At 41.2% G+C, this 72,089-nt stretch overlaps 1 long non-coding RNA gene across 1 annotated transcript; it reads right to left on the minus strand.

Annotated features, from left to right (window-relative positions):
- Positions 1-15,546: 15,546 nt before the first annotated feature.
- LOC131400441 (uncharacterized) lies at positions 15,547-18,968 on the minus strand. Its single transcript, XR_009217360.1, has 2 exons — positions 18,868-18,968; positions 15,547-15,934 (listed from the first exon to the last, which is right to left on the minus strand). It is a non-coding gene; the product is annotated as an uncharacterized LOC131400441 (long non-coding RNA).
- Positions 18,969-72,089: the final 53,121 nt, after the last annotated feature.

The raw sequence follows: 72,089 nt of genomic DNA on the forward strand, positions 1-72,089 counted from the left end.
ACTGGATGAAATTTGACCTGCTACAGCTTTTTGCGAGACAATCTGGCAGCATCTATTAAAACTAAAAATATCCATGCCACTTGACCTAGTCATCCCTTTTTTTTTTTTTTTTGTGAGGAGATCAGCCCTGAGCTAACATCCGCCAATCTTCCTCTTTTTTTTGCTGAGGAAGACGGCCCTGGGCTAACATCGGTGCCCATCTTCCTCCACTTTATATGGGACGCCGCCACAGCATGGCTTACCAAGCAGTGCGTCGGTGCGCGCCCGGGATCCGAACCAGCGAACCCCGGGCCGCCGCAGCGGAGCGCGCGCACTTAACCGCTTGCACCACCGGGCCGGCCCCCCTAGTCATCCCTTTTCAGGGTATCCGACTCTTAGAAATTAAGAACAACAATTGTGAATACACACACACACACACACATTGCTTGTAGTGGCAAAAGATGGTTATCAGAGTAAATGCTCATCAATAGAGAATGATTGAATAAATTATGGTACATCCAGCCAATGGAATATTGTACAATCAGCTAAAAAAATGAATGCAAGTTATACCAGTTTACTTGGAAATTTCCAAATGGTATTTTTGAATGAGAAAAGCAAGATGCAGAAAAGCATGTATAATATAATCCCATCTTTCTAAAACAATGACCAAAATAATCCCTTAAATGTATATGTGCAGCTATGCGTGTGTGTAAGATATGAGGTTGGAGAAAATATGTATGGATAGAGACTAAATTGCTATCATGGATTATTTGGAAGCGGGATATATGCCAGAGAAGGGGGCAGGAGGGGGAGAGGAAAGCCAAGCTGAAGGGGAAAAGAAGAAAAAAAGACCACACCAAAAATTCAAATGTGTGTGGTATGATCACATTTATGCATTTTTGTAAAATTATATTTGTGAGTAGAAATGTAAAAAGGAAAAAATTTTAAATGTGAATACCAGATTTTTTTAAAAAAGGAAAGTTATAAGCTTAGGGCATAATTTGAAAACATTTTTGTAAGGTGAATTGTTGCCATGAAATTCTTCTCATTTTTCTCTTTTCCTTTTCTTCTTTCACTATGAGCCAAAGACCAGAAAAAAGTAGTAATACAAAAGTTTTAATTGAGTTCTAGTTATCATAAATTTTCCCTAAGGAAAGAGGATTATATTTGCCAGTGTGCCTTGAAATTTTCTACAGAGATGCCCTTTAGCAGAGAACAATAAATTCATATTTTGCATTTTGCTCTTTAATATATCCATGTTTGTGATAATATAAAAATATTTAAATTACTTAGTCAAATTATTTACTGTCCTTTTTGACTATCAGTTAGGGTCTTGCCTGGAAACAGATGGCACATCCAAACTGGGTAACTGAAGAGGGTTTGACAGAGGGACTACTTAACAGAAGCACCAAGCATCGGCAGCAATTAGGGAAACCAGGAAGGGATAGTGCATTATCCTGGAAGTAGTAATATCGAGAAGCTGTTATCACCTCTAGGGCCTGGAGGAGCAAGGGGAGAGAGTGACTGTCGGGACCCAGCCCTATGGAGTGGGCTGTCTGACAGTAGCTGTGGCCTTAAGCAGAGGGATTCAGCCAACCTGTAGAGATCCTGTGGAGACAGAGCTAATGGAATCAATACCCCAACCTCCTGCTCCTCCTGCCCTCTGATCTCCTGTTGATACTCCCCATTCTTCAAACCCAATTGGAAGCCAGAAGACAAGGGAGACCATTGATGCAGTCCACACAGGTCAGCCTCCAGGAGCACAGAGTTCAGCAGAGAGGGATGGAGAGTGGATCTGAAGGGGCAAAGATTTCATCACTCTTTTCCACAACCAATTTCTTCAGATAATTTGATGGTTGGTAAAGATGAATCATAATATTTAATCCATGGCTTCAATTATCCCATGAACTTGGCCTTATACTGATGGGAATCCATACATATATTTTTGTGTTTGTGTGAGCAAGATTAGCCCTGAGCTAACTGCTGTTGCCAATCCTCCTCTTTTTGCTGAGTAAGATTGTGCCTGGGCTAACATCCGTGCCCATTTTCCTCTACTTTATATGTGGGCCGCCTGCCATAGCATGGCTTGATAAGTGGTGCATAGATTTGTGCGCAGGATCGGAACTTGTGAACCCTGGGCCGCCGAAGCAGAGCACGTGAACTTAACCACTATGCCACTGGGCCGGCCCCGGGAATCCACATTTTAAAAGCTTAGCATGAAGCTATGTGACACTCACTATCATGTGACTTAATTAAATTAGATGCCACTCAAAACACAGAAGAGAAGCTCCTGAGTTTAAGACCCAGGACAAGTAAACTCTGATAGGAGTTGGCAAGGAGAATAGGGAAAGAAAAATTTAAGTTTTCTCAAGGAGGAAGGAAAATCTCAGGACTTAGGGGATGAGGTTCATAAGATAAATTTCGCTAATGTAACAATTTTGCCTAAAGTTGGTTATGTTCAGATGTATGTACTCTACATGTAGACCAAAGATCTTTTGTCCAGGAGTTAGAACACCTGGGTTCTGGATCCCTGCTACTACTTAGTTCTGGCACTTTGGGAAAATCATTTCTTTTCTCTGAGCTTGCTTCATTCTCCATATGAGAAGAGGGTAGGTCTAAAGATCTAAGCTTCCATTCAGTTCTACATTGTATGATGCTGTTATTTCACCCAAGCAGAAATCTTGCGAATGACTTGATAAAACCTTAAAGCTGAGTTAGAAAAACAGTTCAGAACATTCAGAACAAGAGTATAATTAAAATTATGATTTTAAGGTGCAGCCTCTATGGAAAACGGTATGGAGATTCCTCAAAAAATTAAAAATAGAAATACCCTATGATCCAGCTATCCCACTACTGGGAATCTATCCAATGAACCTGAAATCAACAATCCAAAGAGGCTTATGCACCCCTATGTTCATTGCAGCATTATTCACTATAGCCAAGAAGTGGAAGCAACCCAAGCGTCCCTCGACTGATGATTGGATCAAGAAGATGTGGTATATATATACAATGGAATACTACTCAGCCAAAATAAAAGACAAAATCGTCCCATTTGCAACAACATGGATGGACCTGGAGGGTATTATGTTAAGTGAAATAAGCCAGAAAGAGAAAGACAAACACCATATGATCTCACTCATATGTGGAATATAAACCAACACATGGACAGAGAAAACTGTATTGTGGTTACCAGGGGCAATGGGGGTAGGGAGTGGGCACAAGGGGTGAAGGGAGACATGTATATGGTGATTGACAAACAAAAATATACAACCCAAGTTTCACACTGATATAAACTATTAAGATATCAATAAAAAATTATGATTTCAAGCATCTTCTAATTTTAGCCTTAGGATACCTCATCACAGAATTCACTGGGTCACTAAGAGACAATAAACCTCCCTGTTCGATGAACACTAAGTTCAAAGCTTTATATCCTTAGGGAACACTATCATTGGATAAAGACAATAGAGTACTTTAGAAAGAGGTAGTGAAAAAGTAGAGAATAATTGTTTCAGTACATTGTATTATAGCTGAAAACCATTGAATAATCTACATCCTACTTTTTGTAATATCACACAGAAATCTCAGAAGAACAACACTGATAAGAATGTAAAAGAAATGGAAAAAAAATACAAAGATGGAACCATGATATACTATGGCCTATTGCATCCCTTCCTACTTAGCAAAGGGAGTGCCTATCTCAAGGCTACCCCTGTATTACATGAATGGGTATAAAATTAGTAGTAACATTCCTGTGGTATGCTAAGAAATTGGCAATGGTTGTCACAGTTTGACTTTTTATTTCTTTACGTCTTATTTTCATATGTATGTATGTTCTTGGAGCATTTTTATAAATTCATTCTCTCTTGATCTCATGATTGGAGGGAAAAACTGATATCTATAGAGATTTTTGGTGATGGTACTTGCTACCCAGAATATCTCTTAATTTTAGAGCAACATTGATTTAGGTCTACTTGATTAACTCATATCAACGATAAAAAAAGGAGAGGGTCCCCCATACAGGGAAAAAGTGGAAGAAACATAATTTGTCAAGATATGAAAATGGAACACTTTATTTTAGAGATACAAAGCCCTGGGAGTAGGCAATAATATCTAGAATCCTAGAAAGCCAATATTCTATGATAGTCAATGTTGTATGGAGGAAGATGTTCTATGATAGACTATGCCATAGGTCATTAGTCAATGTTATATGGGGGAAGATTAAGAATGGCTAGAACCTGGGATTTGGCCCACCTGCTAGGAGCAGGGCAGTGGGTGTTGGGAAAACAGAGATCAAGTTTGGCAGATAAAGTACAGCATCCAAAGGAGGTGGTAAAAACATGTTGTAATTCCAGGCAAGCAACCAGCACTAGGAGTTTAAGGGAAGATACCTGGGAGTTCTAATGAATGAGTAGAATGCATTTAGAAGCAAGCTGGGGAGGGGAGAAGTGGATGAATCCAGGTAGACAGGCAGTTAGGGTAAGCAGGCAGTAGGGCTGCCTGCTGGAGTTTTGGAACAGGACTGTGTTAGTCTTCTAGGGCTGCCATAACAAAGCGTCACAAACTGGGAGGTTTAAACAACAGAAACTTACTGTCTCACAGTTCTGGAGGCTAGGAATCCAAAATCAAGGTGTCGGCTGGGTTTCTTCTGAGGGCCGTGGGGGAAGGATGTTTTCTAGGCCTCTCTCTGAGGCTTGTAGATGGCTGTCATCTCCCTGTGTTTCTTCACATTGTCTTCCCTCTATGCTGTCTCTGTGTCCAAATTTCCCCTTTTCATAAGGACACTAGTCATATTGGATTAGGGCCTGCCCCAATGACCTCATTTTAGCTTGATTATCTCTGTAAAGATCCTATGTCCCAAATAAGGTCACCTTCAGAGGTACTGAGGGTCAGGACTTCAACATGAATCTTGGGAAAGGACAAAAATCAACCCATAACAAGGACTGATGAGCACGAGACAAAGCTCTAGTGCCAGAAGGGATTGGGGGATGAGACTGATTACTAAGATAGGAATTCAGATGCAGAGACCAAGACAGAATGTGGATACTAGAGCTGGGCACATGGTAGGCAGAGTCCTGGAAATGAGATAATTGCCAGAACTGGAGTCTGGGACCAAGGCTGAAGGATGATAAGGTACCTGAATTGAAATACAAGAACTACTGAAGGATAGGCTAGAATTGGCTGTTTAAGCCTGTGTGCACAGTCAAGAGGAGGTCTCAACTTCTGGGAGAGGGAGCACAGCAAAAACTGAGACTCCATGGGGCTCCATGAAGAATTGGAAAATTCCATGGGAAATGGAAAATTGAAGCGGGAGGCATTAACCCAGTATACACTCTAGTGAAGCTTGTATAGGGAAGTTTTGCCAAGATTGCCTGCTCCCCCTCTCTGCCCAAATGGGTGTAGCCAGAAACTGATTATCTTTGCTCCTAATTTCCTCAAAATTGGAGTGTGCTAATCTTAGGTTCTCAAAGCATGTCAAGGACAGGTACTTGAAGCCACAGGATAGATATGGTTCATATTCCTAGAGCATCACTTTAACTTGGAGATTATAATGGAATTAGATGCAAAGTTAGTGTGAAGTTTTATAATAAATTGTGAGAGTTGAGAAAAACTTTATGCTGGCAGAGGTCTCACCCATGTCTCCTTGACGCTTACCATTCCTGTACAAGCCAATTGGTGTCTTACTGCAAACACTTGTGACTCTCTCTTGGTCAGAGTAGCAGACAGTTAACAATCCTAGGAACTGTCCTTAGCTAATGATGAATGGGAGTTGGAATTTAAATACCCCACCTTCCTTGACCTTGGGCAGGGGTGGGCCAGTGAGGAGGAAGGAGGAAACTTTGACTTATGTTCTACACTGTCTCCCCAAATTTCCCCAGTGGGATTGAGCCCCATGTTCACAGAGGTAACCTGCTCATTAATGCACCCTGGATTGGCCCCCTTCCCTTCCTGACTCACTTCCTCCCCTCTCCCATTGGTGCTTTTTGGGATTACCTCCCAAATAAACCGCTCAACTGCTAGTCTCCAGGTCTGCTTCTGGGGTAGCCTGCCCAAGACATTGAGTCTGGTCTGAACCAGGCGCGCAGACTCTAGGGTGGGTGGGGTGACGGTGGAGTTTTAAGAATTTATATCCCTGTGCCTTTAAAGGAAATTTGCTGGTAAATTAAGAAACACTGGCTTAAGAGACTTAATCATATGGTACTTGAAACAGTTAAACCAGTGGCCCTCAACCTTTTTTCTTCCCCTAACTCTTCTGTGAGGTTCCACATTATCTTAAACAGTTGAGGTGAGCTCTGACAAAAGCTCTGTAGGTTATTCTCCTTTTATTACCCTCCAAATACAGAAACCTAAAAGTAGCAAGAACCCAAAAGCAACACACCAGCCCACACTGAACCCCAGGGCACTAGGAATGCACCACAGATCACTGAGGAATCACCATCGTGATTCCCTGAGAACCAGCTTCATTCTGTCTAGTGCCATTTACCTTTTATTTGAAAGGTATGTGTATAAAAAAGTGCTGGTGGATTTCTGTGTTGTTAGAAATGATTCTTTTTCTTTTGGCTCTTATTTAAAAATTAAAATTACAACAGAATCTCCCAGGACTCCCTATTGTTGCCTAATAAAACACATTTAGTAACAGAGGTGTCCCTTGACTTGAGCTCAAATAGCACAAAATGGTAAGTGTGAATTATTCTATTATCCTCCACCCTGCTCATGCTTTATTGCTTAATAACAGTGTAAGCAAGCCACCTAAGAAATGATTACAGTATCATGCTAAAGAGGTGGCACATCAGTTGCTGCTGCTTCTACCAATGTTGCTCTGTGATCTACGCACTTAATTTTTATTTCAATCTTCTTTCATTATTTCTGTAAACAAATTTTGGTAGCAAATAAAGGAATATAATAAATGAAACAATAAACAACTTGCTCTTGGAGTAAATTGAATGCTAGTAGAGGCATGCTACTATTGTTAATTTAGCTAAAATGTTTATAGTTTACCATCATTCTTTATTAAAAAGCACAGTAAAAAACAAAAAAGCACAGTGATATTAAACTGTACCAAATTAGTCTTCCTGCCCCTCGAAGGATTCCTTAAAATAAACAAGCAGTTTTGTTTGAAAAAAAAAATTTTAAATAACAGTAGTTGAATTGCTAAGAAAGAGCCATCCAAAATGGATCTACTGGGATGCTGGAATGTTCTCTATTTAATTTTGTTTGTTTGTACCCCTGTTTCTATGCAAGAATATGGAATCATAATTAAGGTATTCCCAAGGAAATGAACATAATTATTGATTTGCAATGTTATTTATGGAGAAGCCACTAGCAAGATGCATTCATGTGTAGGGTTTACTTTTGTCTTGATTAGAAAGCAACCTCATGAAATTAGTGCTATCATAAATGGATTATTCATCTCATTTGTTTACTGAAATACTGACTTTTTTGTGGATGTGGACCTGGACCTGAAGGGAATGATAGATCCTTTTCTTAATTTTTCTCTAAGTTTAGAGACTTACTCCAGTTTTAGAGATATTTTTTCCCCCTGCCAGAATGGAGTCTCTGGGCTCTGTGTTTCCATTTTTGTCCTCAGAAAAGCAGTATGTATATATTATAGGTAATTTTAGTAATACATTTATTATTTATAATCTTTAAAATATAGTTGTCTTTTCATAAGGGTTTATAGTGATTTTTTCTTGCAACTTGATCCAGACTCTGGGATCATGCAAAATAGCTCAAATTCTCTGTATTCTGAGATTGAAAAAAAGGCCGGTAATACATTTGTAATAAGTGGGATGCATGTGACATTAAAACCACAGGATTATAATTGTCCTCCTATGACTACTTTGATTTATTTAGGACGTTTATTAAAGGTCAGAGAGATGGCCACTTCTAGGTGTTAATGGAACCAATGCTGACTTGAAATTCAAAAGAAATTTGAATATTGCAATGATATCATATCCTTTCTGCAGTAATATTGGCTTTCTCTCCCTCCTCCCTATTTTGTCCTGACTTTTGATTGTAAAAACAATATTATAACATTTGAGAATGTTAGGAGAAAAGAAACAAAATTTCTAATACTACTACTATCATTTCTATTTATTGCCTCCTATCCTTTGCCCATACACATTTATATTTTTAAACATAGTAGCAATCATAGTATATACACAATATTGTATTCTGCTTTTTCATTGACGACTGTCTTTGGAAAAGAGATCTGGAATTTCTATAAGGAGATTGCAAAATAGGACTAAGGAAGCTATGTCACTCTAGCTGAAAAAAGAGAGAGAGAGAGAGAACGTGTTGATTGTGTCAAGCTTTTCAAAAGTGATGCATTTACCTTAGATTGTCTTAACTAGAGATTTGAACCCAACTATCTTGGGTTGGAAAAGGGTATGGAATGCAATTAAACTAAAATTTGTGAATGAAAGTAGAGCAGCATTTGCTTTCTGCCAGATTGCTAATTAAATGCCACAGAAGACTTGCATATTTAATTTTAGCCATGTAAAGAATGTGCAATAGTTGGTAGGCAAGAGTTTTGGCCAGGAAAGAAATGACTATATTTTTAGATCATTTTGCTACCCCTGTTAATTTATTATCCTCTGATGTAGCTGAAGTTTAGAAATGGAAAAGTTCCTTCATTTGATCCAGAGTTAGGGTTTTGCCAGGCGAAAGGGCAAGGAGCCTGAGGGTATTGGCAAAAAAATGGTTGAAAAGATGTGCCATGAGTTCTAGACAGAAGAGGGAAGGAGACAGAGACAGGAGAAGGCTGATAGATGAAGACAAAGTGGGAGATGTCAAGGAGCCCGAGGTCTCTGTAATAAGAACAGACATAATGGTAAAAATAGAGCCAGAGAACTGGAAGAATGGAGGATTGCGTTCAGCAGGTTTATTAAGACTGAAATAAAATCTGAAATGCAAGTGAGCTGGCCCAGTTAAAAAGGTTTTTTTTTGTTTGTTTGTTTTGGTTTTTACATTGTAAAACATTAGGACCAGAACAGAGAACAAGGCACAGGAATTGAAATCCATTCATTAACTCATTCATACGTTAATTCAACAAATACCTTGCTAAGCCCCTCCTATGTGCCAGGCACTATTTTAGGGGCTGGGAATACAGCAGTGAATAAGGCAGAAAAATTTTTGATGCTTTGGAATTTATACTCTAATGGAGGAGTCGGACACTTAAATAAATATAATATCAAATTGTAATAAGAAAAATAAATTATAGCAAGGGCATGGAGGCATGGGGGCTGGGGAGCTATTTTACACATGATGGTCAGAGAAGTGAAGAGGGGAGAGAGGAGGGGGAACATGAAGGACATGAGGGAGGAAGCCAAGCAGACATGGGGGGCGGCATTCTAGGCATAAGAACAGCAAATGCGAAGGCCTGGAGAGAGGAATGTGCTTGGCAGGCCTGTCCCTAATATTTGAGAAGCCCAGGGCAAGAGTACAAATGGAGGCCCATGAACTCAATGTCTAGACGTTAAAAGTTATAAAACATATTCTGTCATCCAAACTTGACTAATGTACCTCAATATTGGCCCGGAAGGTCAGGTTTAGATTTAGAATTCTCAGACTCAGAGTTCTGTACCAGAACCTGGTGGAAGAGGGTGAGCCAGCCTCTGGCTTCCGGTCCCAGCCAGAGGTCAATCCCCCTTTGTCTTCCCACCCCGGGATCCTCCCATCCACAAGGGGTCTTGCACAATGTGAGTGGACACCCTTGCCTGCATGTCCAAGCTCTGTCCGCACAGCCCCAAACAGCTGCCCTCTGATGGCTTATTGGAACTAGGGATATGCACAGTCATGACACAGTCTGTTCTTGGGAAGTTGAACAGGGAAAGGGCCCATGCTGGCTCTGGAAGCCAGCTCTTAGCCATTTGGGCAGCGTATTCTGGGGTCCTGGGTACCCAGAATGTGGTCCAGATGAGGCACAGGCTCTGACTCCGCCTGTGGGGAAAGATGTGGCTGGGGGAGGGTCAGAGCAAGACCCTCAAAATCAGGAGGCCCAGGGCAGTGGCCCCTTTTGCCAGGACCTAAGGGTAGCACTTTTGCTCGTCACGCTTGAGGAGGAACAAGGAGGCTCTTCCGTATATCCTCAGGATTTGAACTGTGATGATGGAGGAGATATGAAACTTCCGTTCTGTGGAGGGTCTATAAAAAGTAAAGGAAGGAAGAAAAGGAAACCAGAACGTATGGAGCATCTGTGCTGAGCCCGGCTGTGTGAAATATGCTTTTCCTTGTGTGATCTAATTTAATCTGCCAACTAACCCCGGGAAGTAGTCTTCATCCTCTCCTGCGTACAGTTAAGAAAATAAACCCAGCGAGGTCACTTCCTTGTCCAGAGTGACACAGCCAGTGAGCCATGGAGCAGAGGCTCAAACCCAGGGCTTTGGCTAATTCTAAAGCCCATATTCTTTTCACCACACCAGATCGCCTATAAAAGATAGCCTCAAAGAAAGACTTCATCTGTAATGAGAGTGAAGAGCAATAAAGAAAGTAAAATCCTATACTGTTCAGAGAGGAAAATGACTGCAGGGGTCCTTAATCCAGGGCTGGTTCCTATCCTGAGGTCCCTAGAGCTCCCAGAAATCCATGAGGATAACATATGTGAAGTTATGGTCTTTAGTTATTTTTTTAAATTGAGGTAAAATTTATATATGGTGAAATGCACAGATCTTATATGTACAATTTGAAGAGCTCTGTTTCACAAATGCAAACACCCATGTAACCACCACCCCAATCAAGATATTTCCTCCAGATATGTCCTTCATCTCAGAAATTTCCCTCTGGCTCTTTCCAGGCAAACTCCTCCCACGATAGGTAACTGCCATTCTGATTTCTATGTTTCTATATTTGCCTGGTTTAGAACTTCATGTAAATAGAATCATGCAGTATGTATTCTTTTCATTTTGCTTCTTTTGCTCAGTATGTTTTTTGAGATTTATCCATATTATGAGATAAAAGGAGTTCTCTCCTTTTTATTGTTAAGTATTCCGTTGTATGACTATACCACCATTTGTTAATCCTTTCACTTGTTGGTGGGCATTTGGGCTGCTTTCTATTTTGGGCTTTTATGAATAAAGCTATTACAAACATTCTTGTACATGTCTTTTTGTGAGTGTATGTATTCATTTATCTTGGGCCTGTACCTAGGAGGGGAATTGCTGGGTCATGCGGGAGGTGTAGATTTCACTTTTTAAGAAACTTCCACACTTTTCCAAGGTGGTTACATCATTTTACACCCCCAGCAGTAATGTATAAGAGTTTCAGTTGATAAGCTTATTTTTAATTTAAAATATTTAATTTTGAAATATTTCAAATATAAAAGAGAAAGAACAATATTAATAAATGACAGCCTTGTATCTACCACTCAGATTTAACACACTAACAATTTCCTGTATTTGCTTCAGATATTAATAAATGAAATATTACAGATGCACTCAAAGGCTCTCTCCCCATCCCCTTCCTTTTCCTCCTCCCTGGAAATTAGCATCATCCTGAAGTTGGTGTGTATCTTCCCACCTCTGTCTATTTTTAAGTATATGACATAGTATATGAACCATTTTTAATATTTCACTAAGTCTAACAAAGATGGCATATATTCTTGTGATAAGTCTGGGCACAGTGTTTGAAACAGCAGGCATCTTAACAAATATGTAAATTTAATGCTTAAAAATTTTTATTTCCTGTTCATTGTTGTTGTTTATTGATTTTAATACATATATTAATTAGGTTGTTTATACCTGCAATTAATAGAAAATAGGGACTATTAATTTTATTTTAAAAGGCAGTTTACAAGGCAGATGAAAATCCTTCAAAGCTTTGAATTTTTGAAGGGAAAAGTAACGAGGAAGTTCTTGGCGGTTGCGCTGGTGGGAACTGCAAAGCTAATACAACCCTCCCATATTACAGATAAGGAAACTGAGTCGCATACCTGTTGTGACTTGCTAGGTATTTTACAGCTAAAGAATGCCAGGCCAGTACCAGAACCAGGTCTTCTGATGTCCATTCTAGAATTCTCTTGACCACACCATGCAGCTTCCACATCACTGAAGGTGATCCAAGATAGAGAAGGAAGAAAGGAGAGAAGAAAATGTGCTGTGGAGGTGGGAGGAAGGAAAAAATTCATAAAAACAAGACGGCAGAAATGTGGTATTTTAAGGAAGAGGTTTGCCCTTCATCTGAATGATTCTTGGATTTTGGTGTATATTTTTGGTAGCAGTATGCGGTGAGTCACTAACAAAGAGCTTAAGACAGATGAGTTAACATAAATGGACCAAAATAAGCTGCGGTCTCCAGGCTGAGCAGCTGTTGGACAAACCTGCCAATATTTTATTTCCCAGAGACACTTGCAGCAGATTAAAGTGAGCAGGCAGTGAGTGCGCATTAGAAAATTCCACACCGTTCAGAGTTCCTGCGCCTGAGATGTGGCTATCCAGGGCAGAGGGGAGAACCCTCAGCTCTTGACTGAAACTCCACTTTGTGGAAGAGGGTAGACAGGGCTGCAGGCCGCAGCAGGGTGAGCTAGTGGAGGGATAACGCAGAGGCACAGGAATCAGAACGGCTTGAGTTTTCAGCCCTGATGGTGCAACTAGTTGTGTAACTGAGGGGGACTCCTTTAGCTTTTCTGTGGCAGTTTTTCATCTTCTGAGTGAGAGGCTTGGATTGGATGACCTCGTAAGTCCCTTCCAGTTTAAAAATGTATAGTTCACATTTATTGAGCACTTACTCTGTGCCAGGCACCTTGCTTTACACATGGATTTTTCCCCTCTATTAAACCTTCCAGGTTGTTTCAACAGTAGTCCCATTTTGAGGATAAAGAAACTGAGGCTTAAAGAGGACAAGAGACCTACCTGAAGTCATATAGTGAGCAATGGCGGAGCCTGGACTCAAATCTGAGACTGTCTCAGAAATCTGTCTTCTTCAACACTATTCTGTGTTGTTCCTTTTCCCTAAGCAGGAAATTACGAATGAGTTGCCTTCACACTCTCCTCCCTCTCCACGGCTTTATGTCTGTTTCTAATAGTTATGCTTCAATTGCCCTGCAGTGGATTTTCAGATCCTAATTGGAGCCCTTCACGGCAGCCACATACTACACTGCGGGTGAAAGGCGTTAAAGATAGTAAATCAAATTCAGGACACACACCTCACCCAGAACAGAAATAGTGCTGAGCAGGGCACAGCAGGACCATTTGATTTACAGGATCATCGTTGTCTTGAATATTTTGTACATTCTCTCCAGTGGACACTCTGTACTTGGTGTTCCTGCTGATGTCACTGGCAGAGATGTCTCATGAGGAGACACTCTGAAAAGCCACTTCAGTAACCTCCTCTATCCTGATTTAATGTGATATGGCCATGGCAACGGCTGTGATAGTGGCGGCTCCTTTGTTGCCTTTGATAAATGACACACCATTTAAGCACCTTCTTGCACTGCCTCTCTTCCAATGAAGACATCAGACATAGGAAGAGCATCCCTCTCCAATACAAAATAAAATAAATGATCTCCAAGTTTGTGGGCAATTTTATCTAACTTCTGTTCAAGATCGACCTTTAGATGGTGACTGACAATCCTGATTTTAAAGTCTGTTGGGATATTTATGATTGAGATCACACTTTCTGTAGTTCTTTCTTTGATGTCTACACATACAGAAATGGAGAAGCGAAGCAATAGCTAATCATTCAAACCAAAAAAAGCACTGCTGCTTATATTTATTTGGATGTTTTAAGACACAGAAACTTTGAGCTTCTAAGTCAAAAGGCAAATAGTAAAATATGGCAGATTGCATTAATGACCTTGATTCTTCACCTCTTCCTATATCCACATCCTTTACCACATGACCTGGGAATTTCTTTTGCTAAAGGGGCGGAGTCTATTTTCCCTCCCCTTGAATCTGGATTGGCCTTCTAACTTTTGGTCAATAGAATGTGGTGGAAGTGATGGTGGGTCAGTTACAAGTCTAGGCCTTAAGAGATCTTGAGTGTTTTCATTTGCTTGCTCTTCTGCGTTTGCCGTGAGAACATGCCCTGATTATCCTGCTGGAAAATGGGATGTGAGGAACAGAGCTGAGGTGCCCCAATCATTGCAGCTGAGGTTATCCTAGATCAGCTGAGCTACAGCCGACTGCAAACCTATGAGTGAGTCCAATTGAGATCAGAAGTACTGCCCAGTCTAAATTGCCAACCCACAGGTTTGTGAACTAAATAAATGCTTATTGTTTGAAGCCATTGAGTCTTAGGGTGTTTTGTTATACAGTATTATGTGGCAACTGATAACTGATACAGAAAGTGAGACTTTAGTCGTCAGGAAAACATCCAGGAAGTACCTAAGGATTGGAGGACTACAGGGAGTAGCAAAAATCAAACTGAAATTTAACACAAATTTGAAGTCTTTCCAAATCAGCACAGTTATGGATCCCCCTCCAATAGTCATTCCGCATGCATACACTGAGTCTATCATTGGTAAGACACTATGCTAGGTAGACTGTCAAGTGAATGAGAGCCCAAGAAAAGCAAAAGAAATGATAGACATGATCCAGAGAGGCTGGCCATGGGAATGAAGGTGGTCAAATGGCTTCATGTCATATTTAGGATGGTGGAGAGGGTGAATTTGAGGCTCTGGCTGTGGGACAGGAGGGTAAAGGAGAAGAACAATGACAACAGGATGAAGTTAAAAGCCTAGATAAAGATGAAGATATTGGATCTCAGTTATGGAAGGAAATACCTATATTAGATATGTGTATGTGTGATTAAGTATTTAAATGGAAAATAGGTAAAATTAAGAGAGCATAGCAATGCTGTCAGTATACTCTCGGTCTGCAACTATCCAGTTTAAGGGGCTCTGGACAATTTCCAGCTGCCAGTATCTGCATCCCTGTACCTGAAGGCTTTTTCCAGAATTCTGGAAGGTCATTTTACAGGCCAGAAGTGCCAGGAAATTAACGTTTACTTCCCCACTCCCAACATGCCATCAGCAATCCTCAACATGGCAGTTGGTAAATAGTCCAGCTGTCTTGGCTCTTGGATGGGATGATTTTGAAGCACGTATTTTATACCCTTCCCATCACTTGCCCACAGAATTAAGCTCCCACCACCTATTGTGGCAGCTGGCTTAACAACACACCCTTTATCTGCTGCCTTCTCTTCCTTTCCCTGTCTCACTTCCCCACTCACTCCAAGGCCACTAGCCTCCTTTCTGCTCATCTTCCTGCTTGAGGGCCTTTGTAGTTGCTGTTCTCTCTGCCTGAACTGCTCTTCCCCTGACACGTACACGACTGACTTCTTGTCATTCAGGTCTCAGGCTCAATTTCACCCTGTCAGAGAAGTTTTTCCTGGCCATGAAATCTAACGTAGCTTCATCATCTGATCTTAATTCTCGATGACACTTTTATCACTATCAGATGTTTTTCTTATTTATCTGTTAGCTTGTTTTCATGTTTTGGGCAGGAGCGTAACTTGGCACAATCCTCTTGGGAAGGTTGTTGGGCGGTATGTACCAAAGCCACCTATGACCCAGCAATTCCATTCCTAGGTATATATCCAAGTGGAATGAGTGCTTATGCCCATCAAAAGCCATATACAAGAATGTTTATTACAGCTTTATTCATAATAGCCAAAAACTGGGACCAAACCAAATATCCATCAATAAGAGAATGAATAAATAAATTGTGAAATATTCCATGGAATATTCTACAATGGAATACTACACAGCAATAAAAAGAATGAACTACTGGGGCCGGCCTGGTGGCGCAAACGGTTAAGTGCACGTGCTCTGCTGCTGCGGCCCGGGGTTCACCGGTTCGGATCCCGGGTGTGCACTGACACACTGCTTGTTAGGCCATGCTGTGGTGGCGTCCCATATAAAGTAGAGGAGGATGGGCATGGATGTTAGCCCAGGACCAGTCTTCCTCAGCAAAAAAGGGGAGGACTGGCATTGGATGTTAGCTCAGGGCTGGTCCTCCTGACAAAAAAAAAAAAAAGAATGAACTGATGCTACACACACCACATGGATGAATTTCGTAGAAATTATGATGAACAAAAGAAGCCAGGCACAAAAGAGAACATATTACATGATTCCATTTCTATGACATTCATGAACAGGCAAAACTAATCTATGGTGGCAGGAATCGGAATAGTAGTTACCTCTGGGCAGGAGGATATTGACTGAGAGGGGTCCTGTGGTGCTGGAAATACTCTATATCTTGCTATGGGTGGTCATTACACGGGTATATACATATGTAAAAGGTCATTGAGGTGTATACTTAATATCTGTGCACACTCTATGTATGTCATATATGAATAAAAATAAAGAAGTAGGTTCCATGAGAGTAAGGACATTTTCTGACTTGGGCACTATTGCCTGACACATAGTATGCCATCAGTAAGTACTTCTTGACTGAGCAAGTGAATGAAGGTGGATTTGCATTTAAAAAAAATTAAACCAAAAATTAAGTTGTCATTGAAAATCTATTCCATGTGCTGTATGTGGTAGAGGAATCAAAGGTGAATTCGCCTAATGAGAAATACACAGCTGATTGTATATAAAATGGCAGCCTGTAATAAATGCTATAAAAACAGATGCCAAATGAAGTGTTAGCAGAGCTAGAGAGAGAGAGATTTCAACTGCAGCTTTGGGGAAGTGAGATTTGATCTGGCCCTGGAAATATTTCTGTAGGTAGGGCGTACGACGAGTAGAGAGGAGACAAAGAAGGGGGTGGGTGTGAGTGGCAGGGAACAAAGACTCGGAGACAGGAAGCCCAGGGCACCTGCAGTGGCTGAAGTCAGGGCTGGAGAGTCATGGGGGCAGTGAACGACGAGTGTCTGTCAGGGCAGGTTGGTGCCCGCTCAGAAAGGGCCTGGGCTACTTTGCAAGGAGTTTGGCCTTCACTCTGCCTGTAGGGATGAAGTTTCAAGGTTTTAAAGCAGAAGAGTAATTTTGAAAGGAGAATTGTTATCCTTCCTAAATTAATATTCAAAAACATGTTCACTTACAGAAAAATCTGAAAAGCCAGTTCAACACAAAGGACACAAACCTGATATAATCACTGCTATCACTTTCTAACGTCAACTCTGAGATACTTTTTTAAAAAATTGAGATATAGTTCACATACTATACAATCTACCATTTTAATGTGTACAATTCAGCGGGTTTTAGTATATTGACAAGGTTGTGCAACCATCACCACTGTCTACTTCCAGAACATTTCATCACCTCGAAAAAACCCCCACACTCATTAGTAGTCACTCCCCATTCCCCCTTCTCCCCAACCTCTGGCAACCACTAATCTATTTTCTGTCTCTATGGATTTTCCCAGAGATACTTTTCTACGTGTATATGTGCAAACATATTTTTGCACATATTTTTTTGCTTCTCCCCTTACCCACACAAATGGATTTGTACATACTGCAAAGAAAGCTGTGTTGACTTGAACATATATCTTGACTCTTGACTCTTGGACATATCAGGTTGGTTTGTGAAAAATTAGTCTGGGTGGCAGGGCAAGGATGGATTGGAAAAAAGAGGTTGAGGACAGTGAGACTGCTTAGCAACGCCTGCAGTAGGGGAGGCAAGAAGTCATGGGGGCATGAACTAGGATGTTCGTGGTCTAGGGGATGCTGTGGAGTGCTTCCAAGACCCCCGCTTCAGGACTGAGGCACTCATTAGCCCAGCTGCAGGAAATGCTGGTGGCTGATGGATCTCAGCTGAGTCTCCTGGGCCTTGCCCTCACCTGAAGAGAGCTCATTAGCCCAAATCGCACTCTTTCTCTATGGCAGTTTACATCTAATGATTGGTCAATGTGGGGGGTGGTGGTTATAAAGGCCCAGACACTTTCTCCAATTTGGAAACTCTCTGAAGGGCCATCCCATCTCTAGAGGTCTCTAAAAGCTGAGGCTTTTATTGTGACTGTATTGCAGCCCAATTCCTCCCTCTGCCCAATCCTGCTTCCCTCACCCCTCCACGGGTGTTTTTCCTAATAAACTTCCTGCACTCGTATCTCTATCTCAGAGTCTGTTTTCCAAGGGACTCAACCTGTGGCAAATAATGAGGATGGAAATGGAGCTGGTGTATGTAGATGTCTTTGTGGAGCAATTGAGTGGATAGAACTTGGGGATCCATCAGAGATGTGAGGTGGGAAGGGTGGAAGAGTTAAACAGGAGCAAAACACACACACACACACACACACTCACACATATAATGTATAAAATTTATACATTAAATTTATATATACACACACATACATTGTTTCTATATATCTAAATACATAATACATCCTCAGGCACTTACTCAGTATCTTCTTTGTACCAGAAACAGTTCTGGAAGCTGAAGGTGCAAGATGAATTAGATCTGGTTCTTTTGTTCAGTGAATCCACAGTGTTTTGGGGCAGACAGAGACTAAACAACTAATTCTGATATAATTTGTTGCACACCATGGTAACTGATAGGGAAAAGTGATGAGGAAATACTAAGGGAGTGAAGATACTGCCAAGGTTTTAAGCTGAGGTGTCTTGAAAGATGGTAAAGCCATCATGTGACATGGAGAATGCAGATGAAGGAGATTGCAAGTAGAAAATAAATATCAAGGTTAATATGTCCTCCAAAGCATTGGAAATAGGGCTTTGGAACTCCTGAGAGAGGTTATGAATAGAAATATATATTTAGGTGATGTCTATATAGAAATGATAGTTAACGCCTTGGGAGTAGATGAGACTGTCAAGGGAGATCATGTAAGATGGAAACTTGAGAAAGATCTACAGCAGAGCTGACTAATGTCTGAACTCAGGCTGCCACTCCCTATGCCAACAGCCATGGCTGACATAGCTAATTGATCATACAGCCTCAGAATCCTTCTCAACACATGGCTTCAGGCAGCCATTACCAATAAATCTACTTACCATTCTTGGTTTCTTCTCAAAGTCTAGGTGTGATGACCAGGAACAGTTGTGGGCCTCCAAGGAAGAGTGAACCGCTCTGGTTACTAGGTGCAGAGAGAGCACCCAGGAAGGCAGGGGAAGTACTGGCAGGAGGCGGGTCCCAGAAGGAAGAGGAGTGTCTCAACAAGGAAATAATAACATTTGTCAAATGACTAAGTGGAGGACTTGAGGAGACAATGAGATTTGAAGTGGGAGGCCAGTGGTGATCTTATGGAGAGTGGTTTCACTAGTGGTTTGCAAGAGAAGTGAGATGAAGGAGGTTTGAGTAGAGAATGGGAAGTATTTCCAAATGCTTGTCTATAAATGGACTGCCTTGGACCCATCTGGGGAGCTTGTTGAAAATGCGTTTCTAGGACTCACCCCAGAACCATGGCCTCAGGCTGTACTCTGGCCTCCCAGGAGCACTTCTTTCGGGGTTATCTGTGTGGCAGAGAGGCTAGAAGCTGCTGATGTCCCTCTCACATGCATTTAGTATTCAGCACACACTGCTGGCATCATACACAAGCACATGTGACTCTCTGCCTGAGGACTTTCTCTGGCCACTGGAGCATGCTTGCCTGCTTTCCAGAAATGCCAGAGAGTTAATTTCCCAGGGAGCAGCCCTCAACCAATGAAGGACAGAAGTGGGTGGATAAATATCTCAGATTCCTCATCTCTCAGGTGGAACAACTTGGGGCTTGTTTTATACAGTTGCCCAGCAGTCTCCAGTAGGATTGAGCCTGAGGTGCCCAGAGATGCTCATTAACATATTCTGCATTGGCTTCCTTCCTTCTCTCTCACTTCTCTACTCTCCTATTGGTGTTCCAAGATCCTCTCTCACCTAAACTGTTAGCACCCGTATCTGTGGGGGAACCCAAAACTCACCATCTCATTTCCTCTTCCTGGGGATGTGCAAACAACTACATATTCCAGTGGCTCTTGTAGTCTGGTTGAGCCCATGTGACTAGGCTCTGACACAGGGGCAGAAGTGACGTACATCACCTCCAGGTCGGGACACGACTCCTGGTGTGATCCCTTCTCAATCTTTCCTTTCCATGGTGACTTCGGAGGTCATGTATTTAAGATGGCAGCATCACAAGATAGAAGTTGCCTGGATTCCTGAGTCACCAATTGAAGGGGACCTACTAAGGAGAGCTGTCCCCTTTGTACCTGATTATGACATGAATGAATGAGAAATAGAACTTGGCTATGTTAAATCACTGAAATTTTTTTGTTACAGCAGCTAGCATTAATTACGCTAATATATCTGCCTTCTTGGTGTTCCCTCATTCAATTCGCCAAAATTACTGCTCTCCATCTTCCTTTAAGAATTTCCATTCCCTCAGCGTGGCTAGCAACATGGCTGAAAATAGCCGTGTGTTAAAGGCAAGACATATGATTATCTGATTAAAGTGCACTTAATTATGAACAATAAGTACCAAATTAGCTCCCAAAAGATAGTTCTGTTTTCAAATGGATTCCTGACTGGTGGGATCTATGATGGAGATGTTCCTAAGTATTGGGGCCTTCTTGGTGTCTTTGCATAATCATTGGCACAGCCCACTCCCAGCTTTATCTGTGTTGTCCTGGAGAAAGAGGGGTCAGCCTCTTCTAAGAGATTGCTGACCTCTGACCTCTGGCCTCTGGAATAGAGTCCAAACTCCTTAACCTGGTGTTTCCAGTTGTCCCCGGTTGGTCCCAACCTACATTCCTACCCTGATCTTTGCCCCCGACCCCGCCCCAACAGGAAACCTCTCAAATCATGCTACTCACGACAGGGTGTGCTTTCCCACCTCCACACCTTGGCTTCACTGCACCCTCCACTTGGGGTGTCCTTTCCAGACCCACTCCCCACTCACAGGCCTGACTCAAATTCCATCTCCTCTCTAAGCCCTGAAATCCCACTGTGCCTTCCTTTTTGTCGCTACTACTCATCTGGTCTTCAGCATTTGTTGCTTATTATTATTTCTATCTCTTTATGTGTTTATATCCTCTCTTCTGAACTAGAAATGAACTGTTTAAAGAGAAAATTATGCCCATTTCTGTTTTTAATCCCTATAGCTTTTAACATAGTGCCAGAGATATGATTACTGAAGATAGATAGATGGTAGATAGATAGATAGAGAAATATAGCAAATTGAACTTCTTAAATATTACAAATGAAAAGTCTTGTTCACACATGATTTTCAAAAAACTTTTATTTGGAAATCATTTCAAACTTACAGAAAAGTTGCAAGAATAAAAATAGTATAAATAACGTCTGTAAACGTTTTACCTAGATTTACTTATTCACTTACTATAAACATTTTACCTCATTTCCTTTATATTACTCTATCTATCTATCTATCTATCTATCTATCTATCTATCTATCTATCTATCATTTTCTCTCCATACATACACACACACGTTTTTCTGAACCATTTGAGGGTAAGTTACATATATCACGAGACTTTACTCTTAAATACTTCAGTGTGTATTGCCTAAGAATAGGGATAGTTTCTTACCTAATTTAATACTGATACAACACATTTGTATCAATAATTTGTTCTCATTCCAGTTTTGTCATTTGACCCAATAATGTCCTCTATGGCATCTTTCCCCTCCTATACGGGATCCAGTATAGGGTCAGATGTCATGTCTCTTTAGCCTCCTTTAATCTGGAACATTTCCACAGCCTTTCTTTGTCTTTTATGATATTGCTATTTTTCAAGTTAACCCCTCTCTCCCTTTTTAAAGAATGTCAGAATTTAAAAAAATCTCAAAGGTTTGGCAGGCTATTTTATAGACATACATATCGATGGATGTGGAGTTTCTGAGTAGTGTCATAATCACTCCCAGTGCGAGACTTCAAACTCAAACCTCCTTTTAGTCTCATTCTGAACTTATAATCAACGGCAAGATTTTTAACGCTGCTATACAGGAACTTTTGACTTATTTTATTTACAATACCTTTCTCCTTATTTAAGTGGAGCTGGAGTAGAAGAGGAAATCACAAATCTCTTTCTCCCCCAGCTTCTGCTGGGCTGCAGGCTGCATGGGAGGAAAAGTCAATAGAGGAAGTGAGAGAGTAAACTGAGAAGTTGAAATCAAAGTGGTGGGCCGCTGAGTCTCGGCTGTGGTGCATCTCATCTCTGAAGTCAAAGCATTTTTACGGACGACATTCAACCATAGTTAAATAAAATCCCTATGCTGTGGAAAAGGAAGGCATTAGTAATTTCCGTTGTCTATGAGTGGAAACAGAGACACTGACAGGCGTAATGGCTTTTCTGCTTTGAGTCTGAGAGGCAGTGAGAAATCATGGAAAGAGACCTGATAAAGGAGTGAATCTGTTCAGGAGATTTGAATCTACTTATTACTGTTGCTGCCAAGTAGTTATGTAGCTCAGCAAGTCACATCCTCTCCGAGCTTTGGTATCATTATCTATAAAATGAGGGTTTGGAGTGGACCAGACTAGCTCTAAGTTTCCTTCAGTGATTCTAAAATTCAGTGATGATGAATCCCAGCACACATTCGGTGCACATCTATGGAGTGCCTACTGTGTGTTGAGCACTGGGTTAGGATGAGTAGCGCCTAATCTTTGTTCTCAAGGATCTCTCACCACGATAGTAGTGGTGGAGGGAAGGCATTTAAGCAAAGAATTGTGAGAAGGGCCACAATAGGGGCATGTTCAGGGTACAAGGATGTTACAAAGGAGACAGCAGCTTTCCCTGGGGAGAGGAAGTCTTCAAAGAGAAAGTGACAGTGGTTGTTGAACTGAGTCTTGAAGATGGGGACAGGGCATTCCAGGCAGAAGGTGCATGGCTGTTTGTGGACTGGACGTACTTTGGACTTGCTGGAACACAATGTGCCTGAGGTAAAGCGAGGGTAGTGAGGCCGGAACGGCAGCCAGGCAGGGCCCAGATGTAGGAAGGCCGCTTTACCAGGCAGAGAGGAGTTTGGAGGTGGGCCGAGACTCGAGGCAAGGAGATCATTGGGGAATCTATTGCAGGAGATAAAGGATAAAGGATAAAGGGTTGAGTGACCCTGGGGAGATGAAGGGTGATTGGATACATGTTTAGGAGAAAGAATTGAGAAGGCTCCCCATTGAGTGTGGGGGTGAGGAGGAGGGAGGACTGTCATAGGACGTCCATGTTTCTGATTTGTGCAATGGACTGGACTGTGGTGCTATCAACTAGAGTTGGAAGTCCCCAAAGAGGAGTAGGTTTGGGAGGTCTACAATGAGTGTAGTTTAGGATATGTTGACCTGCAGGTGTGCATGGGCGATTTCCAGCAGGAAATTGCATAAATGGATCTGGAGCTCGGGAGAAGTCTGGGCTGGAGACAGATTTGATGGTTAACATGTTATAAGTGTGAGGGATGTCACCCAGGGAAAGTGTAATTTTAGGAAAGGACTGTGATTGAGAGGGAAGAACAGGAGTTCTGTTGTCTTATTAGGTCTGGATTCTTATTTGCTGAGATCTTCTTAGCTGTATGATAGTGGACAAGTACCTTTGAACCTGTTTCTTCGTTTTTAACACTGACCCCAATTTGTAGACTTCTGAGAGTTTGAGATTGAAAAAAATCCAATTGATGGAACCTATAAGAGGAGCAGGAAGGGAAGCCTGGGAAACACTATTAAGCTGCTGCTTCTACAGGTATCAGGAGGAGCCACTTGGTAAATTACCCCTGCCCTTCCTCTCTCTTTTTTTTTGTTTTTTGTGTGTGTGAGGAAGATCAGCCCTGAGCTAACATCCATGCTAATCCTCCTCTTTTTGCTGAGGAAGACCAGCTCTGAGCTAACATCTGTTGCCAATCCTCCTCCTTTCCCCCCCCCCAAAGCCCCAGTAGATAGTTGTATGTCATAGCTGCACATCCTTCTAGTTGCTGTACGTGGGACGCGGCCTCAGCATGGCCGGAGAAGCGGTGCGTCGGTGCGCGCCCGGGATCCGAACCCGGGCCTCCAGTAGCGGAGCATGCGCACTTAACCGCTAAGCCACGGGGCCAGCCCCTCTCTTTCTTGCCATATTAATTTGTTGCCAGTTGCTTAATTTTGTGAGCCTTGGCTTCCTCCTCTGCAAAACAGAGACAACAACAACTCTTCTGGTTATATCAGAGAATTCTTTTGAGAATCAAGTGAGATAAGGTTTGTGTGAACACTGCAAATTGCGATATAAATGTTAGTTATTATCAAAATGACTGAAACAAAGAGACTTGCCCAATTCGTCAGCACTTTCTGTGCTGTTACCATCGTGAAGTGTCTGTCAGTGTGAACGCTGAAGAATGTTCTAACTAGTCAACGGCAGAACTGGAATAAAACCGAGGGTCTCTGACTCTTGGCCACAGTTATGCCAGTCACTATATGAGGCTATTTTACTGACCTGGGATTTACCCAGGATTGTGAGGCAGAAAGAAGTAGAACTGTGGATTGGAGAACTTGTGAGACCACCAGGGGCTTGGGGTCTCTCGTGAGCACCGCTTGTCTGCTCCGCTGTCCCCACAATGGGGAAGTATAAAGATGAACTCTGCCCTTAACGGTGTGATTGCAACTCTTCCTAGAACTTCAAATTCTTGTTCCCAGGTGGGGAAAGATAACCTCCACCGCATAAACAGTAGCATTAATGCAACAACATGGAAAGCATGCCAGCACCCAGAAAGCCCTCAACAGATGGTTCACTGGGCAGGCCAGATATTCAGAATGGAAGAAGACAGCAGTATTCACTGAGCGAGGCAACCCCAGGTCCACACTAGTCCACAATTACAGAGGGACTAGGCCAGATTCTGGTCTGGGTGGCAAGGATGGGTGAGATTGGCAACTTGAGCTCACATTGAGCTTGCTTTTACTTCTGTTTTCTCCCAAAGCAGCTAATAAGCCATGCAAATGATATATATGAGATAAGAACACAGGGATGTAGATGCAGCTCCCCATCACTTCTCTTGCTTTTCTTAGTGATCTTGGCAGCCTGAAAACAGTGAGATGTCCCCTAGGCCAGAGGAGCCCAGAGGAGCCCAGAGTTGGGGGCCCATTGCCTTTTAAGTTCTAGCCATGTAAGCATCCAGAAACAGCTTGTACAACCATATGAGACAGTAGTCTGGCACTCAGCAAGCCTCCTCACTCAGGGCTAAAGCTCAGGTTTGGTCCCTGAAATTCTTGCTGGAGCTCCACAGGAGCAACTCCCTCTTATCTGTGCCTGCCCTGTGGGCCCTAGTAGTTTTCCATTTATGGTTACTTACAGGTTTTCTGTAGCAGGTCTGCCCGTGGCCTATAGCACAGAGTTAAACCCTGTATCTCCTTCTTTCCCTTCCATTCCTTCTCTCCCTCCCTCCCTTCTTTCCTTCTCTCTCTCTTTTTAATAGACTTTATTTTTTATAATAGTTTTATATTTACAGAAAAAGTGATCAGATAGTACAGATAGTTCCCACATACCTCACCTCCCCCACTACCTCCCACACAGTTTCCCCTGTTGTTAACATCTTTCCTTAGCAAGATACATTTGTTACAATTCATCAACCAATATTGACACATTACTATTAACTAAAGCCTATAGCTTATTCAGATTTCCTTAGTTATTCCCTAATGTCCTTTTTCTGTTCCAGGATCCCACCCAGGGTACCACACTACATTTAGTTGTCACATCCCCCTTGCCTCCTCTTGGCTGTGACAGTTTCTCAGACTTTCCTTGTTTTTGATGACCCTGACAGGTTTGAGGAGGACTGGTCAGGTATTTTTTGGGATGCCCCCCTATTAGGATCTGTCTGATGTTTTGCTCATGATTGTCCTGAGTTATGGGTTTGGGGAGGAAGACCACACAAAGTACCATTTTCATCACATTGTATCAAGGGTACACACTGTCAACATGATTGATGACTTTTGATGTTAATCTTGGTCATCTAGCTAAAGCAGTGTTTGTCAGGTCTCTCCGCTGCAGGAGTACTCTTCTTTTTCCCCTTTCCATACTGTCTTCTTTAGGGGGAAGTCACTCAGTGCAGCCCACATGTAAGGAGTAGGGAGGTATGCTCCACCTCCTTGAGGGTATCTACAAAATTTATTTCAAATTCTTCTGCATGGAAGATTTGTTTCTTCTCCCCCATTTATTAATTTATTCAAGCATTCATTTATATCAGTATGGACTCATAGATATTTATTCTCTACTTTGGGTTATAATCCAATGCTACTTTATTTATTTTGTTGTTCAAACTGTTCTAGCTTTGGTCATTGGGAGTGCTTTCAGTTGGCTCCTATGGTTTCTTTCTTCCTTCCTTTCTTCCTTTCTCTCTCTCTTTCTTTCTTAGCTCTTCCTTACCTTCTGGCTCTACAAGTCACTTTTTAAAAATAATTGTTATTCGTTTATTTACTCAACCAAAAGGCAATGTGAGCTTACTGTATACGAGGCAGAGAGGATTCAGGAATGAATAGGACTTAGCCCTGCCTTCAAGGCACTCTCAGTGGGGGTGGCAGAAGGGAGGAGAGACAGGCAAGAAAAGAGACAAAGATGTGACAGTGTGGAGAGTGCTTTGGCAGAGGTGGAAGCTCCGGATGCCTGCCTCAGCTACATGCACCCACTTCCCTGCCTCTCCCGAGAGTTTCTGACTGATTCGCTTAGAAGAACCTTCAGCTCCACACCCTGGGCTAATTTCTCTTTCTTCCCTTGGTCTCTGCTCAATCACTGCACTTTTCTAGGCGAGGCAATATTATAGAAAGTGCATGGCACCCACCATAGATAAGCATTAATGATAATCTACACTGGTTGTTAACATACAGAAGACGGCTCTTGACTGTAGCAAAGAAGGACTCTGATGGCCTTTTTGAAGCCCTTTGCAGCTCTCCTGGGCATGGAGTAGCTTATGATTATGGAGAATAGGAAGGGAAAGTTTGCGAGAACTCCAGTAGCAGGAATTTGATGTTATTCTCTCCCAACCCACAGCCTTATCGAAGATCGGGGTCCCAGGAACCTGCTCTTTCAGCCCCCAGCTTCACATTTCCAAAGCCCGGCTTATGGCCAACCCTTGGTTAATTGACATCTGAGCAGTAATTATTTTTAGATTGCCCACTATATGTTCTGCCACTCAGTGTTATGCGATCATGTAATGAAATCCATGCCCTAGTGCATTAACTAACCTTTTGAAAAAACCTTTCAATAGCGTCTCCCCCGGCCTCCCCCCTCACAAAGCTGGCAAAAAGCTCCGGGACTTGCGTGCTAAATGTCGAACCATTAAAAACGCTGATGAAAGCTATGAAGTCATCAAGTATTGACCTGAGAGAACATTTAGCACCATCTGATTTCTCCATTCTGACATCAACAAGAAACGGACCTTACATGCCAATGAATCACTTTCCGTATTTAAGTTCACAGAGTTTGTCTAAAATAGCTCCCCTGGTACAAAAGGGAAATTCAGCCCAATGATTATAACGGTGAGTGGTAGACAAGTTTTTTGTTTTCATCATAAGAAAAGAAGGGCTTACTAAAATTGGATTTTTTTTTTTTTTTGGTGGGGAACAGATGATAGAGTAGAAGGGTCTTCTTACTCACAGAAGCCATTAGGAAATTAGAAATCCAATCTCACTTGTACTACATATTCTTAATACTCTGTGTTTTCCAACCGTAGTGCAAGGAGCTTGTTCAAAATGTAGATCCCAGCCCCACACTCAGACACGTTGATTTAGTTGGTGTAGCAGATGATGTCGGGTCCCTGCCCGTATTTCTTCAACCCTTTCCATTTCAGTGCACCCCAGCCTGACTCCCATCTCCTAGCACGTGCATCTTTTTGCCAGATGGCTATGATTTTGCAGGCCAGTAGTGTCAGGGAATTAATGCCACCTAAGTGCAGCTTCAATCAACGACTGAGGGGAGTTAGTGTCCGAACACCTCAACTCCCTCTCCTCTTCGGTGGCATAATTCTGAGATGCGCGTACTATATTGTTTCCAAAGTTCCCCAGTGGGATTGAGCTCCAGTTGCCCACAGTAGTAACTGGTGTGAGAGTGCACCTTTTATTGGCTGCCTTCCCTTCCCTGTCTCACTTCCTCCCTCTCCCCTACTAGTGTTTCCTGGGACCATCTCCCACATCAACCTTCTGCAATCAAATACTTGTCTCAGGGTCTGCTTACGGGAGAGCTCAAACTAAGACAGTTAGTCTGGAGTTGAGCCCAGTAACTGCATTTTTAACAAGCACCCTAGGATGATTCGATGCACATGGCATAACATACAACATTTTGAGAAGCTCTGCTCTGAGACTTCTATGATTATTAAATGCAAGGTTATTAGCATTCTTTTTTATTGACCTACCATTTTCTAGAGCCTTTGCATTTCCCTCAAGTCTTATGACTATTGCTTGGGGAGAGAGATAGAGAGGGAGAGGGAAGGTTTATCTGCTTGACTTCTTTACTCCAGGGTTCAGGCTGGGGTGGGGGATGGGAAGCCAGATGACGCCTAATTAGGTCTCCCCAGGAATTCAAGGGGTATGAAGGGGACTTGGAGAGGAATTGAAGGGGACCATTCCTGAAAGAGCTGTCTCAAGAGAGCACCATGAATAGAGAAAGAAAAGTCATGGAATGAAATAGGACCACTGAGTGTTGGAGCAGTAGAGTGGCTGGGTCACAAACTGGAAGTGTGAGCCAAAATAAAGTCAGAGAGGTGAAGGAATAGGCTGAGGGCATAATAAGGGGGGGTGGGTAGTGTGATTGAAGGCCTGTTCAAGGTTAATCACGTGAACGCCAGTGATTCACTCTGGAGTTTCTATTGTATGTCCTTGATGTTCTCTGTTGGGCTGGGGACAGATCAGCAAAGATGACCCCTGAGACAGACTAAACATGAGATTATAGTACACGCACACACACTGTAATGTGTGCGCGTGCACACACACACACAAACACCCATTTGAAGGAACTGGCTATTGAGACAACTTTGAAGAAGACATCATGGGAAAAAGCAGAACTTTCTTGGACTTCCTTATACTTATTTTCTGGTTCTGTGTTGTTTTTATTCTACATTACATGTCTTTTCAGATTGTCGAGCCTTTAATGGTCTTAAACTGGATCCGGAATACACCCTTCAAAGAGCTCAGCAGGTAGTAGCCACATACGCATTGAGCTGCCTTTTGTCCTGAATTCAATCTGGAGTGTTCACTCCAGCCTGTGAGCCGTTTTTTTTCTCCAACTGCTAAAGTTACCAAGTGAACACCAGCTCATTTGACTAACACCCTACCCCTGCCAAACCCTCACCAGGCCTGCTTTCTTGAAGGAGTTGGACTCTGTCCCTTGTGCCTCCAGCTACTGGCTGGCATTGAGTTCCTCCTAGATCCCACTGGAATCAAGATGCTGCCACTCTTATTAATTTTGCCAGAGCTTTCTGCTCTTGGGCTCCTGCCCAGTAGATTATCAGATAACCTTGACTGTTGGAGCCAGCTGGACACGCCCTGGAACATTGTGATGTAGATTGCTGGCTGTATTCCTCGGGGTCAGCCTTATGGACCACTCAGAATATTTATCCAAGCTCTACTGAACCCTACTATGTTGCGCCAAGATCCCAGTATGCTTTGCAGCTGAGCCTGCATGGTTACTTGAAAAAAGCTTTAAAAACTAACGATTACAAATGTAAGCTCTACCAACAATATCCGTCTGTTTTTTCCATTGGTGTTTCCCAAGCCCTTTGAACAGTGCCTGGCACAGTAGGCATTCAATCAAACTTTGTTGAATAAATGAATGATATGATGTTGACAAGGAAGAAAAGGAATATGGCATGTCACATAGGGAGCTTTTCAATTAGCTCAAATATGTATGCATTTTAAATGGAAGGGGGACTAGACATAACTGTTTAATGAAGAGTTTCAACTCAGTAGGGAAAGAAACATGAAAGTGTTTTATTTAGCTTTAATCTCTGCTTCCAACCGTGCTCTGTCTTATTGCCCTTCCCGTTTTTTAAATAACATCTTGGGCAGATTCCATAACTTCCTGGTCACTTTTGATTATTAGAAGTTCAGTCCGGTTTAATATTTCAGCTTCAGATTTGATCTCAATCTCATTTCTTCTCCTTGCCCAAGCCTAAGGTTGAGCTGTGTTGGAGTGGCCTGGTCTAGCTCTAAAATATATCCTTCCAAAAGCAGGGACGAGTGTGTCTTTACTTAATGGGCTGCTATTGTTGCTCTCTCTTGGTTGTTGTGGCTTCTTTGGTGCACTCTGCCAGGCCTCTGTACCCTCTGGTGGCAGCCTTCCAAATGCTGACTTTCTTATGGGGCACATGATGAGTTCCTTAGGACAGTGGCTCTCAGAGACTCTTTCTTTGGTCTGTGAGATCAAAACTATTTTCATATCAATACTAAGATGTTATTTGTGTTTTCATTGTGTTGGCATTTGCAATAATAGTGCAAAAGCAACAGTGGGTAAAATTGCCTGTGCCTTAGCATAAATCAAAGCTGTGGCACCAAGCTGTATTAGTAGTCATGGTATTCTTCATTGCTGTCACTCTTGGTAATAAAACAGAATAAAATAAAACAAAATCCAATTTCAATTAGGAACGTCACTGGTGAAGCAGTAAAAATTATTAATCGTGCTAAATCTTGACCTTTGAGTACATACCTTTTTAATATTCTGTGTAACAATATGGGAAGTCTGCATAAAGCACTTCAGCTACATGCTGAAGTATGACGGTTGTCTCAAGAAACATTCTGTGCATCATTGTTTGAGTTGCGAGCTAAACTAGCCACTTATTTTAATGGAAAATCGTTTTCACTGGAAGGAATGCCTGATAGACAGACCATGGTTTTTCAGACTTAGGTATTTGGCAGCCATTTTCTTGTAAATGATTGAAGTAAGCCTGCCACTTCAAGGAAAACAACTGCTAGCATTTGTTGTCAATGATAAAATTTGAGATTTCAAGCAAAAGTTAAAATTTTGTAAAACTTGTATTCACCATTCTAAGTGTGGAAGTTTCCCAGTTCTTAAAAACTTTTCTTGTGAGCTGACTGGTGAAATCAGTGGTGATATTATTAACAAATGTGACTTTTTGGAATTATGTAATGAAATGTATTAACATTTGGAACATCTGCATAACTCAGTGAACCAATATTTTCAAATTATCAATGCATGATTTTATAAAACCGTGTAAAAGATCCATTCAAAGTGCAAGATATACTGATGGATTTTAACATAGCAGAGTATGAAAAGTTCGTTGTTATGGTTTCAGATTCCACATTGCAACTAACCTTTAAGAAGTGATCTCTTGGGGCTGGCCCCGTGGCTTAGCTGTTAAGTGTGTGCGCTCCGCTACTGGCAGCCCAGGTTCGGATCCCAGGCTTGCACTGATGCACGACTTGTCCGGCCATGCTGGGGCCACATCCCACATACAGCAACTAGAAGGATGTGCAACTATGACATACAACTATCTACTGGGACTTTGGGGAGAAAAAGGGAAAAAAAGGAGGAGGATTGGCAATAGATGTTAGCTCAGGGCCGGTCTTCCTCAGCAAAATGAGGAGGATTGGCATGGATGTTAGCTCAAGGCTGATCTTCCTCACACACACAAAAAAGTGATCTCATTGAGTTTTAGAGTAGTATCAAAGTAGAGTATTTGTAATTATCTGAAAAGGCTATTAAAATACTGCTCCCTTTTCCAACTACTTATCTGCATGAGGCCAGATATTCTTCAACAAAACCAATATATTGCAACAGATTGAATGCAGAAGCAGAGGTGAGAATCAACTGTCTTCTAAGTCAGAGATTTGCAAAAATGTAAAACAATGCCACTTGCTAATTTTTTTGCAAAGTTATTTTTCATAAAAATATGTTATTTATACTAACATGTAATGAGCTTTAATGTTATTTTTAAATGAATCAATCAATAAATATAAAAAGTTCTCAGTTTTAATTCTGAATACAGTAAATATCAATAGCTATATCCCACATAAACAAAAGCTCTTTGGGACCTCAATAATTTTTAAGAGTACAAAAGGATCCTGAGACCAAAGAGTTTGAGAACTAGCGATTTAGAGCTTTGCAGATTCAAGTTGGTTTACAGACCAGCAGAATCTGGATCACCTGGGATCTTGATAGAAATGCAAAGCCCCATCCCAGACTCACTGAATCAGAACGTGCATTTCAATAACATTCCCAGATGATCCACAGGGGCACAGTAAAGGCTGAGATGTACTGTCTTGGATCCTGGGAGGTCTCCCCACTATATAGGTCCCAGAAGAAGGAGATCTGGTTCAGCCTCTTTTTCCTCCCTCTCCCTCAGCTACTACCATTGGGTGCATGCCAGAAGCCTCTTGCTGCTGAGGGCCCCTTTATCTAGGAGGCAGCCCTCTTGAATGGGATGCTGGCGTGGTTAAGCATGATTGAGCCCAGATACCTTCTTCCTGAATGTCTGCTTGGCCTGTAGGAAATGTACTCATTCTTGCCTTACCAAACTGTGCCGTGCAGGCCCGTCCACTGCCAGCACTCTTCACTGTCATTGTAGGGTGGGCTGTTCCAGCATCCACCTTGTCCTACCCCGTTCTATACTTCCAGGCTAGAAGCAGGCACCAGTTTCCATGTTCACGTAAGTCTTCAAAACTCCCAGCACTCCCTCACTGTGCTCTGATCTGTGCACTAGGATGGGCTTGCAGATTCTGTCCCTCAGCAAGTATCCAGCTGGAGAAGCCAATCTATGCTGCTTCTTTTTTTTTTTTTGGTAACAGCTTTATTGAGATACCATACAGTTCACTCATGTGAAGTGTACAATTCAATGGCTTTTAATGTATTCACAGAGCTGTGCAACCATCAACACAATCAATTTTAGAACATTTTCATCACCTTAAAAAGAAATCCTGTACTGCTTAGCCATCATCCCCCCAGTCCCTCTACCTTCCCCTCCCCCCAGCCCTAGGAAACCACTAATCTACTTTCTTCTTAATGGATTTTCCTATTCTGAACATTTCGTATAAATAGAATAATATACCTTTATGACTGGCTTCTTTCACTTAGCATATGTTTTCAAGGTTCATCCATGTTGTAGCATGTAGCCGTGCTTCATTCCTTTTCGTGTTTGAATAACATTATGTTATACAGATATACCACTCATCCATTGGTATACCATTCATCAGTGGATGAATATACCATTCCTCTTTTGATGGACATTTGGCCTGTTTCTACTTTTGGCTATTATGAATAAAGATGCTGTGAACATTCATGTACAAGTTTTGTGTGAGCATGTTTTCATTTCTCTTGGGTATATACCTAGGAGTGGAATTGCTGTGACATGTGGCAACTCTATGTTTAACCTTCTGATGAACAGCCAAACTGTTTCCCAAAGTGGCTGCACCATTTTACAATCCCACCAGCAGTGGGATTCCAATTTCTCCACTTCCTTGCCCACACTTGTTATTGTCTGTCTTTTTTAGTATAGCCGTCCTGTGTGAAGGGGCAGCTCATCATGGTTTCGCGGCCCCTGCTTCTTGCAGGCACCCCTTCGCCTTGCCCAGAGGGGAGCACTGGAGTACCCCACTTACCACAGTGTGCTTCCACCTGGAGACTGATTACCTCGTGACTTCTTTGACTCCTTCCCCAGTGTTCAACTTATAGAAATTGGAGGAAATTGTGCCTACTACCCCCTCCGCCCCCCCGCAGGCTGTGATGATTGACAGGAGTGGGGCCCGTTCTGTGGGGTGACTGGTACCAACAGTTTGTGGCTCTCTCTAGAATGTGGAGCTACTTATTACTTCTCTGTCCTCAGCTTTAGACCCAAAGTCCTATCTGACATTCTCTAATTTATGAAACAAACACAAACCTATAAAATTATTATTAGAACTATTTTAACCCCAAATGAATCAAAGTTTGACCAAGAAGAGCTAACTCAGTTTTCAATTTATCCTTGGCTCACAAAGACTACAAATGAGATTAGCCTGACTGCTCCGGTCTGATGGGGTCATGTGGGTGGGCAATAGAGAGAATGCAGAAAGGTCATAACACATTTGGTTGAGAGAAATTGAAGGCAGAGATAAGTGGGGGGATCATCAGAGGGCCACAAGCTGCTATAAATGGATTTATGTCTTCTGACTCAGAAAAATGACAATCTGAGAGAATTTGGACAAATGCAGATGAAATTGCTGAGCCACTATTGGTAATTCTGGGGAATTGTGGGGAAGAGGAGAGCTCAAAGACTGGAAAAGGGAAACTGTCCGAATTTCCCAAAAACTTCAACCTCAAACTGGAAATTGAATTCACTGAAAATTCTAGAATGAATTATTAAATTGTTTATAGGTACTTTATAGGTTTATAGGTACTTGGGGAAGAGGAGTTGGCTAGCAAACAGCGTGGAGTCACTAAGTCATGCCAAGTGAGTCCCCTGATCGTTAGTGCTCTGGCAGACTAGGGGCGTGTTCCGGGGTCAAGACTCTACAACTGGATTTTAGTCCTATTTGTCACAGTGATTTACAAAAATCCATTTCCTGAGAAGATGGAGGGTTACGGACTGGATGAAAAACATTTGGGGATGGTGTGCATATGGAACTGGTTGAACAACTCTACCCAAGGAGTGCTAATTAATGTTAAATCAGAAGCAGATCTCTAGTAACAATAGCAATGATAATAATAATGATGGTAATAGTAGCTGTTACTTATTGAGTTCTTACTGTGTGCTAGGCATTGCTAGAAATGCTTTACTTGTATTAACCTATTTAACCCTCACAATCATTCCACGAGATAGGAGCTATTACTGTGGCTGGGTTTACAGATGTGGAAAGTGAGGGTTAGAGCAATTAAATCATTTGTCTAAGGCCGCACAGTCAGTGATGGAGCTGGCACTTGAACCCAGAGCCTGTCCTCTTAGCAAGCATGCTGAATCTTGTTGAGGATGCGTGTATATGTTGGAGAATAGATTCAGAATTCAGCTATAGAGAGCCCAGCTCCAGAAAGTAATATTTTACTTTTTCCCTACTAGGTCGCTGTTTTAGAGTACGTGATTCAAAAGGGATTGGGGTGTGAGTGGGCAGGTAGGCGATGCAGCTACCTCAGGCCAACCCCTGGGACCTAATGCTCAGACACTGCAGTTGGTCCCTATTTGCCCAGCATAGGTCCTTCTTGCCTTCCGTAGGAAGACAAGCCAAGGCGGTGGGAGAAACCGGAGCTGCGGAGTCAGAACAAGCAGCTACGTGGGAATTTAGTCAGTACACTTCCTCTCCCAGGAGCTGTCTTTTCTTAAAACTTATTTCTGGGCCGGCCCTGTGGCTTAGCGGTTAAGTGCTCGTGCGCCGCTGCTGGCGGCCCGGGTTCGGATCCCGGGGGCGCACCGACGCACCGCTTCTCTGGCCATGCTGAGGCCGCATCCCACATACAGCAACTAGAAGAATGTGCAAATATGACATACAACTATCTGCTGGGGCTTTGGGGGAAAAAATAAATAAATAAAAATTATAAAAATAAACCTTATTTCTGATTGTGGAGTAAAATGCTATGACCCCTATTTAAGATATTTGTCTGCTAATGGGTGGATTTTGGGGTCTCTCAGCCCCCCTAAATTCCTTCCAGAAAGGTCCTATCATACTGGTCCCCGTGTGGGAACTACTTTTATTCAGTCTTTTATATCAGAGCTTCTCAGACTTTAATGTGCATGGGAATCCCCTGGGGATCTTGTCAAAATGCAAATTCTGATCCAGCAGGTCTGGGGAGTGGCCCAAGACTCTGCATTTGCAATGAGCTCCCAGAGGATGCCCATATCTCTGGTCGGTGGACCCACTTTGAGTGTTGAGATTTCACATTATCCTTCAGAGCGCTGAGCCTATTAGTAGCTCAAAAATGCTTAGTAACCAGTAAATTGGTCAGGGCACATATCTTATTTAAGAACATTAGTCGTTAGTTACCAGAAAGCACCATAAAATGCTATAGAAAACACCATAAAATATAAGAGAGAGGCGGGGTTCCAGAAAAGGATACTTTATTTGCAATTCAGAGCAAGATTTGACTACCTCACTTTAGTCGTTCGATGGTTCAAAGATAAATGGGCTCATTTGAAGAATCAAAACATCACTGTTACATAGATGGCCAACATGGCTTAATTCTCACGACAAGATAAGCATGGTAGAAATTTACTACTTATGTGATGAGTCAGTGGTGAAGGAAATCCATGTGGATGACGTCATCAACTCTTCTCAATCTATGTTTACTACAGAATCTATAGTTCCTTTCTCCCTAATACTATTTTGAAAAATAAAAATAACTTTTAAACAAGACAGTGTTTTCCTCTTTGTCACTCTGGAGGTTATGGAAAATATTAGTGCTTTTTAGCTGAAAATCTTTACAATATGAGATCAAAATTTGTTTTTTCAGATGTTCTTCTTCAGAAAAGTTATAAATATTCTCATTTGGTACAACAGTCTTCTTGTCCCTTCTAAAATTAGTCAGTCTACCTCTCTACCCTCCCAGAGCAAGAAAAATGGAATGGGCCATGTAAACATTCTAAAGCCTGGGGAAACACAGCAGAAATGAAGGTCTGCAGGCCTGCGAAGATTGACAGAGGAGAAAAATGCACAGAGACAACACCCAGCGCAAGTTCATTCTCCATTTCTTGATTGTTTTTTAAGCAAATCCATTGTAGGGTGAGGGGAGGAAGGGGAATTAAGGGTGTATAGCCAAAGATTAAGTTTGAAACTCTCTCTTGCTGATTTTTTCCCTTTTTTGGACACAAATTATGACTAGTGTGCTAAGATGATTATTGATATATGTCTAGGTTTTCATCGACCTCACTGACTTGTGTTCCCTATCAGTGGCCTTAATGAGGTCACACTTAAACATTAATTATAACTTTAGGAAGATAGCAAAATCCACCTGCAGCAAAACACCAGACCTGGATGCAATAGTGTATCCCTGACAAGCCCTGTTATTTAATATCCCTTTGCCTTATGACATCAGTTTCTGCTCTGGTGTAGATATTTCTGTAAAAGGTCAGTTCTGATATTGGAAGGGAACATTTAATCAAAAATAGTATATAAAAAGATAATGCAGAGATTATATCACATAATAACCTTTATTCTCTCTGACATAAACCAACCATTACCAAGAATATCGAAACGCAAAGCTATTGTGTGCTGAGTCATATTTAGAAAATTAATATTAGCTACAAAGTAGCTATTATGCAGAATATTACAATGCAAAACCATTGTGTTATGTTTAGAGAATTAGTATCACCCACGGAAAAAATAACATTTTTTTATATTATTAAAGTTAGCAAATGCTCTTATTTCATTCAAGGCAATGTATCATTTAGTTATTATTCATACTGTTGGTAAAACTGTCACTGAATTTTTAAATATATCTCTTTTAGGTTCAGCTGCATTATGTTTTATTTTAGAAGAAAAAGAGATACAAGTGCAGTAAACATTTTGTTTTTAACGATAAAATCCTCAAGTGTTGTTAATGTAAAAGCACGCAAAAATTATTTGTATGTGTCCACTTTTCAACAATTTATTAGGAAATATATGATTAATAATCTAGAATGTAAACCAAAATTAAAGGAATAATACTGATTTCAGTGAGAACTAATAGGCACCAGTGTTGTGTGCTGTCTTAAGAATTTTGGTATTTTGCAGGATGACAGTGGGGTAATTCATACTTGAGTGTGTTGTTGTCTTCCTGCAAAAGGTAGTCTATGGCAATATGTACCCATCCCCACCCCACACTTCCTCTCTGGAGTTGACTGCTCCAAGACCCCTCCTGCCTCAGCTTTTCCAATCAGCCCTTCTTTCTTCATACATTCCCATCTGGTCCTTCTGCATCCAGGTGCAGAGGCCTACTTGAATCTCAAATTAGCTGTAGCAGTTACCAGCATGCGCTTTGGTGGTGGACTACTTCCGGTTCACATTCCAACTCTGCAACTTCCCAGATGTGTGCTCTATACCTGGGATAACAGTACCTCAGTGTCAGGGTGGTTGTGTGAGCCGAATGAAACAAGGTATGTAGAGTGCTTGTGGGTGTGCAGTATGCCCACATTCAGCCACGCCATTTCCTCTTTCTTTTCTCCATTTCTTACCACTTGTCCTAGTCCTGTATATTCTCCCCATCTGGTACTGGCCCCATCTTTTGCCCCTTCTTGGTCTCACACCAGTTTCCATCAGTGTAATCAAAGCCTTGAAGTGGCCACTACAAAATCCTGAAATTAGCTCTGTGGTGGGACATGTGGGTGGTTCCAGGGCCTGTGAGTTCCAGAAGCTGCACAGTGAGTTCCACTAGGGAAAGGGCTATGTATTATTCATCGCCAACACAATTCCAGAGCCTGGAACATAGCAGGTGCTGAGTAAATGTGGATGGAATAAATCCACTGCTGCCTCCTGCTGTCAGGGGCCCCAGACCAGGCTGGAGGAGGGAATAGAGGAGGGCATTACATTGTACAAATAAGGACTCCTAGGGTAGTCTACCTCAGGACTCATAATATTTCACTTGCAAATCATCTTCACAGTTTACACTGTGCTTTCACATTCGTTATTTGATTTAAGATAAGATTTTACTCCAATCCACCCTGCACAGAGCCTTCAGAATAATTTTTCTTAATATAAATCTAAACTTGGCACTCTCCTGCTTGAAACCTTTTAGGGCTGACTGGCTGACTTCAGGATAAAATTTTAACTTCTTTACAGGGCATGCTCAGTCCTTCTAGAGGTAATCTCTGCTCCCCTCATTGTCATCGCCTGCCCTCTCTTCTCCTTAGACATACAGAACTCTCTAGACATACAGAACTCCCTGCTAGTCCCACTTTCACACATGCATCTCTGCCTTCTCTTCATGCTGTTCCCTCTGTCTAGAATACACCCTCATCTGTCTAGGTCATAGCATCCATCCATCCAGTCAAACTCCAAGTAATTTATGGGGCTATGGTATTGGTGATGGAAGTATGAGGCACTATCGGCTGAGGGTGCAGGGACAGATGTGTTTAGAGCTTCTGTACACAGGATATGAGGAAGGCATGGGAATGGTTGGACTTAGGATCAATCTGGAAGTTGTTAGTCAAGGTGGAAGTAGTTGTTTGAGGCCAAGAGAATATTTTTGAGTAGAACTGCTTCTTCATACTGAAGGCTGGAAATCCCAACCAGGAAGTCAAGTTGAGATGAGGGGACAACACATACAGGTTGTCTTAGTTTGGGTTGCCTCAGTAGCAGACCCTGAGACAAGGATTTGGGTGGAAGTACTTTATGTGGGAGGTGATCCCAGGAAGGACTGGTAGGGAAGTAGGAAGTGAGACAGCGAAGGAAAAGAAGCCAGTAGAGCGGGTGTTACTGAGCAGCATACTGCTGTGGGCAGCTGGGGTTCAATCTACCTGGAAAACAATGGAAGACAATGTAGAGTATGCTTCATATTCTACCAAAGGGGTGAGAGAGCTGAGGAATGAATCCACCAACTTCCATCAGCCATTGGTTGAGGGCTGTTTCTGAGTGTGTTGGGACGTTAGTTACCTACCCACAGGCTGAGAGGGCTCTAGGAGTCCAAGAAAGCCCCTAGGCAGAGTCACAGGTGCCTGTAGTTGGAAATCATTGGGTCAGCATGTACAGAAATGGTAAATTCGAAGGGGTTATAGGCAAGGCTCTAATAGCATCTGCTACACACTTGTCCATGGTGGTCAGAGATGAGACAGGTAGAGAACCAAGGGGACATCAATCTCAAAGACAGCAGGCCCAAAAAAGTTAAGGCAAATGATCAGGAGCCACAAGCGTGGTTCTTTATGGGAGATCATGGCCAAGTAAGCAGGGGAATAATTGTCGGGGCACTGGGTTAGGTAACAGGAATTCTGGGTCTGAGTCTCTTCTCTGTCACCTTCTATCTGTGAGCCCCTGGCTAAATGACTGGACCCCTCTATAGCTCAGTTTCCTCACAAGTAAAATCTACCTTACCTGCTTACAGATTGTAGAGAGGAACACGTCAAATAATTTATAGGAAGCTCTTAGAAACCTGTGCAGCACCGTGGAATAAAGGAATTAGATGGTGAGGAACAAATTAGGAAGAACTTTAATTCTAAAGTGATTTTTCTGTCTCCAGCTAAGGGGCTTCAGACGACTTCTATGAAGGCAAATGCTGATGTCAGGCGACCAGTCAAGCTTGAACACTGAGTTATAAACATCTGGCTAGGATGGAGGGTGTGTGGACATGACACAGACGTTGCTTCCTGAGGTGGGAGATGAAGATTTCAGATTTTAAAAAATGAGAACTTGAAACTTCTAAGAAGTAAATGTAATCCATACACTAATACTTTTCACTTAAATTCTCCAAATCAATCATCCCAATTGTACTTCTTAAACCAGGCATCAACAAGATATGAGCTTTTCCCTGAAGTACAGGTCAGACTTTTTGTTGCCAGAGGGGATCCGAGGGTAGGGATAATCAGTCACACTTCTACAAAAAATGCAAGTCTGCTGAGATAATCGCAGTGGCTTTTGCTGAGTGTATTTGTTCCTGGTGCAAGCTGAACTGTCACAAAGGGCAAACAATAGGGCTGTCTCAGCATCTCGGGGATGGCTGCCATTTTCACCAGGATGTCTAATATCTTTTCCCTCAAAGGATCTTGATAGTGGTATAATTTTCAGCGAACATTGTTTAATGGAAGGCATTTTGTGAGGATTTCACAAAATATAGAGGCTTGACTTGATGGTTCAGCCCATACACTGGGATTTTCCAAATGTGGTGCAATAGTACTATTAAGAAAACCAGTAAATGAACTAATGAGGGAGGATGTTGCCTGTGATAACAGAGAGAATGCAATAACACAGTTTTGTTAGAGTCAAGTAAGATAAAAATATCATAGTGGGTCTATCTGGGAAGCCCCTAATTCTGGGAACAGGAAGGACATAGCTAGTATTTTACAAAGAGAATTTCCCTCACTTCTGCAGGTTCCTCCCTCGCCTTATGCACGTCTTTTATACCTTACTTTCTATTTGCTCATTATTTTCCCATCATTAACTGGTTTCCCCCATTTCATTTCTGACTGATAAATTACCATTGACATTTGGCTTATTTTCAAACAGACAAGGAGAATGTACTAGAGTTTGCCAAATGATGTTGCAGTAACTGGTTGTAATCAAAAGTCGGAACTCCAGGCATCCAGGCTGGGCTTATGAGAGGTAAGAGCTTCCAAACAACACGATTTTATTTGGCTGAATACTAGCCTGGTCTGTCCTTTAGCAATGCCTATACACCTCCTGGAGCACAGAGAAACAAGTCTTTGTTGATTTGCACAGATTTCCTATGTTCCTGTCAACTAATTCTAGCTTATTTTAAGCCTTTTCCTCTACTTTCACAGTTGGGTGCCTATAGGAATCCTAGGTTTAGCAAACCCACTGAGCGCCTCTCCTCTAGGCTCCTCCATAAATATGTGGAAGGGCCCCTATGACATCCTTTTATATCTGTTTTCTTAGTCATTGCCTCACAAGACCACAGAAGTTTTCTTGGAGGTTTCTTTTTCTTCACATTGAATAATGTATCCTTACTCCAAGGATCTTAGTCACCTACTCATTATTTGTTTCTGGAGCTTCTCTCTGAAGTTACAGCAACTTCTCCAAGACTCTCTCATTAATTTATTTGGCCAGGAAGTAGAATCATTAGTTTAGGAGAAATCAATCCTGTGGCTACTATGAGTGTATTACATGCCTCTCCTACTGCACTCTCTGGAGGCTGACGTTGGAGTTTGCAGTTACTAAAGCAAACTCTAAAGGCCTTGTCCCTTCACCTGACCTCTGCCCCCCTCTCCAGTCTGATCTATTGCTACCCTTCCCTTTGCTCTCTGTTCTTGAGCTTGCTGTACTATCCTCAGTGTCTTGAATTTGCCATAGCCTCTGTTTCAGTTCTGGCGCAAACAATAGAACCCACTTGTATCATTAGGGTACTGCTAGCTGCTATAACAGATAAACTCCAATGTCTCTGTGGCTTAAACAATAGAAACCTATATGTCACTCCCATGAATCCCAAAGTGGATGTTCTTGAGTCATAGGTGGCCTTCATATGACTTCCTATAAATAGTTATTCAGGACCCAGGTTCCTTCTCCCTTGTGGTTTTGTGCCTCAGCATCCTCTGCATCCAGCTGGCAGAGGTGAAAAAGGCTGAAGGATGATGCCTGGGAGGTTTTTATGGGTTCATCACTTCCACTCATGATCACTGCCAGAACTCAGATATATGGCAACATCCAACTGCAAAGGAGGCTGGGAAATGTAGTCCTGCATTCTACCAGGAAGAAGAGGTTTGGTGAGTAACTAGCCAGGCTCTGCCCTACCACTCTAGCTAGTTTAGGCCCATGATAATTTATTATAGAGCATTTGGTGGCTCAGAGAAGCTCCTCTGGAAGGGCCAGAGAATCTGACTTGGAGACTACACGGCTAGGAACAACAACCAAGTTACACCACTGCATTGCTCCAGTAGAGATCTTGCCATCTCACTGCTGCCATCAACGGGTGCAGTCACCCTAGGTTCATATCATGGCTGTGCTGCATGGGATGCTATGGCCAACACGGCCCAATGCCTTTCCATCATCCTCTGACATTCTCACCTGAACAATGATTCTGTGTAATGCCTGCTTTCTCACTCTGCTCTCTTCTGAATCAAAGTCTCCTGTGGGTGCATCTGATTGGCAGAGCTTAGGATGAACACCTGTGTCCAAGCTGCAAAGGAGGCCAGGAAAGCAATGTGGGATATGGGAAGCTAACATGAGAATCCCCCAATATAAGGAAGTTGTTCAAAAGATGCCAGGCAGAACATGTGTCCACTACTATCTTAGTTTAGGTTCCCTTGAAAGCAGTCCTTGAAAAACGGACTTGGGTGTGGGTAGCTTACTTGGGAGATGATCTCAGGAAGGAGGAAGAACCAATTACTTGTGCCTTATTGAGCTGTTTATCCCTGCAGACAACCGGGGCTCAATGCCTCTGGGGACCTTTGAGGAACTGTGTAGAATGCACCTCAGAAATGTCTTTCCAGGGATGGGGTATGCTGGAGGATTTATCCACTCTCATTCCCCACTGGTTGAGGGTTTTCTCTGGGACAGTAACTTCATCCCCCAACCCCAACTGTGTTTCTGGACTACCCTTGGAGGAAACAGCCTTGGAAAAAGCTTTGGAAAAAGTCCTGAGGTAAAAAAGCAGAGAGACATGGAAGGTCATGAGGCGGGATGCTTGTAGCATGCGTGGTAACTGTCCACATGGCTGAAGTGGAAATCAGAGGTGGGCTGAGGGGACATGGTGCAGAGCACAAACAGTGTCTGCCACAGCTACCTTCTCTTGGCCTCTTGATATTTACAAGTTGCTACCTGCTGTGTACCGGCCTCTGTGATGGGCACAGGATACGTAATGAGGACCAAAACTGCATAGTCCTGTCTCTCATGAAACTTAGTGCTAGTGGGGAAGAGAGACGTTAAATATGTAAACACATATTTAGTTACGAATTATGGTATTGCCACAAGGAAACTTAGTGATGTGATGGGGAGTGTGGGCAAGATGGTGGGGATGGGGTAAATCGTGCAGGGCTTTGTAGAGAATATTAAAATCTTTGCTTTATTCCCCTAAGCATCATTGGCAACCACTGAAGAGTTTTAATCAGGGGAGTGACATACAGTCAATCTTCATTATTCACAAGTTCTGTATTTGCGAATTCTGATAGTGGCTAAAATTTATTTGCAAACCTCAAATCAATACTCACAGTGCTTTATTGGTCATTCCTGGACATGCACAGAGTGGTGAAAAGTTTGAGTTGCCCGACGTGCATATTCCCAGCTGAGGTCAAGTAAGGCAACACTCCGCCTTCTTGTTCCAGCTGTCATACTCTAAACAAGTGTACAAGTGTCTTTTTTGTGGTATATTTAGTGTCACGTTTTTTGCATTTTTTTGTTGGTGATTTTGTTGTTTAAAATAGCTCTGAAGCATAGTGCTGAAATGTTGTCCAGTGTCCCTAAGTGCAAAAAGGCTGTGACATGCTTTAAGGGGAAAATATGTGTGTTAGATAAGCTTCGTTCAGGCACGAGTTATAGTGCAGTTGGCTGTGAGTTCAGTGTTAATGAATCAACAATTACATATTAAAGTGTCTGTCAACAGAAATGCACATAAAACAAGGTTACATATTGATCAGTTGATGAAAATTTTGTGACCCGAGGCTCACAGGAACCTAAGACTGCCCCTAGGAGCAATGCTTCAGTATTTGCTAATCCAGTGTTCACAGCACCTTTACAGAATATAGCTACTGCGAATAACAAGAATCGACTGTATCTGCTTATGCTTTAAAGAAAGTTCCTCTGGTTGCTCTGTGGAGAACAGATGGAAGATAGGCATGAGTGTAAAAGTAGAGGTGAGTTAGGAGCTCATTGCAATCATCCAGGTGAGAAATGATGGTTATGTGGATCAAAATGGTGGAGTGGAAATGGAGAAGAGTGAATTCTCTCTAGATACATCTTGAGGGTAGACTAGGCATAACTTGGTGATGGATTGGGTTGGGAGAGGTCCTGGAGGTGACTGGTGGTAAGGAGAGGGATATATCACTCATGGATGACTCCCAGGTTTTTGGCTTGAGCCAAGAGCCATTTACTGAAATGAGAAAGTTTGGAATTAGACCAAATTTGGGTGTCCTTTCTGGCCATGCCATGGACTTCTAGGTTTTTAGAATGCAAAGAAAAACAGTAAGGTTTATAGGAGAGAGTATCAAATAAATTGATACTTTCAAGATAATATGTTAAGAGCTAATGTAGCGGAATGCACCTAAATGTCTGGCAGCAGAGAAAACAGGCACCTGGCCCAGCGTGGTGTTCAGAAACGGCTTACTGGGTGATTTGGCATCTGAGCTGAGCCTTGGAGGATGAATCCTTGGAAAGATATTCCAGTGGTAGCACGTTTGCACCTCCAGCACCTTATGTGTATTATTGTGATGGTCTCCCAACTGGTCTTTTTGCAACCCTCCTCTCAATTAATTCTATACATCATTAGCTGATAAAAGCACAGCTGTAGTCATACTATCCCTCTACTTGGAAACTTTCAAAATCCATGCCTGACATTCACAGCCCTCTCAGACCTGGTCCTGCAGATCTTTCTAGCCTTCTCTCCTGTGGTCAGTATACGAAGGTACAACATGGCGCTCCTACAATTGGGTGATATTTGTAAAGCAAACAAGAATGATAGGGGTATTACTGAAATCTGATCAGAAGGTTGGTGTCAAGAAGGGGTGCCTGGCATGGAAACATCAGGCTAGCACACCTCGATGAGACCACCTATAAAACCATCTCTCAGACTCCCTTTCTGTGGAAGAATAAACCAAACTCTGGATGACTTAAGCAGAAAAAGTTTAATGAAAAGATTTTGGGTAGCTCACACCATGTCTCCAGGAAGGCTGGAACCCAGCTCAGACATTGGCTGATGCAGCCAAGACTGCCAAAAATCACACCTCGATGTGACACTCCTCCTGCTTCCAGTGAGCACCGGATGCCACAGCTTGTGTCAGTACACCAGTGGCACTGAATTCTGCCCTGGAATCCAGATGTGGCTGCCGTTGCTGCCACTGCTGTTGCCACCACCACCCAAATGGGTTCTCCACTGTCCCTGCTTCTCTGTTTTGCTAACTCCCAACTCCAAGCGTGGGGACAGTGTGTGCAATTGTTGGAGTAGTCTCAGACTGGCAAGTAATGTGAAAGAATAAGTGTAATGAGACATTATCCACCTTGAGGCATCTTTTTCCCATCACCAAACTTATTGCTTTCAAAAAATAAATTGCACAACGTGGTCTACATAACACCAGATGATCTCTAAGGCCCTTTTTGCCTCTGAGAGTCTACGATTTGCTCATTTTCTATAGCTAACTACTTTTTCAGTGGGGGATTTATTCTCCAAGGCAAGACTATCACAAAAAATATGGACATCTTTCTTGGTTCATTTACTTCTCAATTTTATGCTCCCAATTTTTGTTTCAAACTAGAATGGAAGGGCAGAATCCACATTTTTTCAGAGCAGCAAACTGCATTAATTTAACGTCTCAGTATTACGAGACAGCTAAAGGGCTATGTCAAAGATATTTAGTTGTTGTTTTTACTCTCATAATTACACTGGTTTTAGCAAGATGGGTGTGATTTCTCAGGCACTCTATTCCAGTTGGGAATATGAAACTGCCTTTCAAAATTGCTAAAAGTGCCTCAGTGTATCTGCAATATGATAATACTAATCCTAGTTTGACATAAATGCTAGTTTTATGGCTGCATGCTCTGTAAAAAGTGTATTTTAGCCTAAAGAAAATGCTAATGTTCAGATAGTTTTGACTTTATTTTGTCTCTCTTGGTCTGTAATAATCATGTTTAATTTTGACACATTTAGTTAGACATCTTGAAACCCTAGATACTCTGTTATAGTAAAAGAACTAGGAGCTGAACTAAAATTTCAGTAATTTGTCAAGACTTGTGTAATCTACCGGGGAAAATTTAGTCCTATTCACACTTTCACTTGATTATATCAAATGTAAAAAATCACTGGTCACATTTCCATTAGGTCTTCAGTGGAGGATAAAGTAATAGAATTATGAATCTCTGATTAAGGATTATTAATGTTTATCTTGTCCAGTATTTCATTGAATTATTATTAGGTTTTCTGTGAAAAAAGATTGGTTCTGCAGTCAAAGAAGTATGGGGAATTCTGTAATTCTGAATTCTATTACACTGTAATAGAGTGCCTGAGAAAAAAACAGATTTTATATCTTTCTTGTGGAGATTCATAGTACATGTTAATACTTTAAAGGCACTGAGAAGTCCTGCAATAAAGAAACCTGTTTAACTTTGTAACATGCTTCTTAAATTTGATCATCAAATTTGTTTTTTGTCTGCTTTTTTTACAAAAACATATTGACATAATGAGATAATCAAAGATTCCATACATGGATTCCATTCCATTCCATTTGGGAAATACATCTGTCATAGCCTCCTACCCCATTCATAACATCCTTGCCAGATGTATGGTCATCCAGGCTTTGTTTGATAGTTACCTTGGCAAATTCAAAGACAGCATTAAAAAAAAACAGACCTTGATACTGGGGTGAGCAACATAGTTATTCTCATTATTCCATTGGGACCTTCAAAGAGAACTCATCTAAACCATTAAGTTACAAAGGAATAATTTGATGAGCTAAAAACACAAAGTTAGCATTTTATCAATGTAACTTTCATCAAACTATCTTATAGTCAAACATTATTCTTAGAATGTCTTGAGAAATTCTTAATTTTTGAGTACTATCCTTAAGGTGTCATCTCATATTATTTGGTTTGAACTTGGCTTTTTTTGGTATTACTACTATGCTTCACTTAGTTACAGTTGATGCATATCACTAATGTGCTACAATATTGTGGTCCTAGTGCTAAAATAGAAACCTTCTCTATGAGTCAAGAGGCATTTTCACAGATTTGTAGCCATAGAGTGATGATTGCCATCACCTGTCACATTTGGAAATGGAAGGTGTGATGCTACTGTATAATTTTTGCTTTGGGGCCAATCCCCTCTCTAGTTCTCAGATATGGCTCAGGCCTGGCCAGTCAATGCAGTCCTTCCCCTGATCACAGTGACTGACTCAGCAATGAGCATGTGAGCCAAGGCACACCAATTAGACTCAATTCCGGAATTCTGTGTTGGGAGACAACTCTCCATGGGTCTCTTATGTTTCTGCACATCCTGCAAGTGAGGCACTGAATGCTCTTTGTTCCAGACTATATTTTCAAGGAGGTTTATGTAGCCAACAACCTTGGAAGACTGAGATATTGTCTCCCTCCAGAGCAAAGAACAAGCAAGCCTACTGTTCAGTATAATAAAGATAACAGCTATCTCTGGACCATTATAAAAGATTCGGGTTCATAAAGCTCAAGGTTCCTCTCCTGTAATGCAATCCCCTATGTGTACAGGTGTCACCTGGCCCTGTTTGTATTGCCTTGTGGGGACTGGGTCTCCTAAATTTTAAATATATTAAATTTTCAATATATTTTTTGCTTTTTTATCTCAACTTACTAGCTCTCAGGTGATCACTATGCCAAAATTCTCTACCCTAGAACACCAGAACAGTAAAGGCTACATATGTTCTTACTGAAGATTCTTTTACAATCAGGAAAACTAATCATAGAAAAAGAGAAGTCTGAGAGAAGCTGTGATATCACAAGGAGTCAGGCCTTCTAAGTCCCAGAAGCACCTGATAGTACCTACTAGAACAGCACAAAAATGCTGATACTCTAGCTACAGCTATTGCTGTGAGTAGTAAACTATGCTTCACCTCTGACCTGGGAGTGTTGTATCTTCTCCCACATGTGGTAGGCTAAATTGTTAGCTTGCAAGTCGGGTAAAATCTCAGACCCTTCACAGTTCTTGACACTTTGGTTGTAACTCTTAGTTGTCTTCCTCCTGAAGTTGCTGAGGAGATGGGGCATACACTTGAACCTGCTGGCAGCCATCTTACCACCACAAGAGGTGAGCTTATCTGCCTTGGAATGGAACCAATACAAAGGAAAGTAAAGCATAGAAGTGGGGGGAAAGTGGGGGAACCATTTTTACAGCTGCTAGTTATTAATCACCTACTTTGTGCCAGGCGGTGTTAGGCATTGTGCACTTTTGTCATCGAATCCTTCTAGCAACTTAGGAAGTTGGTATTTTACCCCTATTTTACAGAAGAAGCAACTGAGCATCCGCAGTTAGGCTCTTCTTAAATGTGGGCAGCAAAGGGAAATACAGAGATCAGTCTCTTTCCTTTTTATTTAGGCCTTTTCTATTAAAACATTAAATAGTATAAACATTAAATGATTTTCCAATAATAATTTTTTAAATACACTAAAGAGTGATCTTAAAAGGACAAAATCTTAGGTTCAAATGGCACGCTTTTCTTAAGCTGACCATTATCTGCCCCACCAAAACCTATGCTTTTTTTTTGGTCCTTAGAACTCTTAGGCTCAGAAGTGCAAAGACCTTGGACAATTACTTTACCTTTGTGTGCCTCAGTTGTCTCATCTATAAAGTGAGGATTAATAAGACCACCCACCTCGTCGGCTTGTGGTGACTAAATGAGCTGCTACATCGAAAGTGTTTAGAACAGTACCTCGAATATTCAAGGCCTTGGTACATGGTAGCTATTATTGTTATTGCTGTTATTTGAGGGGGTGAGACTGGGTGAAGGGAGGAAGGAGGAGGAAGCAGAGGCATAGCTAAGGACTTCAGAGAACCTTGTTTACTGGGAGAATATCCCTCCCTGCTCCCAGCTTCCTTAGTTCCTTTCCTTACTCCCACTCAAGAGAGAAAAACAAGCAGAAAAGAATCTAACTTTACCCAATCTTTTGATAATTTCCCTTAGATCAGCACCTTAGGTTCCAGGCTTCAGGTTTCTCTTTTCTATGTCATTAATATTCATAACTTTGTATGCTCCTCCTTTTTATTATCTGTTCAGACACCAACTATTTTTCTAAGGAGGCCTTAGCTCTCCGCCACTGCTGACTTCCGAGACCCACAGGAACAGAGCAGTTTAAAGTGTATTTACACATGGCTTCCTCCTGTATGATTCCGACTCTTTAGCAAAAAAATAAATCTCACGAAGCTTAAACAATGTGAAAAAGATACTTCCTTAGACTTTTTAAAAAAAGAATTCACCCCTAAAATACACAAGTGTATATCTCCCCACTCCTTAATTTATTTCTTAATAGTTTAATATCAATCTTATAAGCAGCGACTGATTCGATGCAAACCTTGGTCACTCCCGTGTTCCCTTGGCATCATACTCCTTGGGTTTAGCTTTTTTTTTTTCTTTCTCAGCTTTGGACTTTTCTCCAGCTCCTTTCTTAGGTCAAGGGGGCAGGGGCAGGTTGGGGGAGAGAAGAGCTAGGGGGTGGGAGGGACATTTCTGCGGCTCATTCTCATTGCCTGCTGCTCCGCTCCCTGGAAAGATACTCATTTTGCTAATCTAGAAGCGAGACAACAGGGCCCTTGTTCTCCTATTCATTCTACAAGGGATTCGAGATGATTGCCTCCTTAACGCTGCCACAGACAAGCTGGGGACAATGGGAGAATCTGGGCTGGGACTGGTCTTTCTTATCTAGTGATGGGTATATGTCAAAAACAAGAATGAAAACAAAGATGAGCAATGATATCATTAACACTAATAACAGAGCTCAGCAGTGCTCAAGCTTTTTCATGTCAGGACCCCTTTACACTCAAAAATAATTGAGGACCTCAAAGAGCTATTGTTTATGTGGGTTACAACTATCAATATTTACCATATAAGATATTAAAACAGATATTTAAAATTATTTATTAATTCATTTTAAAGACAATATTAATAAACCATTACATGTTAACATAAATAATATATTTTTTAAAATAAAAAATAACTATTTTCCAAAACAAGAAACATTTAGTGAGAAAATAGCATTGTTTTTACATTTTTGCAAATCTCTTTAATGTCTAGCTTAATAGAAGACACATGGATTATCATATCTGCTTCTGTGATATCACACATCATGTAGCTTCTAGAAAAATCCACTGTACATTCGGATGGAATGAAGCTGAAAAAGATAAATAATGTCTCAGTATTATTATGAAAATAGTTTTGACCTCACAGACTCCCCGAAAGGGTTTTGGGGACCCCCGGGGATCTCTTGGCTCTGCTTTGAGAACCACTTACATAGATGAACTTAATTTTAAAGTGAATTCAGGCAGTTAAGAGTCATAGAGGAAATAAAGGATGGTATTAAAGGAAAAACTAGATTCTGTACAATTAAGGAAGAAATTATTATTTTTTTAGGTGACTTTGAAAAATAAGATTTTGAATAAATGATGTGTAGGGAAAGTTTCTAGACCAGCATTGTCCAACAGAACTTTCTTCAATGATGGACATATTTATATCTATGCTGTCCAATACTGTAGTTGCTAGCTGCATGTGGCTATGGAGTACTTGAAATGTGGCTAGTGAGACTGAGGAATGGAATTTTTAATTTTATTGTTTAACTGATTTAAATTTAAACTGAAATAGCCACATGTGGCTAGTGGTACCATATTGGATGGCACAGATCTAGACAAAGAAACTGCTTGGAAGAAGCCACTCCATGAAAGGATCAAGAAATCTTCCCATTGGAAAAAGACACCCTTTCCTTTTGGAAGAGACACCCCATGTAGAAAGAAGCCTCCATCCCCAAGTGACCTTAAGGACAGGATTGAGGAGATGAAAATGAGGCTACAGATGGCTTTTCTGGGTGACTGCCATCACTCTTTTTTTTACAAAGGAGTTTGCGATTGTTAGAACCAAAGGGCAGTTTCTCATTGACTATTATTGTACATCACTATCACTTCTCAAGGTGCACAGTGCTGTCATAAGCACATGCACAATGTCACTTGAGAGGATTTGATTCTGTCAGGGACACCAGGATCAGGGCATGCCCAGAGGCTGGTTGTTCCCACACTGAAGTGGTGGTCCTGGTCAGGGCTGGGACGAGGCCCTCCTCTTGCCTCAGCCTAGTCCCAGCATTGGTCTTGGTAAGATGTGTAAGGGAGATAAAGAGGTAGTATATATGATAGCCCTGGTACATTGTCTTGAACACACTAGGGGCTCCATAAATGTTAGCTTCATTGTTGCCTGGGGATGAGGAACCTGGAAAGCAGGAGGCAGGGCTGGAGTTGGTGAACTGGCTGCTGCTGAAGTTCTGGGGCTGTGAAAGACCCAAGCCTGCGGTCCTCATTCTGGATCCCAGGCTGGGATGCTCCCAGGACAAGGGGTACGCATCACTCTAAGGCATATGCCTGTGAATGGGGCTTCAGTTTCCTCATCTATAAAATAAAAGGCTTGGAGGAGATCAGCGACCCACCCTCACTCAGTTCTGAGAGCTGTTCCTCTGCCCCACAGTGCCACCACCCATGAAAACTACCGAACAAGATGACTTCTATAAATCCTTCTAGAAAAGAATAGAGTTAGCATGTGGATCATTGGCAAGGAATTGCAGCAGTTCTTCCACTGTTTGAACATGTCAAGCCCTCCCTGTGGCACTTGCAGACAATTAAAGTGAGTTGGATAATTACTCTGCGGTTTTAATCAGTGTAGACAGACAATAGAGGTAATTCACAAAAGGTCCTGCTCTTTTTTGTCTCTGATGTAGTAACTCCCCTTAATCTAGGTCTTGATGGAATAAAGACGTGCACTGGAATGTCAGCAACGGGAATGGAGAGGAAGTAGGTTGAGGAGATGATTCAAAGGAAGATAAGAGGGTACTGAGATTGACTATAGAGGAAAAGGAGAGGCAAGAGGCAAAGATGATGTAGGGCAGGGGTTCTCCTCTTTTTTTTTTTTTTTGCTGAGGAAGACTGGCCCTGGGTTAACATCCGTGCCCATCTTCCTCCACTTTATATGGGATGCCACCACAGCATGGCCTGACAAGTGGTGCATTGGTGCGCGCCTGGGATCCAAACCCGGGTTGCCAGAAGCGGAGCGCTCGCACTTAAACACTACGCCACGGGGCCGGCCCCAGGGCAGGGGTTCTCAAAGTGTTGTCCCTGGACCAAGAGCGAAGCACTACCAGGGAACTTGTTAGATATGCAAATTATAGAGCCCCTCTCTTCTCCCGCCCTTTCCCCCCACTTACTGAATCAGAAACTCTAGGACTGGGGCCCAGTGATCTTTTTTAAGAAGCTCTCGATGCGATTTTGATGTACACTAAAGGTTGAGAACCCCTGGTGCAGTGGATGCTGCCAGTGCCCCATCCATACTCCCCTTCCCAGGCCGCTCACCCATCTGCCAGCTGCTGGGAATATTGGTTGCTAACTGCTCACAGCTGGCCCAGTCTCTGGAGACTTGCCCTTGGCTGAATAGGAGTCACATGGCTTGAGAGGTTACAGCCCCCCGCCTCCCACCCCAGGCCCAGAGTCTGATATTGAGGAATAAAAATGTGGCCCGTTAGCCTTGAGGAAGGACAGTTTGTGGTGTGATTTATGCTCTGGACTTTACCCGAGATCACTTCCTCACTTGACTCTTTCCCCACCCTATCCTGCTTCCCCGACTCCATAAGAGGCTTCTCTGACAGCAGTCTTTCACTCAGTCACGAGCATCTGAATCCCTGTCTCAGGCTCTGCTTCTAGGCAAAGCAGATAGCTCTAATGCTGGGAAGCTGAAAAAAGGCTCCCATGATGGAAATGAATATGTAGAGTATATATGATTTATAATCACTTAGTCTGACCTTGAGTTTAAAATTTTTTTTCAGATAGTAATACATTTACATGTTTCAAAAATTAAAAAGTATAAAATATGTGGTGAAAAATCTCTCTCCTAACCCCTTCCTTGTCTGCCCATTTGCCTCCTTTCATAGGTCACCACAGTTGTTAACTGCTTCTGTATTATTCCAGGAATTAAAAAAATGCATATACAAGCAAATACAGATTTATATTCTTTCCCCATCCCTTTTACACAAAGGATAGATTTCTATCCCCAGTGTTCTGCATCTTGCTTCACCCCCCCCGCCCCTGCCGCTTTACACTATATTTTGGAGGACTTTCCGTATGTTACATAGAGAGCATCTTCATTCTGTTTTTACAATGCACAGTATTCCACTGTAGGGACATACCATAGTTTTTGTAACCAGTACCCCTATTTATGGCCGTTTAGGTTATTTTCAATCTTTTGCTTCAATCTGACTTTTGAAAACTATTAGACCACATAAAGTTGCCTATATGATTCTCCACAATGTCGGTGTCCTACGTTATTAGTAGTCAGGTGTTCAAGAGGGATCTGATGTCTGAAATGATATATAAAAAAGCACATAAATTAGGAGGTGATGATTTTTTTTTTTAAAAAATGCTTCATTCAATAAAAGATTTACCAAAGTGTTCCCTTGGATGGAGAGTTAGTCTTAAAAATATGATTTAATCTTACAAAAATTTAAATTACCTTCATCTTTGCAGGAACACATCTAGTGTATTAAATAAAGCAAGCTGCTCCTATACTCATCATATACTGTATACGGAATTTGCAAGGACCGTTTAAGCATTAGTATTATTGTTCTGAAATATTGTTATAGTGAATGGGTATTGGTTAAGGTTTGGCAATCCCATTCTTGAATAAACATTTTTGTCAAAAGGGTACTTATTTTTATGAAATTCAATCTGGAATGATCCTTGGGGATCTTGAAAGATGTAGTTCACTTCTTAGAACCTGGCTTTGGAAAATATTTTGGCTTGGCATTGTAAATACTTTGTTTTTAATTTGAAAATCTTTTCAACTCTCTTTACCAGTTTTCTCTTTCAATTTGTTAGAATCCTATAACTAAGAGAATAATTAAGATTTTCTCCAAGAAGGAAGGAGGCATTCTGAATATTTTAAAAATCAATTTCCTAGAAACAAAAATTTTTTTTCTTCCAATTGCCGAGGACAGCCTAACGAAATTGGACTAACTCTTGTGACATTGCAAGTAGTTTTCTGAACGTTTTCTCCCTTTCTTGATATATCAGAACTGTATGGCATAAATTACTATTTCAGGTCCAAAATTTGTTGTTTTGGTTCACTTAAAGTAACACTTTACTGTTAATTTCCACCAATGTTACACCTAAACTGGTTGCAAATACAGAGAAGTGTTACCAATACTGTTTCCACAGAGCAGGGAAGCTGTAAAACGTTAATTGAACGGAAGAATTTGGTCTTTACAGATTAGTGGGTCTTTAGTTATCTCGGAAATTGGGATTTAAAAACTTTCACCCTACATATTATCCCTTTAAAGTGCAAAATAAAAATAGTAGTTTTTGCTGCTTTAGTGTATGCAGGTAAACATTAGTTCAGGTAAGAAAGGAATGTGTCACCTAAGGCGAGAGAGAGACCACTCTCATTACACTGGGGAGGAATTTTAACCGAAAGGGCACTTTCTAAATTTCCAGATGAGCCCACAGAAATGACAGACAGTGAAGAGTCACAGACTTTTTTGAACAGAATTTTGTGGCAAAACATGGAAAACAGGGAAAGCGTTTCATGTTTTATCCATGTGCTTGGTTGTGCCAATATTGGCTGAATGTTGCATAACAACACAGTAGCTGTACTTTCCGCAGCTGTCGTTTAAGGAATGTGGCAGATTTGCTCGACTTAAAAATTCTTCCAACAAAAATTCCATTTTTACTTTAGGAATTTTCTTAGGAATTGGAGAGAAGTCTCAGAGTTGCAGAGTTGAATGTTCTCTGCTATTTACTTGTCCCATCCGTCTCCCCTGATATTTTGGGCGAGAGGAGGGCACAGCTGGGGCTGGACAGGGGTGGGGAGGGGGGAGACTACGTGTTCCATGCAGGGTTGCAGTGTGTGAAGCTGATGGGCAAGTAGAATCAACTCTTGGAGTTGGGGAGGGAGGTGATCACCCCAAAACAAGACGAAGCACAGAAACAAGCCATCTGCCTAGTAAGGACTTGGGAAGCCAGTGGCGGGAAAGCAAGCCTGCAGGAATTCTGGAGCCCAAGTGCACTTTTATGCAGTTTCCTTGCAGGCTCTCATGGGCCACGAGTGCATCCAACTCTCCTTTCTCTCTTTCTTCACAGCTTCCTTTCACCAGTTGACCTGGAGTGGAACTCTGAAAATCTAAGAGCTCACTCATCTGGAATGTTAAGAGGCAGCATCTAGATAAGAGGGGTTTGGATTTCACGAGAGAAACAGGACTGCTTTTTCCTCATCATTTTTTTTTAACCTTCTATCAACTTGGCTTTTTAAAAAATTGTTGTAAAATATACATAACATAAATTTGCCATTTTAATCATTTTTAAGTGTACAGTTCTGTGGCATTAAGTACATTCACGGTGCTGTGCAACCATCATCACCCTCCACTTCCAGAACTTTTTCATCTTCCCGTACTGAAACTCTGTCCTCATTAAAAACTAACTCCCCATTCCCCCTGCCCCCAGCCCCTGGCAATCACCATTCTACTGTCTGTCTCTAGGTGCCTCCTGTAAACGGCCTCATCATTTTGTGAGAGCATAAAAATCGTCCATAGCCCTATTTGCTATGTACTTGCTGGCTGAAGGTTTGCACTTGAATGTAGATGCTACTGTGGGGACAGAAAGGAGAGTGTCTGTCCAGTTGGGCAAGTGCTGAGTGCAGACACACAGCACATCAACAACATGCACGTGTGTCCATGCAGACCGCCGGGCAACGGTTGAAGAGGAAGCTGCCATTTTAGACTGGAGTTTGGCATGGAGAGTCTCCATATTTCAGTTACTCACTGGTAGACAGAGGAAGTTGAATTTTAAAAGCTGTTTAATGAGGGAATGGTGAGGGCTGGGCAAACACGATTAGTCACAGAGCTCCCAGCCTAGGTTATTTATTCTTTGGAGGAGTCCAGCGCTGGTGAGTGGGATGGATTGCCGACTGGGAAGCTGAGTAAATTTGACCAAGAGGCCTAAACCAAGGGGGAAACTGGTCTCTTTATGAGCTCTATTGACACTGAATAGAAATGTGGGCTTAATTCCAATTTGTTTCCTAGCAAAATAAATACACAAATATCAAGGGAACTTCCTCGTTTTCAGAAAGAGGAAAGAGTTGAAGTTATTATAAGTATGAAAGGCAGATGAAAAGGAGATGAGTGGTTTTGAGGATACGATAAAAATATCTTGGTAGGCAGTTCCATGTAAATGTAAAAGGATACTCTGAAATCTTTCCTGGCTGCAAGGGCAAGGAGGAGTGAGTTACATTCCCCAGAAAGGTTGTGGGTGTGAGGATATTCGAGGATCTACTGGGCTTGGACACCAGACCAAGTCACAACATAAACCTTAGAAGTAACGCGTTTGTTTTTGCCAAAATCACGACAAACTCATCTCTCTTAAAGTGCCAACAATATGTTAAAGTCTAGATCCAAATATGCATCATGTAAATATTTATTGAATGGATGAGTGAACAATATATGTACTTTAGAACTATAAAGAGTTCCCAGTTTAAAGAAATCCTATGCATTTTAAGATACATCGATACATCAACACATCCTCTGTTCCTCCTCCCAACACATCCTCTGGACACTATTTAACTCTCAGATCTCATGGCTGCATTTGCTTTAATGAGGGATCTTAAGACAATGATGTGGACTCCTTCTGGTTAGGAGCTTAACTGTTACAACCAAGATTTTGCACTTTCAAGCACTGCCCACGAGCAGTGTCTATCTGTTATTACATATAACAAACCAAACATTTAAAAGTGAACTGAGAATTCAAGGTGGGTTCTTTCACGCTTCTAGTTTCTTGTAACGATTTTGATCATTTATTATTTATTTAATGTTTTCATGTCCTGATTCTAAAAAATAGCACATGCATATTGTAGAAAATTTAGGAAGTACAGATAGCTATTACAAAAAAATAAAAATCACTGGTAATCCACTATTCAGAGATAAATATTGCCATATTCTGATGTTTTTTCTCTAGTCTAATTTTTCTCTAAAAAATGGAGATGTACAGTTTAATATCTTCCTTCTTCATTTGACAGTTGATCATGAACATTTTTCTTGGCTATTAAAGATTTTCCAAACATGCTTATGATAATGATTGCATCATTTCATCATATGGTTGTACCATACTTTGTTTAACTATTCCTCTGGTGTCAGACATACAGATTCTTTCAAGTTTTTGTAATCAGAAATGGCTTTTTGATGAGCACATTTTTCCAATGATCTTTGACTTTCTCCTCAGGTCAGAATCCCTAGGATTGGGAATGAACAGTTTTTAAAGTTCTTAAAATACTGTACTACATTCTTTTCCCTCAATTACGCTCTTGCCAGCAGAGTATGAGAGTGCCTGTTAGTATTAGCCTTGAAACAGAGTAAGCACAAGAAACAAAACAAACTTTTCCACTTTGGCAGGTGTAAAATAATAATCTGAGAGTTGTTTGATTTTGCATTTCTATGATTGTTAGTTAGGCTGAAAAACTTCAATATGTTAATTGGTTATTTGTGTTTCTCCTGAAAATTGTCTGCTCATGTCCTTTGCCCACTTTTTTTCCTATTTGTTTGTTTGCCTTTTTTATGCTTGATAAGAGGTTTTTTTTGACGCTAAAAATATAGTTCTTTGTCACCAGTAGTAACTAATAGAACACTCAATAGGAAAACAGATGTTTGTGATAGCAGTACAAATTATAAAGTTCTTAGGAGGATTTTATGGAGAAAAATTTTAAACTTTACTGAAGGATCTGAATACATCGAAATCTTGCTACATTTATACTTAGGAAGACTTAACACTCTAGAGATATAAATTCTCCCTAGGTTAAGTTATAAATTCAGTATAATTAAAAACAAAAACCTTTGCAGCATTTTTTTGGAACTCAACAGCAACTGACTCTAAAATTAATATGAAACAATGAAAGTGCACAAAAATCTTAAATAATTTTGAAAAAGAACAAAAGATGGTGGGAGGGGGGAGGGAGACACCCATCCTACCAGATATCAAGACATAGTCCAAAATTACAACAATTTGAAAAGAATGGTATTGGCACAGAAGTAGACAAACTAATCCATGAAACAGAATAGAGACCCCACCCCCCCAAAAAAGAGCCATTGATATATAAAATGGCTTGTTTCACAAATCAATTGGGAAAAGACCAACCATATTCAATAAACAGTGTTGGGACCATTGGCTCTCCACATGGAAAAAAGGTAAAATTAGATCCCTACCTCATATCCCAAAATAAATTCTGCTACATTAAGGTCCTAAAGGTTAAAACAACAACAACAGCAGCAAAACAAACAATGCTCTAAAAGGGAAGAGAACGTAAGAAGAAGCTCTTATGACCTAGTGCATGCAGTTACTATCTCTTGCCTGACCTTCCAACTCATCTCCCTGGTTTCTCTCCTGCCTCCCTCCACCTGTTCTCTGTACTGCAGTACACAGTGACCTTTCTAAATTGTAAGCAAGATACGGTCTCTTTCCTGCCTCTCTACAGTGGCCCACTGGTGGCTCCTGCCCTGCCTGACTCTCTCGCTTCATTTCCCACCACTTGCCCCTGCTCACTGAATTCCAGCCCTACTGGCCTCCTTGCTGATTGTTTCTCAAACACTTCAAACATCTTGGTCATCTCAGGACCTCTTCTCTGGCTTTTCCCTCTGTCTGGAATGCTCTGGCCCCTGATATGTGCATAGCTTATTCCTTCCCTCCATCCAGCTCTCTGCCCCGAGTGGTGTTCCCGACCACCCTAGGTAAAGTAGCTCCCTTGTCCCTCTCTATCCACTTACCCTTGTTTACTTTTCTTCACAGCACCTTCACCCCCTGACAGTAAATTCTATGTTTATGTAAGCCCCACAAGGGCAGGGGCCTTGTCTGTCTTATTTATTACTATAAATAATGGTAGAAAAAGAATGAAGTGACACTCAATAATCACTTGTTCAATGAATGAATGAATGATCTTGGGTTAGATTCTTTCCATCTCTCCCTCCTTCCTTCTTGCCTTCCTTCCTTCTTTTTCTCCATCCCTCCATTTTCCCTCTTTTTCTCCCTTAATCTCTCTCTCTTTCAACGAGAAATAAAAAGCACAAAGCATAAAGGAAGAGACTGACAAATTTGTGTATCAAAATGTAAAGTGTCTATTTGGCATATGATATCACAAAAATGTTAAAAGCCATAAGATGAACAATAAAAGACATTCAAAACTGACAAATATTAGTATTCAGAATATCCAGGGCCGGCCCCGTGGCTTGGCGGTTGAGTGCTCGCGCTCCACTGCTGGCAGCCCAGGTTCGGATCCCGGGCGCGCACCGACGCACCCCTTCTCCGGCCATGCTGAGGCCGCGTCCCACGTACAGCAACTGGAAGGATGTGCATCTATGACATATGACTGTCTACTGGGGCTTTGGGGGAAAAAAATAAAAAAAAAAGAATATACAAGAGTTCTTACAAATCAATAAGAAAAAGACAAATAACACAATAGTAATGAATAAAAAATATGGTAATTCACAGAGGAGGAGACACTAAGGACTATTACCCGTAGGGATGAAAGCACAAAGGAAAAAGGTTGGAATTTAAAAAATTTAGAGTCTTGGAGGAGGGGCCCAGGGAGCTCAGACTTAGACTTCTGAGGAGGTAGGGGCTGACTGGCTGGTACTGGGGTCTTTGAGCTCAAAGGGAGCATGATGAGCTTGTTCTGGGGGTGTTGGAAAGATTGTAATCTGGAATCTACTACTATTACTGACATGAATCACCATTGCTGGGGTGAAGAAGAATTACTAGATTAATGCTGACAGGCGCAGGAAGTAAATAGAAAGACGCATTGACTTCTTTCTTTCCCAGAATTCTAGTTTTCTTCTATTGGCAAAGTCAAGACAGGGAGCGGCCGGCAAAGGAGAAACATGGTTTACAGTCTCAGCCTCAGCATCACAAAGTGGTATATAGAAGACAGGGCTTGGAGCTGAGAAAAAAATAGCTTAACAACTGACACTCCCCTGTTTTGTGAGTCTTTTTGTGATACAGGTTCTTGCCTCTGCGGGGGGCCAGATATACCTTCTCCCCAACCCTGGCAGCTAGAGTGTGATCTAGGTCATTTGAATGGACTTTGAATCTTAAGGGAGTGATATCAAGATTGAGGAAGAGTTGAAAAATTACTCCTGGTGGAAACAGCCATATTGAGAGTCCAGAGGTGGAGGTCTCTAACATGCAGGGGTGGTAGGACCAGCGGTGGCACCTAATAAGACTGTTCTTGTGCCATAACTTGGCTGTGCTCCCTCCTGTCTGGTTGCCCTTGTACTTGCCTGTCTTATGAGACTGTCTCCAGACTTTCCTTCTAGACTTTAATAACCCAATAACCAGTATATCCTTTTTCTGCTTACTTACATTCAACTACTCAAACTGATAAAAAAAATCATGCATGTGAATTTTTAACAAATGACTGGAAGAAAACATCATAAAATATCAACAGTTGTTAATTCTGGGTAATGGGACTATAGGAATTTGTTATACTTTTCTTTGTATTTTTGTAACTTTTAAGTTTCTCAAAAACACGACAAATTAAAAGTTAACAATCATGTGAAAATTACTTTAAAAATTTCATAAAAGGCGGAAATCAGCTAAATACTCACCCATATATTTCCCTAGATTTTAAAAAATGCATTTAACTCTCAAATATATCTGAAAATTAATTGGTAGATATAGGAAGTGAAGCCTACATCTGGAAAATTTTCCCCAAATAGTCAATTTTCCCAGTGTCTAATTTCCTATTCCCATTTGCCAAGTAATACTAACTTGAGTTAGTTTTTGAAAGTTGTCATGCATTTTAGGGGTATTTTTCTGGTACTTTACAAATCTTTTAGTAATAGGTTTGGACAAGCTGTATTAGTACCAGCCAGAGCTACGTACCATTTTAAACCCTGAATTCCAACTATTTATTCACTTCCATACTCTCCTACTGCAGCTTGGGTTTTCCGGGAAGCAGGCTCTGAGACAGAGTTTAGTGGGCAGGATGTTTATTAAACGCTCCCTTGGAGTCAACACCTGTGGAAGGGAGGGGAACGATGCAGGAGTGCACAGAAGGAGAAGTTGACCTGCAAAGCAGGCCCAGCGACAGCTTAGGCCAATCACTCAGGGAGCTGTGTGACTAAAATGGGCCAAAGTTGTCCTGTGTTTGGCCCAAATGGCCAGCCCTTTATATCCCTGCCTTTCCAGGGTTTGGGCTGCCTTGGAATGGGTCTGCCTCTGCCGGGAGGGTCTCTGCAGCTGAGGTGGTCCCTGGAGGAGCCGGCAGCACTCCCAGCAATGGAGACAACCAGCCCTTCACCAAAGGGGCTTCTGGGGGTGTGGCTCTGTGTCCACACCACATGCTCTAACATTCGAGAAGCACATTCTACTAGTCAGGCCTGTGCACATTCACATTTGTTATATCACACAATTCTCACAGCACTCTGAGGTATGGGTTGTGTTTTGCATTTTACACATGAGGTAACTTGGCTTGTGTTTGTTTTTCCTGATGAAAACCCAACATGGGGCAATATTCCACAGGTGGCCAGCTACTTGGAGCAGCCTGCCTGCTTAGGCAGAGGAAGAGAGCCAGCTTTAATGGTGAGTGTCAAAAATTTGAACTTGATGTTCTGCTTTTAACTTCCTCTTGTACCCTAGGGTAATCACTCTTCTCTCCTTGCTCTCGTTCCCTCTTTCATTTTAGTTTATAATTTTTTAAAGATGTATAAGTTGAAACATGACTAGTGACAGCTGTAAGGGATTCTCATTTCTCTTTTCCTATAAAGGCTTTTGCAATGGGGTGGGTTGTCTTGACCTGATAGGTACAAGCAGGATTGTACCAAAGAATCCATGTCTGCTCCTCTGCCTTGTTGCCCCAGACTTGCTTCCCTGCCCTTCATTGAATTTCTCATCAGTCAGCAACTGGATGTCCCAGGCACATGGAACACAGAGGTGACTCAATTTGTTATCTGATGATCCGGAAAGTTAACACCAGCAGGGCAGTGCTTTAGTATCATCACGAAAAGCAAATCGGTACCTATTAGAACTTTGGAAAACATTTCTGCTGGGGAGGTGGCGACCACAGCTCTCTATGTGAGCAGTTTGACAGGAGACTGAGGAAAGCCAGGTATCAGGAGAAAACCAGTGGGAATGAGGCAAACAAAGCATCATGGAGCAGGAGAGAGGCTGGAGCGCATTTCAGGACGGGCTCTCACATCAACTGATGAGGCTGAAGCCAGCTCTTTGGGCCTTGATTTCTTTCTCTATAAAGGTTCCTCAAAGCTCCGTGTTTCTATAGAGGGTCACTTGGAAAGAGAGGCATCGCATTAGTGAAGACACAAAATTTAAAAAAATGTATAAAAGCATAAAAGATGAAGCAAAGGGATTGTATTAGATGTTCCTATTACTTTGGTTCTTTTAATCATATGAAACTGCTAAAGCAGTCCAATTCTTTCCACGTTAAGATTTGATGATCATGTGAACGGATGGGGGAAGGGAGGATGGCTCAGTATTTCAGAAAAGGAAGACTCGGTCCATTTTCTTGGTGAGTGTTATAAAGCTGAGTCTTGAGATGGCCATCTTTATACTTGGAAAGGGTAAAACTGCCGTTTTCACAATGAAAGGAAGGTTCTGATGAACTTGGCACAATATAGAGAGAATTATAAATTCTTGGATATAGCAGATTGTGGCTCATGTTTACTAAAAATACTTTGTTGGCCCAAATAAAATGATGAGAGAATAATAATTCAGATGAGTAGAGGCACAAGAGGTGGAATTACCAGAGGGGAAGGGGGGAGGGAGGAGGGCGAAAGGGATAATTGGGCACAAGTGTGTGGTGATGGGTTGTAGTTAGTATTTGGGTGGTGAACACGATGTAATCTATGCAGAAATAGAAGTATAATGATGTACACCTGAAATTTATACAATGTTACAAACCAATGTTACTGCAATAAACAAAAAATTTAAAAAAAAATGCAAAGATAAAGACTTAGTAGAGACTCTCTGCTACAATAATTTAAAGGAAATGTAGGCCTCTACCTTTTATTTAGTAAAAGTAACGAGCTCAAGGACATTAGTGCAGCGCCCTAGCTTCAGATTCCAGGCCCCAACTTACTAGCTTTATGTCTTTGGGACATCTGCTGAAACCTCTTTGAGCCTTAGTTTATTCAGCTGTAAAATGGAGATAATGTTAGTACCTATCCTTTTGAGGCTTCAAAGCACCTGCACAGTGACTGACACAAAACAGAAGCTCAAAAATATTAGAAGAATATAAATCTGAAATGAATGCCTTCATTTTTACAAAGCTATTCTGAAAATGGTAGCAATTACAGGACAGATGATAGGGATGCAAAATGAGGAGGTCTGACTAATGTAACTAAAGTCATCCACAAAATCAATCGTGGAGATCTTAGCACAGGGAAGAGAAGCCAAGATTTGAAATTCTATATTCTAGACATTATGCCATTTTACGCCAGAACTCCAAAGCTTCATTACTATTTCCTGTTGCTTTAAATATTTCATTAATTACTATGTCCTCTGAGGATGAATTAACAAAATTCCGTCTAGACTCGTGAGTGTAGAAATCATCTTATTTTTATAAAGATTTTAAATGGTTACATTTTGAGTAAATACACATGCAGCAGGATATTCATGTAATTGATTCTCTTATCTTGGGAAAAAGGTTAATCAAACGCCCTGTTTGAGAAAGAGATAGAAAACAGTACTTACTGTTTGTGCTTCTTTAAAATGCTTTCCTGGTGTTATCAGTTGGTTGACTCAAAATGTGACCTTATCCTGAGGGCAACGAACCAAATCCTTTCTGTCTAACTCGAAAACATATATATATATATATATAAAATTTTTCCCCTTCAGGCCATTTTGGCTATTTAACTCTGTAGTAGTCTCTGCTATACCTGTTCTGAATTATCTAGAATGGAATGTTTCTTTTGGCTCCTTCCTTTCTCTTTGTTGCTTAAGTAGTTTGTTGTGTGTAAATATGTACATATGAGTGTGTGTGTGAATAAAATACTATGATAACACTTCACCTTAAACGAAGGCAGCAATGCAGCAACCTGACCTTTCGGGAACTTGGTGGAGAACTAATAAATAAGGAAAACAGGCCTCTGAGTGGCTAAACTAGCTATCATTCAATCCTTGAACAAAAGCTGGTGCATTTTATTATAGGAAAGCTTCCCAGACCCTTATTTAGCGCTTGTTTATTTACTTAACACACAATTCTTATCCACACGATTATCTGCCCTCACTCCTATCCCCAGCAGTTCACAACAAATTAGAAGCAGCAAATTTGAAGTGTTGTTTTGGGAAAGCACATTCACAGGGTGGGGTGGTGGTTTGTGTAAGCTGATAGCTTATAGGAAGGGGGGAGAATGAAAAATTATAAAGCAGTCACAAGGACTAAAAAATCACAGCAATCTGGGACCATTTAGTGTTGGGGCAAATACACTCTGAGGGCATCAGTTTTATATAGAAGAGAACAATTATTAGAATTCATAATTCTTTTCAAATCCCAAATCAATAAAGAAAGGTCAGATTATGTTTAGAGGTAGAAAATGCAAGACAATAGGTAATAAGGTTTCAAAATATTTCAGTCTGAATTGATGAAAAGATTTTAGACAGGTTGATTGAGGCATAATTTACATACCATTAAATTCATCCTTTTTAGGTGTATACATAGTTCTATGAATTTTGAGAAGTGTATACAGTTGTGTAACTACAGTGTGTAACCTTTCAAGTCTGGCTTCTTTTGCTTGGCATAACGCTTAAGATTCATCTATGCAAACTGATTAAAATTTAAAAAAATATTTTGTGCTTAAAACTGGAAGAACGTGCTCATCACCTAAGGTTTTCTGATAACTGAGATTTGCTCTACAGCTGATATAAAAATAGTGAGTTCTCCTAAAATAAATCCATGCTGTGGGAAAACAGGCAGCAGGATCCACCACTGGTGGGGAGAGGAAATTGGTACAAACTTCCTTGTTCTTTCCTACGTTTTTCCTTCTCTCCTTTTCTCCTTGTCAAACGAACACACCAGAAAACCTGTGGTAAGTGCCCAGCATATTGTCTGGCACACAAGAGGTGTTCAATAAAAACTCATTCCTTTCCCCTTAACCTTTCTATTCTTCTCTGTTTATACCTCCCTTTCTCTTTTTTATTCCCACACCCTTCAGTACTCTCCCTTCTAGCTGCTTTCTAGGTCAGCCAAGGTGAGTAATTATGATAAGAGTTGCTCATTATTGCCTCACTTTCCTTGACTTCTAAGAGGTGCTGTACAAATATTAGTCTTTTTCCAAACCTCTGGGACATAGTCACCTGTTGAAAAGTTACTCACAGTTTTGGCCTTTCATATTGTATTTATTTACATGTATGTGTCAGGCCCATTTAGGATGCCAACTGAACTCACCTTTCTTTGAAACTTCCCTTGTGGGAGGGGGGGCCCAGGCAGCCATGTTTGTACTGTGTAACCTTTGGCCTCAGCTGCTTAGGCTGGGAGTGGACACCTGATCCAGGGCAACCAGTCACAAGCTGGGCTGGCGTAATCAGATCATCTCTCTTGAGAAGAATCCAGAGAGAGACTCTGTGGTGGACTCTTGAGTTGAAGAGTTATGTAGAGCCAGCTCTCAAAAGTGGGAGCTGAGAGAAATGGGAGTATGAATCAGACTTTCTGACAGATCTTTGGGGGCCACGAGAGGCCCCAGAATTAGCCTCTGTCCCCGACATGGCAGTTGCTGCCTCCTCGTGGCCTGACAAGTTGATACTTCCTCCTTGGCTGTCTGCCTGTGGGCTTGCCTGCTCTATCCTTATAGTTACCACTTGCCCTAACTCATGCAAATGGGAATGGCTTCCAGTTTACTGAAACCAAAGAATGTCCATTAGAACAGCTGCCTCACAGTAAGGATTTCTTTTTGTCTTCTGATAGAAACATGCTTATATATAATAGAATCTTCATGAAATATTTCAAAATTGCAGTGTAATGAGTATATTAGTTTCTTATTGCTGTTGTAACAAATTACCATAAATTTAGTGGCTTAAAGCAATATAAATTAATTTTCTTACAATTCTGGAGGTCAGAAGTCCAGAATCAGTTTTACTAGGCTAAAGTCAAGGTGTTGGCAGGGTTGCATTCTTTCTAGAGGCTTCAGGAGAGAATCTGTTTCCTTGCCTTTTTCAGTTTCTAGAGGTCACCTGCATTCCTTGGCTGTGGCCCCCTTGCTCACATCACTCTAACTTCTTGCTTCACTCAACCTCTTGCTTCTGTCATCATATCTCCTACTGGCTCCTTTAAACTTCTTGCCTTCCTCTTATAAGGACCCTTGTAATTATATTTAGGGCCCACTGAGATAATCCAGGATAATCTCACAATCTCAAAATCCTAAGCTTATCACATCTGCAAAATTCCTTTTGCCATATAAGGTAACATTCACAGGTCCCAGGGATTAGGATGTGGCTATCTTTAGGGGGCCATTACTCAGCCTACCACAGTGAGGATTTTTTTTGTTTTTGTTTTGTTTTGTTTTGCAAGGAAGACTGGCTCTGAGCTAACATCCATTGCCAATCCTCCTCCTCTTTTTGCTGAAGAAGATTGGCCCTGAGCTAACATCCCTGCCAATCTTCCTCTATTTTGTATGTGGGATGCCTCCACAGCCTGGCTTGATGAGTGGTGTGTAGGTCTGTGCCCGGGATCTGAACATGTGAACCCCAGGCTACAGAAGTGGAGTGCACAAACTTAACCACTACACCACTGGGCTGGCCCCAGTGAGGATGTTTTTTTAGTCTCAGGAAGTCAGAGTATATCAGGAGGAAGGATGTATTATTGGAGTGTATGAAGCTGAGTGAAAAATGGAGGAGGAATTAAGGGACAAGCAGACATGGAGTCTTATAGATTCTGATTCCCAGAGGCCAGGAGGGGAGAAATAAAAGTAGAGTGTTGTAAGGTTCTTATACTATACATGAAGTGGGACATTACTTGAAGGTAGACTGTGATAAGTTAAAGATAAGTGCTGAAGCAAACATTAAAATAACAAAGCAAAGGGTTTTAGCTAATGAGCAAACAAAAACGATGGAATGAAATCATAAGAAAACTCAATCCAAAAGAAGTCAGAAAAAGAGGAAAAAAGGAACAAAGAACAGATGGGACAAATAGAAAACAAATAGCAAGATGGTAGATTTAAACCCAACTGTATCAACAATAAGAGTAAATGTAAATGGTCTAAATACTCAACTGAAAGGCGTAAAGGATCAGATTAGATTAAAAACAGCAAGACCTAACTACATCAGAAACATGGAGAAGGCACATTAGTTATATTTATTTGATTTTTTGATGATCTATTTGGTTATTTTCTTTCAAATATGGTTAAGCATACCAGATATAACTTGAAGTGAATATCTTATGTGTGTTCTGTATAGAAATTTTCCTCATCAGGCAAAGTTTAGATGTAGATTTATTACTACAAGACTGTGAGATCTGTTAATTTTAAGCACAAAAATTATTAAGAACTCTAAAATAGCTAAATAAAGAAATAAATGTACAGATAATAGGAATATTAAGAGAGTATGTAAGCTTAATAACTTTAGGGACTTCATTCTACCCTTATTGAATCAACAAATGTTTACAAAAATATAAATAATAATATAAGGAGAAACTCCAAAATCACATATACAACATTCATGAGATATCATCCTCAATCTCTACATAAAGAGCATGAAAATAAGAGGAAATCGTGTTAAAAAAAAGAGTTGCCTGAAAATATCTCACTCTTCCGCCAGACTCAGCGGAAAGTGAGCATTTATTGAACACCTCCAATTATTGTTCCTATACTCTAATGGCAACTTTAAATTTTTGACTGCTAACATTTTTTATAATGAAATTGTAATTATAGTTAAATTTTGGATAAAAGTCCAGATTGATTCTTGTATCTCAGAAGTTCATTCTGTGATGGTGAGATTCGATTTCAGCCAAATATCAATTTTAACACTCAGCCATTTGACATTTAGCCAAAACATGCATTCAGAGTGACTCCATTAAGTGTGTATATGGTCATGTCCTGTTTTTTAAACTAAACATTATAATACGTATATGAAATGCCCTAAGTCTCTAATGTTCTTTTATAATATGATTTTAAATAATTGTATAAAATGGAATCATTAGGCTATATCATAATTTTTTCCTTATTCTTGCCCATTCAGTTTTTTTTCCAAATTTCTGAATGATTATAAATGTTCTGAATGTCTAGTACAATATATCTTTAACTTGATCTCTGAAGTTTTTCCTTTCCAGAAACCCTGTGCTAATTTCAGCTCCTACATCTAATGTATAAGAGTGCCATTTTCCTAAAGCCTTGCCAACGCTAACTATTATTCATTTTATAATTTCTGACAATTTGATAGGCAAAATTGGCATCTTGTTATTAATTTAGTTTGCAGTCTCTTTGGTTACTTGGTCCAATTTCTTCTTTTGGGACATTCTTATTTATATCTTTTCCCTGTCGTCCAATTGATGTTAGTATTTTTCATGTTTATTTGCAAGAGTTCCTTGTTTATATAGTAGATATTAGCATTTACTCATTAAAATAAAAAATGTTGACTTAGAAATGCCTTCCATATTCTCATGTGTTAGCTACATTGATAGGCTCAGATAGAGTGGGTGGAGAGGGAATGCGAGGGTGTTTACTGGGAACATTATTGGTGGGGAGCGTGTGAGAGCGAGTGGAAATTCAGTTCATCCTCTATACACCTCCAGACTGATTCTCCTAAAATAATACTGTCAACACGCCGCCTTCTGCTCAAAATCTCCCCAGTTATCTTTATCAGCCATCTAGCAAATCATAATTTCATCAGTCAGGCATTAACATTTCTCCATATTTTGGCTCTAAATATTTATTTTCAAATTGTGTCCAACCCAGCCCAACACTGTCTAGACTAGTGTAACGTGTAAGTGCTGAGGATATAAAGACAACAATGTCTCTATCTTCAAGGTGCTCACAGATGAAGTGGAAGGGACAAATAAACAGAAAGTTTGCAATTCGTGATATAAACCTCATGTCAGAAACATGCAAAGTATATTATGGGGGAATAGGGGATGGACAGCCTGATTAGAAGAGAGAAGTCAGGGAAACTTAAGAGGATTGCTAAAGTGCATCATGACGGATGGATAGTTTTCAGTCAGCCGAAGAAACGCCATGGAGGAGGAGGGATAGTCTTAGAAAAGGGAAAATCAGGTCAGGCTCAGTTCAGGTCCAGTAGAAGGATGTGGGGGAAGTGGTCAAGGCTGAGGTGGGCAGAGTCCAGATAGCCTGTGTCGTCAAGGGGGTTGAATTTTAACCTTAGGGTAGTGGAGAGTAATTGAAGAGTTGTAAACGGAGGACTGACTTGATCAGTGTTGTGTTTTAGAAAGACCACCCCGGCTGCATCGGGAGAATCAAGCCGAGGGGGAATATTTAGAGTGACCCTAAGTACCAGTTGGCTTGAGACAGTCTCGATTTACACCTGTTGCCCAGGGATTCTGCCCAGTTTAGCATTTGTCCTAGGTTTTTCATTTTTAACTTAAGTATTATGATTACAAAGTATTAAAATAAGTCTGAGTGAGTTTGGTAGACCTCTGTTTTGTACTTCCAGCTTCCATCATGGTTTTGTCTGGTAGTGAGATGCATGTTCACTGACCAAGGTCTCACTTTATCACGCGGTTAAATCTGGAATAAGACCAGCAATAGCCCACCTCTCTTTTCCTGACTCGTTCCAGATGCAGGGTAGCTAACATCTGCTTTTCAATGAAGGGGAGCAGGCAGGCTGCTCCCTGATAAAACCAAGTGGGTTCAGATATTAGCAGCTGGGGAGGATTGAAGCACTTCTGGTTTCTGGGGGTGATGGGAGAGAAATATTTGAAGCTACTGTCCCTGCCAACCTCTTTGTGTGCCAGTCAGTTGCTGTGACTCATGCTGAGAGGCCACCTCTTGGCAGTGTCGGTGGGAAATGTGGGACATCACAGGTTAGACGTCTGTGAAGAATGTGCAGGAAATAGAAGCTGAGCAGTGCTGCTGTGGAGTGTAGAAGAGTAGTCTCAATGCTTTGGCTACAGGGGTTTTGTTGTTTATTGTATAGCGCAAACCTACGTCTATTTCCTCATTTATTGTATTATTTGATAATGCTTATTTTTTTGTTTTTGCAATAAACCCTTTTGACCTCAATGACCTTAAGGCGATATTAAATGAAAAATTAGGTACTGAATTTTTGCCTCTCAAGTACGTTGATGTTGAGTGTATAACCTGCACAAAGTGTTTGTACACATTTACCACCTGCCACGGAGGCCATAGAGATGTCACTGACCACAAGAAAAACAGAAGACCCAGAGTTGCTGAAGAAGCATTAGCACCTGCTTCACAGGTGCTCATCACTGCAAGGAAGGAGACTGCCTGGAGGTGGTGATTCACCACACGCAGCTGCTTCTGACATTCGTGGGGCCCGGGCAAGAGGACAAATGAAGGCCCACATTCCATTAGGTTTAAATATTTACAAGTTATAAATCAAGCAGCAGACTGTTAAATAAAATATGCTTATGCTCCTACCTTGACAAAATACCTTTATTATGACAAAAAAATGTGTCAAGCTATGGTTTTTATATGGAGTTGGCAAAAACTCAAAGATGACTGAACTTAAATATTGAGCATGTCTGAATGCTGTCTTGATGGGCCAGCAAAGATTAGATGAGTAATGCAAGTAAAGGAATATGTAATGCATGAATTATTTGTATTTATTCCATAAAATTGTTTTTGTTTCATTTCAGCAAAATCACAAATTATATTTTTATATTTTAGATCTTCACATAATTTGTTTTCTGTTGACAGTAGAGATCTAACAGATTAAAAAATGAAATCTAATTATATTGAAAATGTATAAAACTTGAATATATGTTCATCCAAATATGTAAACTAAAGTGAATTCAAAATATAAAAAATTAGTTACTTTTCATATTTTCAAAAATGATTGTATTAAGGAATTTTATAAAAATAGAACTACTCACAATTCTGGGATTCATTGTCTATCTAGTTGCCAATTTAAAGAATTTGCAGCATGCTTCACCCATATTATAGCTAGATTTATATATACTTGTACATAAATATATAAAACTAAATAAATATATGTGTGTGTATGGATATATGTACACACACACCAATTTAAGAATAGTATGAATTGTTTAATATAGGACAATGTCACAAATACATACTAAATCATTAGTACCTTTGGAGCAGAGCAGTGGAACAAAGAGAAAAACAAGGCAATGGATGCTCAGCGCTAATTGGAAATAATACCTGGTTATGCGTGAATCTACCACATTCTTGTTATCTTCAGGGAAACATTTGACAAGTTAATTAATTTGCCTTTTCTCTTATAAAAGTCCCTCTACCTCTCAGCTCCTCCTTGCACTTTATAACTGTTTCTGTCTCTGATTCCAGCAACAGAATTTGGATGCTGTTGCTTTTTGTTTCTGGACCACTGGGAAAGTGTTGTAGAAAAGAGATTCCTGAGCTTTGAAAGGTGTTAGTCTTGAGTGTGGATGGTTAGGGTTTTGGTTCGTAGTCTACCAGCACTGAGTTTTGGATCGTGAGTGACAGAGCTGTCCATGAGTTTTTAAATGTACGTACTTACTTTTTTGTGTGTTTGTGATGTGCAGGGCCCCTAAAGTTCAGGGCTCAGGGGAGGGGTCCATCTTGTCTACATCTAAGGGTATTTATGTATCATTTTGTGCCACAAATATTTTCATTCAGACCAAGCAGCTGAACTTCCTTCCAAGTTTTCTTGTGCACAAACAAAAAGTGAAGTAATAGCTGTCAATGTGTTGGCTCCACCAGAAGATGAAGAAGTTC

This window comes from Diceros bicornis, chromosome X (genome assembly GCF_020826845.1).
Source record: "Diceros bicornis minor isolate mBicDic1 chromosome X, mDicBic1.mat.cur, whole genome shotgun sequence".
Taxonomy (NCBI): Eukaryota; Metazoa; Chordata; class Mammalia; order Perissodactyla; family Rhinocerotidae; genus Diceros; species Diceros bicornis.